The sequence below is a fragment of the Pollachius pollachius genome, assembly GCF_949987615.1.
Source record: "Pollachius pollachius genome assembly, chromosome: 12".
In the NCBI taxonomy this organism is placed as follows: Eukaryota; Metazoa; Chordata; class Actinopteri; order Gadiformes; family Gadidae; genus Pollachius; species Pollachius pollachius.
The window spans coordinates 16,986,890-17,049,741 of NC_136945.1; the positions used below are offsets into that span (position 1 = coordinate 16,986,890).

At 44.5% G+C, this 62,852-nt stretch overlaps 2 protein-coding genes across 3 annotated transcripts in view; both read left to right on the forward strand.

Moving 5' to 3' along the window:
- Positions 1-12,225, forward strand: part of srgap3 (SLIT-ROBO Rho GTPase activating protein 3) — a gene marked incomplete at its 3' end in the record, with an annotated part of 53,374 nt that extends 41,149 nt beyond the window's left edge. For both annotated transcript variants that reach the window (XM_079748436.1, XM_079748437.1), the window contains 12 exons: positions 637-664; positions 1,804-1,906; positions 3,115-3,175; positions 3,880-3,957; positions 4,193-4,327; positions 5,403-5,508; positions 6,532-6,759; positions 7,553-7,626; positions 9,084-9,264; positions 10,120-10,272; positions 10,929-11,244; positions 11,758-12,225. In XM_079748436.1, coding sequence (XP_079604562.1) covers positions 637-664; positions 1,804-1,906; positions 3,115-3,175; positions 3,880-3,957; positions 4,193-4,327; positions 5,403-5,508; positions 6,532-6,759; positions 7,553-7,626; positions 9,084-9,264; positions 10,120-10,272; positions 10,929-11,244; positions 11,758-12,225 — 1,931 coding nt within the window. The remainder of the gene's footprint in view (positions 1-636; positions 665-1,803; positions 1,907-3,114; positions 3,176-3,879; positions 3,958-4,192; positions 4,328-5,402; positions 5,509-6,531; positions 6,760-7,552; positions 7,627-9,083; positions 9,265-10,119; positions 10,273-10,928; positions 11,245-11,757) is intronic.
- Positions 12,226-22,342: 10,117 nt separating this feature from the next.
- On the forward strand, positions 22,343-51,919 carry rad18 (RAD18 E3 ubiquitin protein ligase). The gene is made up of 13 exons (XM_079747374.1): positions 22,343-22,504; positions 24,166-24,244; positions 24,938-24,999; positions 25,220-25,290; positions 28,188-28,591; positions 28,776-28,875; positions 31,005-31,192; positions 31,594-31,664; positions 31,853-31,913; positions 37,997-38,116; positions 38,345-38,474; positions 45,997-46,041; positions 51,805-51,919. Exons 1-13 carry the CDS (start codon positions 22,454-22,456, stop codon positions 51,905-51,907), a joined length of 1,485 nt encoding a protein of 494 aa, XP_079603500.1. The 5' UTR covers positions 22,343-22,453; the 3' UTR covers positions 51,908-51,919.
- The last annotated feature ends 10,933 nt before the right edge of the window (positions 51,920-62,852 follow it).

Sequence of the window (62,852 nt, forward strand, 5' to 3'; positions counted from 1 at the left end):
TCCTAAACACATTATCACTCCCTCGGCTTCAACTCGGACTAGCTATGGGGTGTTTATTTTTCATTTCCAAAAGTGTGCGTGTGTGTGGTGGGGGGTTGGTGTGTGTTTGTGCGTGTGCGCGCGCGTGTGTGTGTGTGTGTGTGTGTGCTGGTGCACATGTGTGTTTTGTCAGGACAAAAGGCTCAATGAGCCGGAGCAGACATCGCTCAGTGTCACCAGTCTTGGATGACCCCCAACACACACACACACACACACACACACACACACACACACACACACACACACACACACACACACACACACACACACACTCCACACACACACACTCCATCTCTCCCAGCCAGCACTCTGTCTCCATCCCCCCCGTCCCTCTCTGTTCCCTGGGAGCGGGGGTCCCACAGGCCCCCTGAGGCTTCTAGGGCAGGAGCTGAATAGGATTTGGCCCCCAGAATACTTTCAGTGCTACTTCCTAACCCGGTTCCCAGAAGACCCATGCTGTCTTTGGTGGAAGCCTTTCAGTCACACCGCTGGACACAGAGTTTGAGTGCAGAACTCTGAAGCTGTGCGAAAATGTGCCCGGCAGAAAAGGCGGGAGATGGTTTGACGTTTCTGTTTTTTTTTCTGTTTCTGTCACAGGAGAGCGGGCTGAGTGCGGGACCACGAGGTAGGATATCCACGTGTTCATCAAAGCGTTTTATGACCGCTCAGCCACCGAGAACCACCCAATCAATTCAGCATATAAAAAACAGGCCTAGGGAATCCACTTTTCATGAGATATGCATATTGGGTCCCGGGTGCCCTTGTCCCACATAAATAAGCATTAAGTCAAAATGTTATATATTTACCATCCTTTTGTGCAAATACAAGATAACTAACATTTTCCGGGACCAGTATCGTTACACAAGTGACAAATTATCTCATTGTGTTCGTCTTACAATTATGGAAATACCTTCCAGAAGTAATTAATGTCGGTCAGGGATGTCAAGAGTGATTTCATCTGCATCTCTATTATCCTTAATGAAGATAATTCGTTTCAGTGGGTGGGTACGTGTGTGCGTGTATGTTAGTTATCTATACATGTGTGTGTGTGTGTGTGTGTGTGTGTGTGTGTGTGTGTGTGTGTGTGTTTCTGTGTTCTCGTTCATTGTGTGTCTAGTCCATCGCAAAGTGAATGGACAAAGAAAGAAGAAAGAAAAAACGTCCCTCCAGATAATAAATACTGCAGAGGCCAAATAATTGCCTTTATCTCGCTCACCGCACAGCCACGTCTTACGGAGCGCGTCGGTTGCTAGCGACGACCCATTTGTAGTAGCGCTTCCAATCAGCGGGCCGCTCTAGCTCGCGCTGCACATCAAACGATAGCTACCAGCTATGGATTGTTTTTTATGAACGCCGCAAATTGCATTTCAATAACAGGCATGAGCGGCTCGTTAACCCCGTCTTGTGTTTTAAATAAACCAAGCGCACCCCAGCCGTCGGGGACCAGACCCAGTAAGCACGCCGGGGGTCACCGAGAGGGCAGTTTCAGCACGTTTGAATAACACACACACGCACTACGTTATCCCAACATGGAGTTGTTTTCGTAAAAAAAAAAAAAAGAAAAGATGTCCAATTATTTACTATTTCCTGAAAAAGAAAAAAAACGTTCAATCCTCCTTCCTAACCAAAACAGGTTTCTACTTTTCCTATATTTTTTACACGGACACGGACCTCCAAGTGTTGCTGCCCGTTTCACAGAGTACGGTGGTGTGCGTGTTTTTCTATTTTTTCCCCCCCCCCCTTCCCCTCCCCTCCTCCCCTCAGGCCCCCCACCCTCCCCCCTAAACCACAGAAAATGCGGAAGCCTCGGCCTCACTCGCTGTGTAAGCACACGCTGTTTAACGGCAACATGGAGAGCTTCATCCAGGTACCCTGCCACCCTGCCACCCTGCCACGCCCCCCTCCGGTCACCGTGGCGTGGCACATAACTGAGCATCCCCCCCTCCCCTTCCTGCTGCAGTGCCGGAGGAAAAGGCATCCTCTCTCTTGCTCTTTACTCCCCCCCAACCCCCTTCTGCCGACTCCCCCCGTTGGTGACGGTATATAACATCTAATCCCTCTCTGCGTCCTTACTCCCCCCGGCTCGGTCGACGCACACAAGCAGTGGCTGCCAGCTGTGTGTGTCTCTCTCTCTCTCTCTCTCTCTCTCTCTCTCTCTCTCTCTCTCTCTCTCTCTCTCTCTCTCTCTCCATCTTTCTCTTGCTCACTCTTTCTCTTTCTTGCTTGCTCTCTCTCGCTGTCTCTCGCTCTCTTACTCCCTATGTCTCTCTTGCTCGCTATCTCTCTTCCTCTCTTGATTGCTCTCTCGCTGTCATACGCTCTCTCTCTCTCTCTCTCTCCTTCTCTCTCTCTGTCTCTCTATCTCTCTCTTTCCGTCCCTCCCCCCCTGTTCTCTGCACTCTACATGCTTTTAAGTGTTTTTCTGCCACCCTAAGAGAGCAGACAGGGACTGGGCCCTGGCTCTCCCCACCCCCCCTCTTTGCCTACAGTCCTCTGTGCTCACAGTCCTCTCTGGCGGCGTCCCGTCGCTGACAGTCTTCGCGCTTAAGTCTCTCCGCTAACACTCCGGAGGGCTCTGTCATCTGAGCTACCCCTCGCTTCTAGATAACTCTCTGCTGTCCTCCTCCCTCCCTCCCTTCCTCCCTCCCTCCCTCTGCTCTCCTTCTGCTTCTCTTTTCCTTCTGCTGCTTCCTGTCCCCAGAGGAAGAAGGAATGCCCGTGCCCGCATTCAGGTACTTCTGCTTGGGGGAGGGAACCGGTACTGCGCCCGATGGCTCCCTAACAGGAAAAGAAGCCCCCGTATTCATTGCGGGGATAATGCCTTTCCCTGATTGCTTTTAACAGCTGTTCTAATACGCTACACTAGTTATACTCTTGTTAAGAGTTGTGTCTTCTCTTAATTGGCTGTATCTGTTGTTTGACTGTAAGTCACTTTGGATCAATGTACTCCCCTGTCTTGACATGAGTTTGATGGCTTATAAAACGTAAAAAGAAACAGCCGATCGATTTGTATTGTATCGTCATTTTCAAATCAATATGTGAGCGTTTGCTTTGTTGTCGATTTCCCTGTTTTAGGATTCAGGGCAACCTATTCCGGTGGTTGTAGAGAGCTGTGTACGATACATCAATCTCTACGGTGAGTCCTCCTGAAACATCATTCATGATCTTCAACGTGGAAAGAAATGGAGCAGCGCATCCCTTAGCGAACTCAGCTCAGCTCCGTAAAAAAGAGTGACAAGGTGATCCTATTTCCGTAGACCGCCTCGGGCACAGAGTGTGACACGACCTGCCTTCTACCGGGGTGTCCCTCGGAGCTCCTAGCCAGCCTAGTCACCCATGATACAACAGGCCCGGTGCACACTGGAACCTTTGTAGAGTCCTGTTCGAGTACTGTCTAAGATTAGACAGTACACCGTGAATCCCCACCCCCCCACCATAGCTCCTCTCAGTCTGGCTGAAACATCTGCGTGTAGTTCAGTGCTCTCAGCCCGCAGCTCCCGGGCCCCTGAATCTGGACCTAATGAAACTCCAGAAAACTGATTAGGAGCGATATAACCGAAGCCATATGCCCCGGACCCTCAGTGTGGCCGGGCCCCCCTCTCCTGGAACAGAAAAAAAAAAGCATCTGCCTTCATAGCTAGATTACATTTCCTGCCCTCTCTCTCTCTCTCTCTCTCTCTCTCTCTCTCTCTCTCTCTCTCTCTCTCTCTCTCTCTCAGGCTTTAGTCTGTTAATGGAGGGGTCTTAGCGTCACCTCCACTGAGGTGTGCCTGTCATGACAACGGGGGGCTTCTATCATCTGGATTCTGATTGGTTGTCTCTTGTGTTGTCGTGCTTCAGGGCTGCAACAGCAGGGCATATTCCGGGTGCCCGGGTCACAGGTGGAGGTCAACGACATTAAAAACTCATTTGAGAGAGGTGAGTCATCGCTTGCCACTGTCGGTTGTTCTCTACAGATGGCTCAACGTTCATTTTGTTCCATTGTGTTCAGGCATAACTGCTCCCGCTCAAGCCCTCAAAAACCCTGAATGTAAATCCCCCCAGTTCCCTTGATCTTCTCGTTAGCCCAGTGTTGTGTTCATGTTTGATCTGTGTTCTGGGGTCTCAGCATAATTCACAACGGAGGGAACCTCTTCTCTGTTGCTCTCTTCAGGGGAAGATCCATTGGTGGACGACCAGAACGACCATGACATCAACTCGGTGGCGGGGGTCCTCAAGCTGTACTTCAGGGGTCTTGAGAACCCCATCTTTCCCAAGGAACGCTTCCTGGACCTCATCTCCACCATCAGTAAGTCCTTGTGGCAACCGGGCGTACCAGATAGAAACCAGCCAATCGCACAAACAAATTCTACACTGAGGCAGCAAGGTCGCAGTTCACCACACAGGAAGGGCTTCACCTTTGATCCTCTGTGAAACAGCAGTGCATGGAAACAATCTTCATCACCACCACAACCCATGGCGGTTACTAGAACTAGAACCTAACTGCAAGAGGAAAGTGTGTCACACATCAGAACACTGTGTGCTGTCAGAACACCACATAAACCATTTCTCTCTCTCTCTCTCTCTCTTGCTCTCTCGCTCTCTCTCTCTCTCTCTCTCTCTCTCTCTCTCTCTTATCTAAATGGCTCCCACTGGTGAGAGGTGGCCGTCTATTAAAGTGTCAAATAACTCTTTTCAACCATACTCCGTTACTTAGCTCTCTGTTGTAGATTCAGTTGATTGACGCCTCTGTCAGCTTTTCAACCACGCAATCATTATTTCAACGGTATCTCTGGCTCATGGTTGAGTGTGGCTTGTTGACAATCTCTCTTGATACTACACACAGAAAAAGAAAAATCTGTCACTTTTAATCTGCAATCTGGAGTTGAAGTCAAACCCAGCTGCTCTGTTTAATGGTACACGATTGCCAGCGTATTATAACTCAATTGGCTACCAAAATATTCGTTTTTTCCTTGAAAAATAATGAGTTTCTTTGGGTAAAAAAACTGTAGGAAGCAAAAGAATGCTAGTAACTGACAGTTTTGAAAATTAAACGACATACTTCATTAAGGAATCATTGTATGATTGCCACTTTCTCGGCCATCTCTCAGCACTTTTAAAACTAAAGTATTATTCTTGCTAACAAATGATTTATATTGATGCTCTCCATCTAGATGCAAGTTGTTATAATACCATGTTATTAAACTCACTCACAGACTGTGGAAATCAAACTGCTTGTGTCACAAGATATCGACCAATCGCTCGAGAAATTTTACACAGTGTAAAGGTGTGAGCGGCTCCCATGATGCAGCATGCTCCCGTAGTAACAGAGGCGGTTGCTTGGCGCAGTACTGAGTCTGGGCTGTGTTGTCGTTGTGTTCCAGAGCTGGAGTCTGGCACGGAGCGAGCGCACCACATCCAGCAGATTGTCGTCACGCTCCCTCGCACCATCATCATCGTCATGAGATACCTGTTCTCGTTCCTCAACCAGTGAGTCTGCTCTTCATCTGTTCAGAAGTACACATGAAAAAAAACAACTGATATGCGTTACCTGGAACGACACAGCAGAGCTCTTGAATACATTTGAGCGAACCGCGTGTTTCAATCTCTGTTTAACAACAAAATACGACCACTCCAAAATAGCCCCATTCAAATTAAACCGACACAACTAAAAGTAGATCTGGGTCTGTGTGTTACTAGATCCGTCCCAAGTGCTTTTAAAAGTAATTCACGGGGGAGGCCGGGGAAGTCATTTGTCTGTAGTAGTAGTATACCTGTCCCCCTTTTACGAGAGCCTATTCCTTCTGACTTTACTGGGTTCCCCTGCAGAAAGAGGGGGCCGTGAATCCACGTCTTAAGTTTGAGCTGGTGCTGCTCTAATGCCGCTTCATGTTGGATGTCTTCCAGCTGTGGCTTTAACTGCGTTACCTCACCTTATTATGGACGGGGGGCGGCCCGTCCATAACGCCTCCTCCTTCCGATGACCCGTCCGACTCACAGACACCCTGTGGGGCTGTGCGCAGGGTGCTCTGGGGATGTGACCTTCTCCGTTCCTCGCTTTAGTTTGGCTGTAAGGCTGCGATCCGTTTGAACCTGGAGGTCGGAACTATTAAGTTCCTCGTCTGGAATTCCGGCTGGAACACTCCGCTGTAGTCGGATTTCTCTCCCGAAAGTCGGATAACCTTAAAACGCTGACCTCGGGGTCAAAGACGGCTGCTCCGTGCATCGAGAGGAGCGAAAGCTGGAGTATAATACTCAAGCACAATCACACAAGAGGGAAACTAAAGTGTATCAGCACGACGTTGATGGCTACGATACGATAAGACGTAGCTTTTGAAAGAAGTGCCTACTTCTATCGAAAATACCAGATAGTACATCACCATTGGATGCGGTCCAGCTGATTGGACGACAAAGGCTACCAATCAAAACACCTAAAAGAGTATTTAGAACCTGTGGTTGTTTAAAGTCCCAGCCGTTGAGCCCACACTGCCCCACGTCCCTGTCCCCCCCTAGTCTGTCCCAGTACAGCGACGAGAACATGATGGACCCCTACAACATCGCCATCTGCTTCGGGCCCACCCTGATGCCCATCCCCGACGGCCAGGACCCCGTGCTCTGCCAGGCGCAGGTCAACGAGGTCATCAAAACCATCATCGTCCACACCGAGGTCATCTTCCCGAGCCACCGGGAGCTGGAGGGCCCGGTCTACGAGAAGTGCATGAGCGGGGGGGAGGAGTACTGGTGAGTGGAGGGCACCTCTACTTGAGCCCCGATGGCGTGAGTATCATGGCGGTTCTTTTTGACACGCTAATGCCTGCTGCTGAAATATATATGAAGCCGTTTCTAGACGGACTGCTAGGTTATAGGAAGAGACGTGCACAGGGGGGTGTGGCTACACTGCCCTCCTTGCCCTCATTGGCTGAAGAAAAAATGTTGCTTTGTTTTTAACTTTTATAATAATAGTTGTATTGTTGCAGTTGTTTCTACTTCGGATGTGGTTCATTTTAGGAATATCATTTAAAATATAATGAATCGATTCAACTAAATAAATGTTCGAAACACCCTGGTTTTACGTTTGATATGCGGTTACACGGATACTGTAAATCTATTAATCTAACGGCGGGGACATGAGGGCTGAGATTACTATTTATTTTTGAAACAGTCTTCAGTATTTGCGATTTAAAGGAATCACTGCATCTAAAGGGCCTAGGCTACTGCAGGCCTTTTGAACAAACTGCTTTGATAAGACATGGAGACATATCCTGAGTGACTCCAGGGTAAATAACAGCCATATGACGGATCACCAGCGGGGGGGTGGGGGGGGCATGATGTAATACATAAACACATCAACTATAAAAACATGATTCATCACTGTATTCCTTTCTTGTTTTATCTGATTGATACATCCACATCAGAGGGCGGCCTGATCTGACCAAATATTTAAATTGAAACCAAATACATTCTGCATTGAGAGACACGTTTTCTTTTGAATCATGTGGTCCTAACCCTTATCGCTTGGGTTCTCCTCCTGCAGTGACAGCCCTCACAGTGAGCCAGGCACCATCGACGAGGCCGACAACGGAACCGAACCACCCACCAGCGACGAAGGTCTGATCTCTCTCTAGCCGTCATCTAATCATGTAGCCCCTTTAGCAGGCCCAGTCTGGGTTCTCAGTACCCCAGTAGTACAACACAGAGTCTCACCAGTACTGTTGGACACCCAATGTTTGCTGTATTCACTCCTGCTCGAGATGGCGTCATGCGTCGCGTGAGTGCTCTAGTCTAGACGAGACAGGGATATGAACGCTGTCCTACAGCTAACTTCTGGTGAAACTGGGCTGATTATGATGCAATTATAAACCTGGAGACGGGCAGACGTACTCCACTGCGCCAAATGGAAATACACATCAAGGGACAACATGGTACATTTTTCCTATGCGATCCAAAGTGTACTTTCAATCAATAGTTTATAGGCTGGTGCTTATATCACGCTGCATAACATGAGGGTTGTAATTTAAATGTCAGACAACTTGGTAAGCTCTGACAGTGTTGACCGACCCCTGTTCCTGGAGTGCCTTTAACCTGGTGTTTGTTTGAACTGGTCCTGAGTGCAAGATGCACTGCCCTTTTCAATATCACAACCCCCCTATCTCTCTTCTAGTCCCCAGCCTCTCTCTTCTCTTATTTGAAAGGCTCAACAAAAGGTCCATACATATATCCCACTACACAGGGCAGAGAGTACTGAGCATTGAAGTGTCTGATGACCGTCTTCCACCCGACTTAAGAAGCAGCCATATTAAGGAGGAAACTGAAAATAATGATGAGCCATATTTTCGCGGTAGAAGCTAAAGTTTGTGCGACAGGAAATGTTATTAGTATAACTCTCTTGGTTATGCTCTCTGTTCTTGGCTCTTTCAAGTGCATCTCTAAATGAAACCCACAAGGCTTTGTTTTAGTTCAGAGACACACTCATGCTGAGAGCATGTTCATACCATCCATTAAATCATAATGTGGTTAACCCTGTCTGACCCCTGCTGGTGAGCCAGCAGAATCACACCTGGCCCAGGCTTGGAAGTGTGAAGCCCTTGGACTTGTTAATGTTCATCTCAACAAGGTGGTGTTACTATAAACACCTTTTAATCCAGATCACAGGTTTTTTTCTGTTATTTTTTAACGATAGTGTCTCGTTGAGTTTCTGTAATCGGCTTAGTGAATAAAATATAACATTTGACGGGAAACCTTTTTGAAGCATGTGCCAAAGGTACATGTATATCTGATGTTTAAAAATGGCTGCATCGGGGAATAAATAGCGCATTCCTGTCTAATGGCTGCCTAATAAACCCTTGATTTAATTTCTGACTAAATCATCTGTCGTTCCCTCAGCCGCCCCTCTGCATAAAGCTCTGTTTAATAGAATCTCACGTAGGACTTTGGGGGGGATTTAAGGGATTTGATCGCTCTCCCATGATTGGCTGAACCAAACTACTATTTCATTAGCTATACAGCGCCTCAGCCGTACTTCATGTATGTGTCTCATCCTCCGTGTTCATCCAACGCTTCTACAGAGATCGAGCAGATCGAGGCCATCGCCAAGTTTGACTACGTGGGCCGCAGTCCCCGCGAGCTGTCCTTCAAGAAGGGGGCGTCCCTCCTGCTGTACCACCGGGCCTCCCAGGACTGGTGGGAGGGCCGGCACAACGGCGTGGACGGCCTCATCCCACACCAGTACATCGTGGTGCAGGACATGTGAGTTACTGAGCAACCCCTGGTTCCTCAACCTCCCAACCCACAAGGCTGCTTTTAAAGTCGGGGACTTTAAAAACAGACTTCGGCAGTACGCAGCAATGCACGACCGGTCTTGACCGGTCTAGCCTCGCTGTCCGGGCGGTGGTCCAAACTAGGGGATGGGACTAAAGGCCGATTATCTGAGCTAGTATCAGCCGGGTTTGTCGTCTGGTTGGAAGGAAGCCTTTGGATCCTTTGATTCGTTGGAGAATTGGGAGGAGATTGCTAATGTTTTCAGGATTCTTTTGAGCAATGTACCATTGAGTCTTGTTGGTGGAAGATACTTTGTGTAACCAGTCAATGGAGTTTGGAAAAGAGTTGTTTGATAACAGGTTTTTGTATTTGGAATTAGATTTGGAATTTGGTATCTGTCATTTGTACGGAAAGAAAACATAATTCCTCCCGTTAGTCTCATTTTCTACCTTCAGTTCGAGTAAATAGCAAGAGACACCTCATTGTGAGAGGGTTATTTGTGTTTTGACAGCTAATTTGTCGAGTATGTCGTAAAACTTTGAGTGCTACTTTTGCTTTATGTTTTTTATGCAGACGCAGTTTTTGTGTCTGCACGGATGCTCATTAAAATTGAAAAACAGTTATGTTGCTAATAACTGTCCATCCATAAATTCAGATTTTACCATCATAATAGTGTGTTCCAATTACCCAGTACAACAGTCCATTATTTTTATTTATATATATATATATATATATATATTGTTTATTAGTAAGTTTTAGTTTTAAAGGAATGGACACTAATTGGATGCATCAGTGCCGGTGTGGGTCTGATACTGTTGGGTTTGTTGGTCTGCCTCCTCCCAGGGACGACGCCTTCTCCGACAACCTGAGCCAGAAGGCGGACAGCGAGGCCAGCAGCGGACCCCTGCTGGCCGACGACAAGAGCTCCTCCAAGAACGGCGCCCACTCCCCCAGTGAGCAGTCCCCCGAATACAACTTTGGAGGGATGATGGGGAGGTATGGTATACTACCGTTACTTAAAGCTCAGGGCCCGGGTCCACTTAAACCAAAATCAAAAGCAAAGCAAGGCCGATCATATTTGTCAGTGTTTCTGACTCAATGTACGGCCGGGTGATTCAGGTTAATAATCTCTTGGCATTTTCAGAAAAGCAATGCTGTCGTCCCTGTTGCTTTTATCTTGACACCACGTCACTTTTATATGTGATTATATGTGATTTCATGTGCGAAAAGAGGAGGTTGTTTCCTATTAATGATAGACTCTGGAGTCAGTGACTGTAACAAAACCGTAATGTTTGTCTCTGCATATGCCGCCGCTTTTCACTCACGGATTTATAATAAAAACCTGTGCATACTTTCCGCGCTCCACGACGTACCAAAGCAGAGACACGCAGGCGCGGAAAGTATGAATCCGGCTTAGGAATTTATAACTAGCATGCTGCGCTAGGAGATAAGGGGCTCACATGGCTAGTTGTCATGGAAACAGTCAACAAACAACGGAAATGTAGCGGAATTATTTATTTATATTTTCATTGTGGAAAAAAGACTGTGGACACGGTCCCTTACACGTTGCACTAGTCTATTGTTGTGGCTGTTGTTGTTGTTGTTGTTGTTGTTGTTGTTGTTGTTGACCCGTCGTGACCTGTCCTCCGCAGGGTGAGGTTACGCTCCGACAGCGCCGCCCTCCCGAGGCAGCGGGGTGGCCCGGACACCCAGAGCCCCACCCGGGGGGCCGACACCCCGCCCAGGGCCGCCGCCTGCCCCAGCAGCCCCCACAAGGTGGCCCTCCACAAGGGCCGCGTTGACAGCCCCGAGAAGAGGCGCCTGGGGACCTTCGGCAGCGCGGGCAGCATCAACTACCCCGAGAGGAAGGCCTACCCCGAGGGACACCCGCTGAGGCCCGTCCCGGGGAACACCCGCCACAGCAGCCTGGGGGACCACAAGGGCCTGGAGACGGACGCCCTGGCCGAGGTGCCTGGCTGCCTGGCTGTCTTGTGGTGTATATGTTGCGGTGTCTGTCCTTCTGTTGGTCTTACTGTCTGTCTGTCTTGTCGTGTCTGTCTCTCCGTCTCTTGTCTCTCTGTCTGTCCGTCTCTTGTCTCTCTGTCTTGTCTGATTTGTCTGTCGTTTCTGTCTGTCTCTTGTCTCTCTGCCTGTCTGTTTTGTCTTGTCTGTCTGTCTGTCTGTCTGTCTGTACGTCCGTCCGTCTGTCTATCTTGTTGTGTCTGTCCGTCTCTTGTCTCTCTCTGTCTGTTGGATATCAAGTAATACCAACTTCCCTTAAGTCAACTTCCCTTAAGCTGAGACAACACAATATCAATTGCAACCACTGGAATAGTTAAAAAACTAGTATCAGCATTCTGTTAATAGCTAGTAACCAGGTCAAATCTGTGACTTTATATGTGACACCTGATGGGAAACAGTTCCCCCCTCGTACCCTGTCTCTGACGGCCGTGTCTCCCCCCCCCCCCCCCCCTCCCCCAGGACATCGAGAAGACCATGAACACGGCGCTGCACGAGCTGCGGGAGCTGGAGCGCCAAAACGCCGCCAAGCAGGCCCCCGACGTGGTGCTGGACACGCTGCTGGAGCCCGCCAAGGGCCCGGCCCCGGGGCCCGGCTCGGAGCCCGGCAGCCCGCTGCACACCATGGTGATCCGCGACCCGGACGCCGCCATGCGGCGCAGCAGCAGCTCTACCTCCGAGATGATGTCCACCTTCAAGCCCTCCTCCTTCTCCGCCCGGATGGCCGGCGCCCAGCTGCGCCCGCCGCCCGCCCGCCCCGCCCGGCCCCCACCCACCACGCACCGCTCCAGCAGCTCGGGGTCGTCGGGGGTGGGAAGCCCCGCCGTCACCCCCACCGAGAAGATGCTGTTCCCCAGCCCGGCCGCCGCCGCCGTCGCCGCCGCCGCCGCGGGTGTGCACGAGGCCGGGGATAAGTCGGGCACCATGTAGCGGGGGGGGGGGGGGGGGGGGGTGGTGTGAGGAGGAGGGGTAGGGGAGGGTGGAGGACGGGAGGAGGAGGGGATGCATGCGGAAATGGGTTTCGATGGTAAAAAAGAAAAAAGCAGGCCGGTTGAGGATTGTTTCCTGGTTTGTTTGTGCGTGCGCGTGTGTGCTCATGCGTGCGCGCGTGTGCTCTCACGTGCGCGTGGGTGCGCACGTGTGTGACTTGATTAATGAATTCACAAAGGTCCTTGAGCGAGCCTGTGTTTCCATGGTGATGAAAGAGTTGGAGAATCTGGCAAGGATTGACGGCAACTGAGTCAAACGTAAACCACGGAAGCGAAGCGCTTTTTAAGTTTTACCTCACGATATAGGATAAGAAAAAGAAAACTAAAGTTTGTGGCCGTGTTCTCTTTTCAGAGATACATTGAAGGCAATACGTGTGTACAGTTTTGGTATTAGTGTTCTATGGTTTATATTGGTGATGTTTCAGTCACTGCTGATGTAGGTGTTAAGGATCTTGTCTCGGAGAGTCAGATATAAGCGGCAACAGGCCACCATTAGGCTGTAAATAAAATAAAAAGATACTTGAAGTTGTGTTCTGTTTGTATTATAAAGTATTGGATGTTTAGGGGACTTATAAGAGAACATTGTATGATTTTTGTTTTTTGGGAACACCCCAAAGGAGACCGTTAGAATATCATGGCGTAGGATGCCTTTAACATTGCTCTTTCCAGTGGGCAAAGTTAGCATTAGTCGTGATGAACTGAAGTTGTCTAAACTCTCTCCGACATGTATTCACATCTGTTCGAACCGTATTTCTTCGTCAATGCCTTCCCTCTCTTTTAGATTAGCGAATTGTTTATACCCCTGCCTTGCCTCAACGCAAACGCAGCTCTGCAGGTATAATGGGAGCTTCCTGAATGGACAGTGGTCTTTCACCTAGATACTCTTAAGCCAGTTCACACACACCGCATGACTCAGTCCACAATGAAGATAGCGTTTAACACAGTTGGGAATATTTGATTGTGCTAATTATGCACATGCCAGGGGGAGGCCTGTCATCAGATAGGCTACTGGTATAATTTTGGCAACCTAATTGGGGCAACGTCGGTCTCCTTTGAAGTTGTTGTCACTACTGCCATAGATGGAGAGATTCACACAGGGTGGCCGCGATGATTACTGTGCATTTTCAGTCGTCTGGGTGAGGATGAGTTGAAAAAAAAAGAAAATCATCGTCCCCCACTTTTATGTTTCTTGACTTGGTCTTTCAGGAAATGTGTTAGAAAACTAATCTCATGCTATGAAGTATTTGCTGAGGAAATCTGTTAGAGAGAAAAAAAAAAAAAAAGCACACGTATTTGTAAATAATGTGTTGTAATCTTGTAGAGATCAATGCTTAGCAGGGATTTACATCAACGGGATTGTTGTAAATGTGTCAAACTTCAAACCACACAATAGGATCTTTATCATTTCCTAAAGCTGAAGCGTACAAAGTCCATCGACTGTTTCTACTTTGCATTGTCCACGTTGTTTAGCTGTAGACACACCGGTGATGCTCAACAGTGTTCCAACATAACGTCCATTGCTAATTAATCCTTACCAAAACAATTTTGAAAGACTTGCCCACATTTCACATCAAATGCAATAAAGGATCTTTTAAAAATCGATTAAAATCTCAAATAATCTCAAATGATTCATTAGAAAAAAGATCGGAAATCCAACGTGTAGCCTGTGAAGTTCCCTCGTAATGTTGTTCTCTTTACTATACGCATACTAGGCTTGATGCGACTGACTGTAGCCTACTCGTCTGTATTAGTTGATATAGACGCACTCTAGTAGTAACTCACTCCCTTTCATGTAGGGGAATAATATGACTTATATTTCAAATATCTGTACTCTTCTGTATCTCTGCGATCGTCCAGAAACTACGTATTTAGCATCCCAAAGAACGTGCATGTTTTTGCGGTGTATTGTCTGACGAGTTAAACAATAGCTGTGTGTGGTGCCTTGTAGGTTTGGTCAAATGCACAAATACTTATACTTTCCTTTTTGAGGAAACAACAAAGCCCTGTGTCAAGATCACAAGTGACTCAACGAAAAAAGGAAAACATTTAAACCTCATGTAAAAGTTGAACAACTGCTGAACTCAAATAAGCTTGGACTTTAGCATGAATATTAAACACTGATTCAAATTTTATAATTAGTCCTCTAAGCTGCTTTTCCTGGTTCAAAACTGGAATTCTTTGCTTGCATCTGAATTTATTTTTTATATGCCATAGACAGAATATCCATCCATGTTCTGGATTTCTTAGGGACAGAGTAGGTAACGGTGACCAACGCCTAACATAGCCATAAAACAGTGCACTCATACCCTCTGCTGGCTGCTAGTGGTATTGCTTCTATCTATCTCTGGGCATTATAACATTCATCTTATGATACTCATATTGATAAACTGATGCAATCAAACAAAAAGTGTGATGTTGCGACTGTGAATATCACATTGACAATTTTGCAATAATTGTTCCAGTTTATCACCTATATGATTGTAGATTTCTTTGTTTTTGATGTTTTTGCATCTTTTGTTAATTTATAAACCCTTTGTACAAGAGGAGTAAACCATTTTAAAGTGCCTTTTGTGCACATCATCGTTTTTTTATTGTACTTTTTAAATTCAATTTTAACTGCAAGATGTTTGTCTTAAAACAGTTGTCCCGTTTGGTAAAACTTAAATTCTTTCATTTTTCCTTTTTCCGTGCTCTTAGACTAAAAATAAATTAACACACACACACACACACACACACACACACACACACACACACACACACACACACACACACACACACACACACACACACACACACACACACACACACACACACACACACACGCGCACGCACGCACACGTATCAGGAATGCATTGGAAATGTCATACCTCTAATTGCTGTACAAGGAAGGATTATGAGTGACTGCTATATGCTGTTGAATGGCTAAAAGGTGACCACGATGAAGACTACTGTACACTGATTCAGTTCAGTCAAATCTCAGAATAGTTGAAAGAGGAGGGGTCTCTTACTTGTGAAATGCCTGTACTGTGTTTAATCTGTGAACTCTTATGATTTAGCTCCCTCCTGCCTCCACATGAGGTGTTCCAGTTATGCTGGCGAGTATGGTAACATCACAACTGATGATTATGAAATGATGAACCTCTTTATTGCACGGTTTTGTATAGGACACCGGGCGCAGTGTCCACTCATTTGCTAATGTGATGTTCAGATGACTAGTTCTTCATTATTTGTTCCTGGAATGTATGCTGACATGGATAATGCTGTTGGTCCGCCACTATGACACGCGTGTGTGCTGTGCGCATTGTCATATTGTTCAATTCTCTCTCTCTCTCTCTCTCTCTCTCTCTCTCTCTCTCTCTCTCTCTCTCTCTCTCTCTCTCTCTCTCTCTCTCTCTCTCTCTAAGCATTTGTCCAGTGATGCTGTCTGTTCATTGCGGGGTCTGGTGGGTTAAAATCCTGTGATGTACATCATACCAGTCTGGATGTTGAGAACCTGTGTCCAAATAAACCATTGTTGCTCTATGACCCAACCCGTGTCATTCATTCATAAATGTAGTCAGTCGAGTTTGAACTAAATGTAGTTGTGAAATCAGCTAAACAATGTAGGCCTACATTTGATTATTATTATGATGTTATTGAAACTTGTATCAAGTTTATAAATGTATTTACAATATGTATATACAAATTGGCAATCATATACCATACCACAGCTGCGAACAACGTCAGTTCTAAAACACAAGAAAATGAAGAGATTATTTACCCAATATAAATAATGATCACGTAGCCCTGCAAACCTTTTATGGAGCGCCTTGCGGAGACTGTAGTTCATATTGTAGCCACATGGTGGTGCTCCTGCAGCACATAGACGACAGAAACCCAATTTAACGAATAAGCTTAAAAATCCTAGGCTTACATTTAACATTTAAGAGAATATATGTGATCCGCGCCCCCACCGCGACCCCCATTCCAGGTAACACTATGACCTGTCAATTTTATGCTGTTGTTTTAAACAAAGTCATTACTGAATCAAATCACTACTGCGCCTTCATTTTTGCACCAATATTGTATTTTAATTTCTATTACAATGAATAATTAACAGGCTTACAGCTTGCTTTAAGTGTGGCAGGGTTTCCAACCGTTATAATGAGGCAACAGGATAACCCTGCTGAAAGCTAATTTCTATTCACAATGACTGCATAACGTATGCCTATTGGCAGCTGTGATTAGCTCCTGCCCTTCAGCTTGCATGTGTGTGTGTGTGTGTGTGTGTGTGTGTGTGTGTGTGTGTGTGTGTGTGTGTGTGTGTGTGTAGGGCATAGCAGTCAATCTGTGACTACTGAAAACAATGTCCTCTGAAGATAACACAGACAGGCATAGAAAGTCAAGACATTTCCTCAGGGAAGCCTATTTAATGAATTGAACAATGGAATAGCAGTGTGATCTCTGGATTAAACGTGTCCTCCATTTCTCTGAAACACATTCATTATGGGAACTTCAGAGCTGGTGCTCCACAGATATGATCCAAAGAAACATTCCACTGATACTTAAGGGAGCATAAAGTCAATTAAAGATAAAAAACTTTTGGCTTGACAACCACAAAGCTAATTTCAGAAAATTGTAGAAGGAAGTGGGAGCTAAACACTTTGGGTTATTATGTTATAATTCAAAGGCGGTCTCTCTTAATGAAGTCCCCAAAGACAAACAATCGTAAACAAACAGTTGTTAACACATTGTTAATGTAGGCTGCAGGGGGACTATTATATTTAGTTTTTTGAAAAGGCTTCTTCTGCCAATGAGCAACAGCTGTTATGACAGCTCCAATCTGGAAAGTGTTTGACAAACACCATCACACCACAGCACTCCTTAGTCCTTAGCGTTCTTCACAGTTGGTATACAAATCGTAAGCCAACTGTTATAAGTTACGGGTATTTCCTAATTATTCCCCTTTTCAAAATACCATGTCTTCAGTCTTATGCCTCCTCATCTGCTCATAATTTGGTTTGAAATCAGATTCTCTTGAACCTTATGTTAACACCAGGTTCCAAACCTCTGGTGAAACGCAAGCCAGTGAATTGACACGAGAAACGTAATTCAACAGAAACATAAAAAGAGATGATGTCGACCTGAAATCCTTTTCTCTCACATATTAATTTATCATATAAAATAGTGAAGCTAAGTCAGGCATTTATCGGTTTCACGCCGGGCTTAGCAGAAAGCTGACCATGACATTTATGGTTTCGAAAATGGTAGAAATAGTGATTGACCCATAAATGTAATATTACACAACTGAGAAATAATCTGGTATTCATTATCATGACCCATGAATCACCAATGCTGAAAATTAATTATATTAATGCATTGTATGTAAGCAGTTGTACTCCCCATTAAGCCCCCTCCCACACACAAAAACACACAGACACGCACACACACACACACACACACACACACACACACACACACACACACACACACACACACACACACACACACACACACACACACACACACATCACCTCACTTTTATACATTGTATATTACACATGTAGGGCACGTTTCCTTTGGAGTTGACTTTGCAAATCATATCATCGCCAGCCCCTCTTGATTGACGCTGCAGAGGCAAAGCATGGCAGCCGGCCCGGCGAGGCTGTCACACTCGCACGGGTTACAGATCCCATCACATCTGACACAGCCATATTCTCCACGGTTCCTGTAGGCTTTATGCTGCATACAAATCAAACCACCCAGGACGTGGAGCAGGGCTCTTTAATTTGTCAGTATTGCACGGCAAGGAAGAAGAGCACACAGCGAGACAAAGGAGTTCAGAATGTGGCAAAGACCAATAAGCAAAGCGTTTAACAGAAGTAGGGTTGACTGTGAGGCTGTGTTGCTTTTACTAACTCAAGAAAGCCCGCCCATTAGAAAGGATTCAGGCTGATAATGCTGGAGACAAGCTTGAAGGCTCTGAGCAGTATAAAAGGATTATAGTGGTGGGGAAGGGATCTGCCCACATATTGCTCTCTGGGTTGATGGATTAGACTTGCTTTATCTTTGAAGTCATTCTGATTGAATGGTCAAGGTCTGGGTCTTCCATGGGACGACTGAAATATAAACATTACTCTGCCTTTCAAATTCTGTTGTCGAGCACCTCCCAGTGTTTCCAGGGTTAGTGGACCGTATAGACAGTATGTACCGCCGTAGGGAGAATAATCACATCCCGTTTATGTAATTCACTTCCATTTCTTCAATTGCGTGATTTTTGGAACAGCCACAGCTGCATAATCAGACACATACAGTTTGTTAATAATAATGGCCCCTCACAGCTCATACACACCATCACGCTCACAGTAACACACAGACACGCACAGACCAACACGCACACACACACACACACACCAACACACACAAACAAACACAGAATGGCAGCTCTTTGAGTGCGCCTGGTCTGTAAAGAGGTTTGATAGCAAGCTGTTCAGGAAATTGCCTACCTGAACCAGTGCCCATTGTCAATAGTTAATTTTCAGTTAACACATGTCCCTTTCACCCAACTTGAAACAGTCCCACTGAAACAAGAGTGGGATTTGAAACACTCCCATCTGGCCGGTGTAAGATGTCTGTTGCTTGACATTAAACCCTAATTATTTCCATCAGAAGGCGGTTCAGCTACACCCACAGCATCACCGCGGCTCCTCTGATGGTGATCATACGGCTGTGTTCTCGTTCAGAAGCTGGCGACGGTTGACACCTGCGTGCTGATGAGAAACATAAGGGCAATGATGAGTCATCGCTCCGAGGTGTCGTGTGCATCCTGAGCAGAGATAGCGGCGCTACGGTGAAACTCCCTGCACACAGCCCTTTGTTTACCCAATCGCTGTCCAGGCGGGCCACCTCATCCCCAACTAAAGGCCTCTGTTCTTGCTTTAGAATTCACCCACTCATGCGGGTTGAATCGATAGTTCCCAAACATTTCGTTTCTCAAATGTGCCCTTTCTGTTGACAATTAGTGACTCCCATGGGCTTGTCCTTGTCTTCTCCATTGCAGTCCTCCTGTGTATGCATGATGCAGTGCTTCTGTCTGGAGCCTCAGGTGGCCTGAAAGCCTCCGGAGCCCAAACGAGAGAATAAAGACTTCTTTGCTTGTTCTACATAAAATTACAGAAAATGGCAATTTCAATGGGGTGAGTTATTATTCTGATCTTGATGCAAATGTTTTCACTGAATTTCTTGATTCTATGTAGAGCTTGACCTAAGCAAGCAGGGTTTAGGTAAGGGGTTTGATTTCCACTGGGGTGTTCACAAAATGGCATATTCATAGTGTAGGTTTCTTAGCAACTCCCGCAGTGCCTTCAAGTACAGCCAGTGGTACAAGGAGAACCATTTGGGAAACCGGATCATATGATGATCCATTTTCTATGGACTTTCTTCAATTTCCCCTGGTGCACCAAAGCCCATCTGTGAGCCATATAGGCCCTCCTCTTTCCATAGCTATGCATCCAATATGTATGCATATAGGTGTTTTCCTATCAGGTTGACTTGTCCTGTACTGAACTAAATAAAATGCATCATCCAGCGGCGCCACCTTTTGCAAATGTCCCCCAGCCAGTCCCAACAGCACGGCACCACCTGATTCCAGAATGTGATTACCGGAAGTCCATAGTCCAGGCCCTGTTTACAATCTGATCCCAGAGTCACAGCAGAGTATCGGATGATTGTGGACGATCTGTTTTGATCCAACTCAAACTACTCTATGACAAAAGCAAGACACAGGGGCTCACATAAACACACACACACACACACACACACACACACACACACACACACACACACACACACACACACACACACACACACACACACACACACACACACACACACACACACACACACACACACACAACTGTACCCCATGAACGGTGTCAAACATGTGCATGTTGTTCTACCATGATGTATCAAAGGACTGTAGGATGTTCTGTTCCAGCTCAGATTAAAGCAGAGTTATGTGTGTGTGTGTGTGTGTGTGCGTGCGTGTGTGTGCGTGCGTGTGTGTGCGTGTGTGTGTGTGTGTGTGCGTGCGCAGGTATGAGTGTGTGTGTGTGTGCTTGATATTAAAATTATTCTAAAGTAGAAAGTAGCAAAGCAAAGAAAAACTAAGATCCTAAACTGAGTCAAAAAGCCCAGGATTGGGCTGAGCTGTTGTTAAATTATGTAAACAAAGGAATGAATATATGATAATATCAATTTTTTATAGGAATAATCATATATTAATTATCATCATTGGCAGAGATTAACCAAACACGGCCAACATGCTGATACATGATGGACAACCTAAACGATTTGCCTTAAGGCATATTTTATTGTCAATAAAATGGGAAAAATTGTCAATCAACATGTTTCAGTTGAATAAGTAGATTGGGTCCTGGGGAGATCGTTTGAATAACAACTACGCCCAATCAAATGACTGACTCTGGTTTCCTCCGGTTAGTAAGTAATCATTGACAAACCTAGAGCCTACATTCGGTATGGTCCAACATTACGCACACTAACAGCTTTATTCACACCTCTGGATTCCATCCCGGTACTACTCATTAACGGAAATTAAGATGAAAGCTGCCATGCAAATAATTTCTCTTTCGTAAAAGGTCTATCTGTTAACGGTCCTGTGCATTAACATAATGACAAGTCCTAATCAATCATACATTCTTATCTGTGCAATATAATTGTTTATTGTGATAAATGGATCCATCTTGGTCTGAGCTGGCCCTAATGAGATCAATACGAGTGGCTGAGAGTGCTCTCTCCCCGGCGCTACTCCTGAGCAAACACGGTTTGCCAAAGGTGTGTTCCCATCTTGCAGGCTATTTTACGATTTACGAGTGCTTGCCCGTGGCAAATTGAGGTCATACACTGATGAAAGCTTGGTGCTGATCACTAACAGGGGATAACACATTGGTTCCACATCTGTTATTTACTAGTCAAACGCAGAATCACTCTGTTTCCAATCTGTTCGGATTGCAGTTCTAACAAGGTTGTTTTTACAGTGAGGGTAGGTAGATCCCTATGCAAACACATGCTGATATTACCCACCCATATTCAATGTATTCCAGTGATTAACTCTGGGGGTTCATGGGCCGCCCTGGCCTCACAAGTGCAAAAGCAAGCCTATTCTTTATTGAGACTTTTCTGAGGAGCACAACTGCCTTGTCTTTCAAATGCGTTCTGTTGAACATTAAAGAAGGTTTTCAGATATATGTATTTCCATTGAAAAAACAACTTTATTTTGTATATTATTATTGATTAGGCATTTTTCCGTGACAAAAAATATGATGAGTGGACTTCTGTAATGCATTCTTGGTTCATCAGAAAGCATTTATCATGTTAAATTTACCAATTTTAATATCGTAGTTAGACCCGCCCACAATGGCCAGAATCACACTGATTGGCTAATTATCGAGTCATCAACACACCCGAGTTCCTCATGCACACCGCTATTTTATGGTGTACTACACTTATTTGTGTAATGCATTTTATTCAAAACTAACGGAAGAATAATATATGCTACACAATAATAATTATTTACACTTGATGAGAATTAAATGTTTAATGAGTTCCTATAGTGGCAGCACCAAACACTGAACAGCTACAGAATATACCCCGAAATAACCAATAGCTATTTCGATCAAGCAACCAGCACACGTGCAATAACAAAACCGATGAAATAGCATGTTTATGAATTGTTTGAAACTGTAAAGGGCGTGCATGTGACCCTGTGCATTCCCACAGATATGAAGTTGCATGATGGATGTGTATTCGTTTTTGTTTCGCATTTCCTGTATATCGTGATTTAAGAGATTAACAGCGAAGGGTTAATGCTGCCATACACACATAGCGTCCAGTGACAAGTGGTTTGTGGTCTAAAAAAAACACTTTCGACTTCCGACTCGGAAGTCTGGCGACCGAGGACCAATGAACACATCATGACCAGCTTCCTTCGGCGTGTACGCACACTGTCGTTTGCGGGAAGGACTGTGCGTGTGTGTGTGTGAGTGACGTAATCAAGCGCGGCAGTTTCGTCGCCGCTAGACGGACAAAGATACTACCGCAGTTCGGGAGCGGCTCCTAACGCTATAAAGCATACCGAACCTGTGTTTGGGAGGAATAAGCGGGGGCCGACCATGGCACTCCAAAACGAAGCGGATTTACCACCCAGTTTAACATGTTTAAAAGTGAGTTGGACATCCGGAGGTAGCTCCTGCATGCTAGGCTAATTGTTATGGTTTTAAATGTGAGGGCTGGCTAGAGGATTTTAGGACAAGAGGCGAGCTTTGAGTTGTGAACGAAGTGTGTAAATCACAGTTTTTAGGCATAACCACAGATTTAGACAATCACAGATTATGTCTACTAACGTTGAGTACGGCAGCAGTAACTTTATAGTTTCCAGCTGCCCAGATGTTGTGATATAAATTCGCCCCCCAAAAGCAAAACACCGGTATGGCATCAACGTAGTTTGAGTTCAGTCTGATATAAATGTATTCTGAATAAAACAAAGAATATATGATAACAACGCTGCCTTCATCATTACTCAGTGGGAATTCAATATTGTTGAACAAAGTAGGTCTGCAGAATTGGCTCCATCCTTAAATCCCATAGCATAGCAGAAGGAGATGTTACACGACCTAGATCCTCGCCTTTTATTGTTGGAACCAATACAGTTTGGATCACAGTCATTTCTGCGTATTTAAGGTGCTATCCCAGTGTTCACACAGAGTCCAGTTTATATTTTTTACGTCAAAAATATCTTGCTATTAAAATGAATAAGTTACATTTTAGTTTTTTAGTATTTAGTTAGTTTGCATGATGGGGAAATAACTTGTGACTAGATTAAAAAAATGTATAATGTATTTGACAATATTTGTTAATGAATTAATTCTTTTCTAGGGCATTTAGCAGACGCTTTTATCCGCAGCGACTTACATCGGTTAATACACACATTGACACACCGGCGGCAGAGTCAACCATGCAAGGCTACAGCCAGCACATCAGGAGCAGCTAGGGTTAAGTGTCTTGGGACACATCAACACTCAGCTAGGAGGAGCTGGGTATCGAACTAGCAACCATTCAGTTACAAGACAACTGCCCTACTTACCGCCTGAGCTAAGCCGATTCTTGGACTACAACAGTATAAAATCATGACATACAACGAATATCAACTATCGCAGGCAAAGAATGTGGTAAACAAGCGGCAGTGAGTTCGATTCAACAAGCCAAATACTTTTAAATAATTACCCTAAAGCGTACAAAGGCTATGTTGGACAAATCCAACATAAGTATAAGGTATTTTAATTGTCACTACACCACTTAAAAGTGTTGTATGAGACCATTATGTATGAAAGCACTCAGCATCCAGGTCATTAACATTTAATTTGGCTAACTTTAACAAAATATTTTTCCAATCGCAGCAGACGGCCTATATCCATCTATAACTCTATCCAGTCTCATTTATAATAGTCTAACCATCCATCAAACCTTAAATGCAGAGATAGAACAAAGAGGCTTCCAACTCCCAAACTAACCCCAACATAAATAGTAATTTCATTAAGTAATACTTAATGAAAAAGGTGTTATATTTCAAGCATAAATAATCAATTTGACAGCAATTTCCCTTCACAAGCCTTTATTTAACCGAACACTCTAACAGCCCAGTAGTTCACTTCCTCAATAAAATGAATCATCCAACACATGACCCATCCAATATAAGCAATGCCTCGACTGTGATATCAGCAGCTGTTCATCTCAAATTAAGTCCATGGCCCGGTGTGTGACGTTCACACTTGTTGACTTTGATATTGGCATAGGGGACTGACCAGTGTTATCTTTTTCCCACCAGAATGTTGATACCCTGCTCCGATGTCCCATTTGCTTTGATTTTGTCAGCATTGCAATGATGACAAAATGCTCTCATAATTGTAAGTATCAAAGTAGTTAAACAGCGCTCTTCCCCTTGACAGGCAGGGAGAGATCTCTGAGAAAGGCTTTGTTTTCGCAAGGAAATAGCATTTGCTTAGACTGCTGCACCGGCTTCAGGGGCCAATGGACTAGGCTTCCCTCAATCCCTCAAAGATCCTAAAAAGGCATTTCTGAAATAACTAACTTTTAAGGAAGCAAAGCCTCCATTTATTGAGGGGTGAGGAGTAGTTATCAGAAGCGATTGTCCAGTAGCTCATTATATCGCCGTTAGTTTTGTAATTACTTTATGCTTGTGTTTTTATTCTTTCCTTGGACAAAGCAAACTCACTAACTAACAATAGGCATAACACGTAGCCTCAGAGTATTGTCTATGTCGGTTTTGAATAGCCAGCAGGATCAGAGTCAATGCACGGAAGCGGCCTCCATGCAGCCATTGTTTTCTTTGATTGTAATCAATACCGGACGTATGTTTTTAGAAATGGACAAAGAATCAATCTCTCTCAAATTATGTATGTAGGCTCCAGCACAGTTTCATCATGCCGTGATTTAATATGAGAGTGGCTGTATCAATTTAATTTCATAAAATGACTTCTCTACACTGAGTAGGATGCTGTTTGATTCATCGTTTTCTCTCTTTGAGGTTGCCTAAATGGAAACGGCAATTAGTAATATCTTTCCAATTCTTATTTCAGTTTGTTCCTTGTGCATCAGAAAATTTCTATCCTACAAGTTGCAATGCCCAGTTTGCAATTCAGTAAGTATGGCTTGTGTGTGCACTCAGCTCTGGAAGAGGCCTCCTATTTTAGGCACACATTCATTGAGATTTTGCTTCATCAATCCACTGATGTTTCTCTGTGGCACCAATGTGTAATGAACAAGGCATCATCTCTTCTAAATTAGTTTCAACCTCAGGTACATGAGGTTGATGTTCGTGTTTATATCGAGTTAATTCCTTTCTTGTGCTCATTTTCTAGTCTACAACGGAGCAGGACCTTAGGAACAACCGCATATTGGATGACCTTGTCACAAGCTTCCAATCGACCAGGTAACACGACAGTGCTTTTGTATTACCATAAACTCTTGCATACAAAATGTAATTTTAAAACATTTTGATTTTCTCCCCAAGCTGTGTTGCAAAGTGTAACGTAAATGCTTAAAGTGCTATACAACCATGATGTCCCGAATATATATTTATTAGAGCATTCAAACTAGCAGGTGAACATTCCCACAGTATTTAAAGTGGATAGATAACTTTCTCATCCTTGCTTTGTGTGCTTTTAGTGGCTGTTGTTGTTGACCCAAGCAGAATTTGTCTTTGGGGAAAAGGGTAAGGGCTGAGCTACGCCCCAAACATTTTTTTGCATTTGCCTACGAGGAGAACAGTGGATTTGCCATAAATCAAATCTGGATTTTATTTTCATCAACTTAGGCCTGTGAGGTTTTTGTTTTATAGAGGTTAAACTATATGTCTTCATTTTTCTGCTTTTTTTCTTTTGCTGTGATAGAGCAAAATCGTTTTCTGGTGCATAAAAATGGTAGATGGGCATTTTCAGAATATGATTTTTGTTTAATGGTCTTATAAAATAAATTGTGCTTTAATTGTTTGCACAACCTTGGCAATATGTTATAAATAAGAGGCAATTATCCGCAGTGTTGGAGCCTAGAAAACAGGTCCAATTGTCTCGAATCTGTTGTGTGTGTTGTCATTATGCTTAATCTGCTCAGTTTGAGTAGCATTGTTTCGGTCTTTTGAAAAAAAGAAAAAGGACTTCATAGCACACTTTACTTTTGTCAACAACTTAACGATTTCCCAAAGACTACAACAACAACAACAACAAGTGTCTCTGATTGTCATCAGTGTCCAAACCTGAGTGGCTTATGTTTGCGCTCGCCCCTCTCGTCGTTTTTTTTAATTTCCTGTTGTCTCGAAGCGAGACAGAGAGGCGGAGGGACTTAGTCCGTGAGGGCACCTTTCATTAAGTTGACTTCTTGTTTAGTGGATGATCAATCTCGCCACTTCCTCCCCCCCCCACACCCACCTGCCAATAACATCGGAGCGTTTCTGTTAGACACGAAGCCCATCTCCATCTGCTTTGGATTTCCTCGGGAATGTCGTTTTTATTTATGGCTGATCTTGAAGGAAGCGAGTAACAGCTGAGTGCAGTGGTATCGTAATACCCATTGTTAAGTTACTACTCGATATACGAGCACCGTTTTAATACGTTTTCTTACCATTGTTATAATAATGAGTGAACTTCATTATGTATAATCATTATTATGGTGAAGTACAGTAATTCTGTTGCCACATCCCTTTAATCTTCTGTCCGTTTGTAATATACAAAGCGCCCTCTTTAGTGAGGCAGTATGTAATTATGATTACATAATTACACAAAAAGAAAATCAGTTAAAAAAATCAGTTACACAGTTCCATTCAGAAATTTGTCTACAAAAGTGTACACAATCATTGTGTCTACTCTCCATTGTGTGAACCAACTAGTGACTAATGTTTCACAGAAATGAGATAAGGCAAAATTATTAATTTATGGCTGCGGTATAGTTTTATCTAAAGATCGATTTGCCTTTCTTTTTGATGATCGCAGGGTTGATAACAATTCTTTAATTAGTTGCTAAAAGTTGATATATTTCACATTATTTTACATTTTAACATAGGGTTAGGATTATTAGCGTTCTTAGTTATAAAGTTCAGTGAGATGTAGGATTTGGTCTGGTTATTCAGGACTCCCCCGTAGTCATTAAATATCCCTTGACACGCAGCGCAAGAGGAGGGGTTCTCACCCCTTTGTGCTTGCTAAACACCCACCTGTCTCTTGTACCAACTTTATCCCCTAATCATCCCCCAGTTTCTAATTGGATAGTTTCCTCATTCCTCACCTCTCACATGCGATAGCCAGTGCGTGGTGAGTGTTCTCCCGCCAACTGGCAGGTGGTGCTACACACTACACACACAGTGTCCTACCCTACCCTAAAGTGTTGAGTTCTAAGAAATGTTCTAACTGTCCTCTATTTTTGAATTGCAGTTTAAAGAAAAAGTGTTCCATTATGGCTTAACAATTTTAAAAGAAAATCCATATCCAATTGAAACATTTAGGCTTATGAGCCAGTATCGGCATTTTACACAGGTTTAGGCTTTTTTTATGATATGGATTTACCCATTAGTCTGGTTAAACAGTGGAAAGGCAATTTCTTATTTAGGGAAAACTTAATAAGTCTTCTCCACAAACTGAAATATATCGCCTGGCAATAATAACTGAACCCTATTACAAAAGTGTCGTCCTGACTCGAGCCCATGCAGTGATTGGGATGAATCACCTCAGGGTCTCAGGACCTTATTTTGTTTGTTTTCCACCTTGATTTGTCCCACTGGGACTTAATGTCGGTGTCGATGTGTGGAGCTCTAATGAGCAGAGAGTAGGACACTTATAAAGCAGAATTCACCGTGGAAAGCAGAGCAACTCACACCCCATTGGCTCCATTTTATAGCCCGGTAATGGCCCGAATGATTTCTTTTCTTTCCACATTTTTCCAAAGATTGTGGCCAACTTGCCTATTCTTTCGTGCTCTGGGAGATAATTTAGCATTTGGAGCTGAATGTCAAGAAGCTCAGTCAGTACAACTTATTGGCTTGTCTTTCATTTTTCCTCCTCTTAAGTTTTTCTTTCCCCAAGTCCATCTCTAATGATACCAATGCATCATTATGAATGCCTGTGTTCCTCGGACTAGATTATGCCGTTTCAATGATGGATGCCTTGTTTTTTTCCTCATGACAGAGTCTCTTTACAGTCCGCGTGTTTTGCCAGAGCCCGTGTCTGTCTGTATGCTAAAGTGTTCCTTACCAGGGTCTCATCTCCGTCCCCTAGCGGCTCCCCCCTCCACCCCACCCCAGATGCTCTAACGTTTCCGACCCTCTCATTGTTATTCCAGCCTGGAGCTGTCAAAAGTAAGCTTTGACTCGCCGCCGCAATCGCCCCCAACCTCAGCCCTAAGATGCAGAACTCCCAGGGCCAGGGGCCCGGCAAGGGACGGTTCCATCCTGAGTCATTTCTTCCAGAAGGGACTCAAAGCGTCCCCCTCTACGACCACCCAACAAGGAGCAAGCGCTCCTCGCGTCTCCCGCACGAGAATACGGGCCAGACTCGCCCGGGCCTCGAGTCAAGCAGAGCTCCCCTTAACAAACACTTCTCTTGGAGTGGCGATAAAGGAAGAGCTTAAGGAGGAAGACATTGGGTTGGAGGTGACGAAAAGGATGGAGGTTTCATCTTCGGTCGCTCAAGCACCCACCGCCTCTTCCTTGGCAGCAGAAGAGGATGTGAAGCCGGTGATCAAAGGTGAACATCGATTTTGTGACATTCCCCATTTTGTTGCTTATCAAATCAATTAAAGGGTGATTCTATACTGCTGCTTTAGAGGTTTAGAGTGTGACTTATTTTTTCATCAAAATAAATGATTCCACCTCACAACACTTTGATCGGTGTCGTGCAAAGCGTCCACTCTTCTGGTTGTCTGTTCCAGTTGATTGCCCCGTGTGCTCGGTGGGTATCCCCCAGCAGATGATCAACAAGCATCTGGACTCCTGCCTGACCCGCGGGGAGAAGAAGGAGAGCCTGAGGAGGTGAGCTGAAAATAAACCGTGGCTAAAAGCAGGCCCACGTGCCCCCTGCTAAGCTGTTTGCTTAGGCTTCTTTAATGGACTGCCGGAGTGGAAGGAAGAGGCAGAAGCCTGCCCACCCGGAGGGCCAAAGCCACGGCGGGTATCGTGCGCTCAACCGTAGTCGGTAGAACGACCGTAAAGTCACACTTGATGGCCGGTGGTCGTAACAGTTCAACCGGAGTAAATGAGTAAGCCGTCGTGCTGCATGATAAGAGGTGCAACGTGTGCGTTGTATGTCACATCAAGTATAAATAGCGGCGTCGTGTCAGCCTGCAGAACAAGGCCAGGGGTCCGATATTGCTGCTGTGGAGTGGCAGACTTGGTAACAGCTGTCTGCAGCGATTGTATGAAACGATTCTGACGCTACTCTTGACACGTAATGTTTACTTGTCGGAAAGTTTCTCCCGCACACTGGGGAGCTCCTGTTCTCAGCAGACGGAGCACTGCAAACGGCTGGTCTTTTTTTATAACAAATAAATCGATGCAATGTTGAATTTATTAAAAATGAAGCTCAAGGCTTGGTTTTTAAATCCGCCGCATTACTATGGAGGAGCTGATTCTTATTCCCTATTGTAATTCGACTTTCTCTTAATTCTAATTCTATTTCTCCTGGGTTCAGCATGCTTTTTTAGAAGGAAAACGTATGTAGAAAAGTAATTTGCTAACAAATATACACGTTTTCTGATGCTCAGTCATTTAAAAGTATCAGACAGCCCTAATATTTGACAATGCCCTCCTGGTGAAGGGGGTAGGACAGGGATCCTAACTAATAGCCTGAGCACCCGCTCTGCATGTGCGGCCAATAAACCCTTGTACGGAATTGTCTGTGCAAGAGCCCGTTAATAAAAGGCTTTCCTGGGTGATTAATCGGGGTGGTCCATTTAATGCCTGGGCATATTTGCATGACTGCATTGCGTTGGTAATCTGTGGCCGGCGACGTTGATTTATGACACCGATGCAAACCATCTCACTACAGGGCATGGATACATTTTTTTTTCCAACTTTGAGGCACCCTGCTTTTAAGTATGCCTACCGCGTCTCCCGTGTTGTCTTCTTGGATGAGCAAGCGGAAAAAAAGCTAACCATTACCAGACGTTGCACACGGCGTCCACAGAGAACGAGACAAGCACAAATGCAGAGATAATGATTACAGTCAACCACACAAAACCCCTTTGCATGTGATGCTGATGTGGCCAATGATAAGAGGCAAGCGGTAATCCTACTTGGTATTAAGCGTGTATTGCTGTCGTTAGAGTGTCTGGCTGCTACACTGAACCCCTTGCTGACAAGGGCTGGCTAAATGGCTCCAAGCCTTCAATAGCCCATCATTACACTAAGCAGACATGGCCCCTGTGAGCTAAAGGTTAATTGTTGACATCTTTATCGTTGTGCTGTAGTGCCGCTCCTCCTTATGGCCCTCCCGGCCCATACTAATACTTAATTATAGCGTTTGATTCCTTTGTACGGTCGAGAAGTAGCCACGAAGTAACCTTGATCTGAGATCACATCTAAGGTCATCGAGGTTCTTGTAGCGTTTCAGAATTTTCTGTAGAGCAGCGGACAGGGTAGGAATCGACGATGGGGTTTGACTTTTACTTCTGTTTAAATACGCTTGGTTATTAAACAACATGACACACAAAGTAGACGGCGTACAGTTGCATACATTCAACAGAACACACAGCTGTTCGACATGCTAATTACTAATGAATAATTATAATCTGATTGATTGGCGAATCATTTATAAATGGCAGGCAAAGGAAGCCGGCGAAATCAATCAAAAATGGTTGGGTCATTATGGGTTACGCAAGCAAAAGTACAAACCCATAGGGGCTAATAACGGGCCTTTTAATTAAAACATGCCAAGCATATACTTTTGGACGTAGACCAAGACGATAAAGCAAGCCAGATGTAGATAAATATGTCCTGGATTGTGATCAAAGATAAGGGCCTCTATGATTTATCGTTGGCAGCAGATTGTCTGTGGTGTGTTGGACGGGAGCTTTACACATCAGCCAGTAGGAGTCCTTTATATCTGTCCGTATTGATCCATCCACGAGTTGAAATGGCGTGTCCCCCCTCCTGCCTTGCAGCTCGCTGGTGGCCAACAGGAAGCCGATGGGTAAGCTGGTGTACCACCTGCTGTCGCTGCAGGACCTGAGGAGAAGGCTCCGGGACTGCCACCTGCCCACACAGGGCCCCCGGGACCATCTAGTCAGGAGGCACCAGGACTTTGTGCACGTCTACAACGCCCAGTGCGACTCCCTGAGTCCCAAATCAGGTGTGTGTGTGTGTGTGTGTGTGTGTGTGTGTGTGTGTGTGTGTGTGTGTGTGTGTGCGCGCGTGTACGTACACGTTACTGTCTTTTATGCAGGGCAGCTGTTTCTGCTGGGACTGCTTAACTGTGGTCAATGTTCACATTGAATACGTATCATTTATTCAACATTCATATACGTTGGCACATGCAGAGTTTCATGTATTCAGACGATCATCTTCTGTTTGATCTTTATGCGTTATTGGTTTTCCATGATCTTGGGGTTATTGACGTCTCCAGGGATGCCCAATTTCCTGTGCGGTGGCAGAAATAGCCAAAAGCTTTTGGATTTGGTGAGAGCGGTGTTGGGAGTGTGAACGGAAGATTATCTGGCTGCCCATAAAGATCTATCCATCTTCTTTTCACAGTTGAGGAGATCGCCAAAGAAGTGGAGGCCAATGAGAAGATGAGGAATCAGCTGCAGGGAACGGCCAAGCCTGTGTGTGCTCACAACTTACTGTTCCCTTGGCATTTCAAACCACAATCTCGTTTTCTTTCGTCCTTTCAGAGGCCTCCATGATCCCCTAATGATTATTCATATTAATCACATGACAGCCCTAACATTACTGCTCAGTGTCTTTGGGTAATGTGATGTAATCTATTTTGTCCTTTTGGATCTGTTTTCAGGTCTTGGTCTTCTCGAAGTATCAGTCTGAGGTGGAGATCGACGAGGTGCATTCTAGTTACAGTAAGTGATGAGAGTTCAACAACACGTTTCCCATGCCACCGTTGTCTCTTTGTTTGGCTGCTTTCCCACGCAACCAGCTGTGTGCTTCAGATTCTGTGAGAAGATGAGATTTTTGCGGGCAACTTAATCCGAAAGTATCTGACTAGTGTAGAGATTTGGAGCAGAGGTCTGACTTACTGCAGATGTCTCATTTTATAAATTGACAGCTTTTGGGCTATTCAGATTGTTTTTTATCATTTTTGTTCTTGCTATAGCGATAATGGCCACAGCTTAATGGACCGAACTGAATACAGCCCATCTGTAGCAAGCGCCTGGCTAATCACTCATTCATATTGTCGGTGTGTGTCTGCGTTAGCCGACGGCCCCGAAAAAGTTTCCGAAAAGGGAGAGCTCAGCCACATGGTACCCATGACAACACTTTGTCAAACCCACTGTATTTGGTATGCACGGCCTTCCGTTAAATGGAAACACCACTTAACCACACTGTGTACGTGTGGGTTGACGCACTGCCACCACAAATAGAGGCGAGGCGGGTGAGGCCGCGTTATAATCCCTTCTTATGGATGCCTGTGATTGAGTGGCAATAACGCTGTAAAGGAAAGGATTGTTGGCAAGGTGACCTTCGGTTGTTCAGAGCCCAGGGGCTAATTAAATATCACACACGCACACGGTATGTTGTCCTTTAGTGACGGTTTCCGCCGTGAATTCCAATGTCCTGGGTTGGATTTTCTATTGTTGTTGTTTTCTTGTGGTCTTCAGAATAGAGGACAGGGGTGTGGCAGGGCGTCCATGACATTTCACTCCCATTCATAAAACTGGAGGAGAAGCTTGTTAGAGAGCTGGCGAGCCACTGTAAAAGTGAGCGTGAGTGAAGAAAAGGTGCGTAAAAGATGGCAGGACGGAGAGATCTATAAATAGACAGCCCGATGCTGTCTGTGATTTATCAGGGGAAAATGCGGATGACTCACTCTGTGGCACTAGAGCACACAAGAGGGGCTAAATATGAAGCTACGTGTTAGCGTGGGTGAGTGGCTTTACCTGGTCAAAACGTAATGCTGAATCTTTTGCTACTCGAATGGGGCCCCTTTTCCGTTAGGAAGGCTGTAACAAACATTAAATATTGGATCATACTTCAGAAGTTTCACTTTGTGAACCTAGCATATTTCTTCTATCCGAAGTCGAGGATATCCTTTTCTTCAAAGTCTGTGATTCTAAGATCCTTCCTCCCTGAGCCCCACTTCCTCCTTAGATTATGAAATTCATTTAAAAAACAAACAAAAGAGCATTTCATATGACTAGATAACAGGGAGGTGAATGACCAGCTTCACACAGGAAATCTTGACAAGTGTTTAGGATCTTTAATGTGCCTTGTGTATCGGAGGAATGCATGGAAGAGGAGCCCTGAAGGCTGTCTGGTTTGACTCCACAGGTGGTTGACATTTCTGAGTCTGCTTGCTGTTAAAGGAAAAACTTCGGGCTCCAGACGTGAGACACCTTCAGTTATTAACCTCCAGGTTTATAACTGAAGGAGCCCAAAAAAAAAAGGTTATGGCCTGGTGCATAAAAAATAAAATGAAAGGAGAAAGCAACATTACAAGGTCAACGATTGCAATTCCTCTGATAAGAATGTTGTTCCTAACATTATGATGGAAGCGGTTATCTGCTGCATTCAAGTAGTTACCAACTCATAGCCAAGTCTGTGGTTTAGTTCTATAGATATAATAGTAGTATAATATATAATAGTTCAATTTAATCATCCAATTTGAAATGTTTGGTTTCATAATTCCCATATTCTGAATCCTTGCACTCATTTTCTAACTTGGCAATCATTATTACTCCAAATTTAATTGCAGCCGGAGCTATGAAGGGCATTGACTTTTCATACGCCTGCAAACAGATGCAAGCCTGAAGATAAGCCCACCAAGATGCCAGAGGCAGAATGAGTTTTCCCGTTCCTTAGGTCCCACTCACCACCCAGCCATTCCTCATTGTGAATAGGTCCTTGTCTCTTTCAGCGTGCAGGGCATCGCCATTGTAACCGGGCAACGACTCAATCCATTCGCTGTCTCAGGCTTGGCCCAGACGCAAAAGTATAGGATACCAAGCTGTGTGCTACCTCTATTGGTGTGCTCATTTATCTACTTGTAAATCTCCACAAAACATAAGAAAACATGAACAACGTAGTTAGCATGTTGTGATGGAGGAGGATTGAATCAGGAGGCAGCCTCTGGTTTTCCTATAAGTTATGTTATATGTGATGAGAGCTGATGTATGGAGGCTAGCCATTCCCCAAGCGTGCGCTTCACTCACAGCTCCTATAGTATACAAGGCCATTCTTGTCAAGTAGGTGTTTGTTTGGCATCTCTTGCTGTTTACTGCAAATATTAAAAAAAAATCTGTTAATGGTGACAGATTTTTTTTTTTGGGCTGCCGAACTGGCTGGCACTTGTGTTAGTCCAGATAGCCCAGTCGAGTTGTCACTTTGACTTACTACGCACTCGGATACTACTACTGTGTGTCTCCGGTGACAAAGGAGCACACCCCGCTGGTTTTATCAATGAAGAGTTCTCACAGCCTAATTGCCATCTGGTTGACACAGATTACATTTGAGGAAAAACTCAAGTTTATAATCTTTTGACTAATGTAGCCTGTTGCAAAAGATTCTAATGCATCTAATCCCAGTTGATCTGTTTTTTTTTAATGAAATGATAACCCTCAAATTGAGTTGCGCCTTTACACAGTTAAACCCTGTCTATTACATTTGTTCCGCCTGGAGCCTGCACATTGATCGGGTTATGTGTTGCACATGTACTTACAACTAACGTATCTTTTAGTATTTCCCAGGCAGCCTTCGACAGAGGTGTATTTCAGTTTGGTTGACTGGTTGGTTGCATTGTTTGACTGACAGTTTCCTGAGATGGGTTGTCTCGTCTTACTCTGGCCTGGTCATTGTTGTGAACTCAAACAGGCTCAAATGTGACAGCTGTGCACACTGGTACACCTCATTGGTGTACCAGTGTAGTCAAAATTCAATACACTGAGAAAACAAGTTGCGTGATGTAAAAAGTGACATCAGACATTTCATGGCTCCTGAAGTTTTTGAGCTGGGCTGTTATTATTCTGTTTGGCCATTTGATCATTGCTGACAGTGAAATGAGCTGTACGTAATGTTGTCGTTTTGGCAAACTTCCTATCTGCTTTTGCAGTTAGGATTCCCCGCCCGCCTCCCCACGTTACCATAAATGCAGTTATTGCATGACTCCTCTCTCTGTATCCTGGCAGCTTTCTTTTCTACAGACATTTTTAGAGATCCTGCTTCCTGGCTGTGAACACACAGGGAGGGACGCCTCTTTATGGAATTCTGTCTTCTGATTGGATAAAGTGGGAACGTGATACCTGATAACGTGTTTTCTGTTTACTCTGAGCAGAGGGACTTGGAGAAACACATCACTGACCCAACATGCTTTATCAGTGGTTGCTTTCAAAGTATGGAGCTATTTAACACTTGTTTCAATAAATATATATAATTAACCTGCTCTCTTGCACTTGCCAGTTATAATAATGAACGCTGAGCCATTGGTGTTTAATACATTCCTGGATGTATTATTTATTGTTGAAAGTCTGGTATTTGCAGTGCATGGGTTACGGCCGTCTAAACCCCAGTATTTATGAAAGGCGTGTGACCGCGGCAAGGTCAGAACCTCATCATGTCAAAATATTCATTTGACCAGACAGTTTGTTTCACCGGCGCTGGAGAGAAAACGGTCAGGACCGTCTAATAAATGTTAATATTAAATGATAAAGTAATAAACCAATTTTCCAATTGAAAAACAAATGCGGCACATGCAATGCGTTCCTATGATTGACATGAACAGATCCCACTAGAGAATGTGAATGGCATGGAGAGCTAATGAATACCATGTTACCGAAGAGAGAGCTCACCTAAGCTCACCTTAACTCAATTTACTTCTGTAAACAGGAGAGTCGCAAGAATGCCCTGCGCCACAAGGCTATCTTAGCGAGTCAATGATTCATTTCCTCTCACCCATGTCACTTATTGGAAGGTTAAAAAAATGTCTTAACAAAGCCCTGTTTTTGGGAGCCATATAATTAGTCCATGTTTTATTTTTAATGATCAATCTGGCTTTCCTCTGCTGAAAGCTCATAATCTATACAAGTCTGCAACTTGATTGTATGTCTGCGACAGTCGGGGGATAAAATGTTATCCCTAAAGCAAAATTATTAAGTTCTGTATGCAATGAAATACGTAATGCCCTGCATTTTATACCTGAGTGGTTTCCCATCAAGAAACTGCCAACGTGAAATTAACCAAATCAGTCAGCAGAAACTCCACAAAGTCATACTTCACATACACACAAGATCCTACCACAGTGTCCATGATGTTGGCACATTATGTTGGTCTATTATGCTGAGGATTTGTGTGTTGCTGTGTTACCTGTAAGCCTAGCTGTTTTTAGTCCTCTAACCCTATAAACACAGCAGAGCAACCGGTTAGGTTTTTTCAATAGACTGAAGTGCTAAAGTGCTTAATGATTTTTCTTTTTCCTGTCGGAAATTAGTATCGAATAATGAATTTCATTATTTCAACTGTTGCCTTTTATGGTCAATGTTTTATTTTCCCTGACCTTGAGTTCTGTCTGTCCTTTTTTCTTTCAGTGAAGAAGTTGAATAGGGTTAAAGATTTTTTTAAAGTGCCGTGTTATATCGGATAGACAACACGTCATCCAGTGTGTTGCTCGTCACTACTTTCCTTCAACTTGGATTGAAAAAAAGACAAACATTGCATATCATACTGCATCATTTTACATTTTATTATAAAGAACGCAATACATCCCCGTACATCTGCAAGGAATACATAGATCAGATAAGAGTATGGGAGACGAACATGACTCGATTTAGCCTAGCGTAAGCCTGTGGTTATTGGGTTATGGACAGTCAAGCTGGACCTGCTGAGGTAGATGAGTACTCCTGTTCAGGTCAAAAGTTTATCCTGATGAAATCAGAAACAGAAGACTCGAAAAGCTTGCTCTTCAATCCAGTAGAGGGGACGAAGAAAGGCAAAGACACTGCTGCTGAGAAATAATGTATGGTAATTGGATTGCATATACAGAAATGTCAACATTTGAGTCATCTGTCAAATGATCATGCTGGCGTAGTGTCTGTATGTTGGGACAAGTTGTACTGCAAAAAAACTGGATGAGCCATGTTCTGCACGTGTTATGCCAAATTTAATTTAATTGGTTGGATGTTTTACCATCAAATTTCTACTTTCAAGCAAAACGACTCAAGAGTATCACTCTCCTCTTCCCTGGCTATAAATAACAGGCATCTCAAGCTGAATACATTAGCATATTCCCCCGAAACGGGGCACCCCACTATCAAGCTTACATTACCATATAACAAAGGTCGGACAACTGAATGCATTTACTTTCAGTTTTCATTTACAAGTAAGTATCGTTCGTTGTCGTTTCTTACAAAAGTCCCAACATTCAAAAGCATTGAATGTTGTATTATTTGTATATTCTAGTCCTCAATATCAACACGTCTCTTTTGAGAAGTCTCTCACATTCGTCTGTGTCCGGCCTTTTGTTCATCCATGACCGTGCTGTGAGCTGCAGACGGACATCTTTAAGCTGCCCCCCCCCCACCTAACAGCACCCTGTCGCCCTGTTCCAGTGGGAGAACGATGCCCCCTTCATATGATGAATTCAAGTGACTGCAATGTGTCAACATCCTCACGAAAATCACTTTCCGTGTTAAAAGATAGAAAAACAAGCTATCATTAAGAGGCACGTAAAGACCCTCTAAAAGCTACGCTGACAAGGCGAGAGATCTTTTAATTCATAACCTCAGGGACTTATAGATTGAATCTCTGTGGGGCAAGTCATAGTTTTTGTCAGCTGGTTCTTGTTTAGATCATGGGGGACTGTGAAGAGTTTTGTCCATCCTGTTGCCTTGTTTTGGATTACAGGTGTACTGTATATACAAGGTATATAACAATTGAGCCAACATGTGTATTAAGACCCCCGTAGCGCTTAACCTCGCCTGCATTTGTCTTACAGGAAAGGAACACAGCTCGACCTTCTCCCGCCTCGTCTCCCAGGTCAGAAATCGTTTAAAGACTCGGCCCAGACAGGAAGCAGTTCCAGAAGGAGATGTGGCAGCGAGATCGCAGTGTACAGGTAAGGAGGGAGCCTTCGTATCCTCAGTTGAAGACGTCGTGAACGCTATGTCACACCAATATACTCGGGGAGGTTTTCAATTACACTGTGCAGTTCTTACTTAACCGTAGGAGCAGGGTCGTATATCAGTGTTTGCTTATATCCTCCATCATTATGAATCCTAGTCATTTGGATCCTATAGAAATGTACACTATATATATACCGACCTTCGGTCCCCACTTGATTAAGCTTCAGGATCAAAGGCTTCCACTGAGGATCCGTCCATCGCGTTGCCGCAAGCCGGATCTGAAGAACCGCAATCAGCAGCAGAGGATGTGGCCTCAGTCAGTCCTGCTGGCAGTGTAATTTCGATTAGCAGGTGAGCAGCGGTGATGGCACACTATCTGATCCACGTCTATTGCACGCCTGGAAATTATTTTCCTTGGATTCGCATGCTGCCAAGGAATAATTATTGGTGCGTTTTGCTGGTTTTGCCTTCCTTCTTGTTTTGCTCATTTTTTTTCCTTGACATGTTGTCCCTGAAATGTGGCAGTAGTTATTTTTTTGTGTATCTATCTATTCTCATGTGTATTAACTCGATAATACGCATGAGAATTGTTGCTTAAACTGTTGTGTGCATAAACAGCAACAATCCCTATAAACATCTTGTTTGGTTCAACATCCTTGAAGCATCAACCATGAAGCATAGCAGGGTCTCAGCCTCCTCATTGAATTTGGACTGAATCCTTGTGCAGACTCTACTCATTTGACCATGTGCAGGCCATGAAACCCTCCCACAATATGTTTCTCGCAATAATGATAACACAATGTGTGCAGTGCACTGTGATTTTTTTCCCACTGCACGAAACTTGTATTGCAAAACTTTGAGGATTTTCTTCCTGAGCTCCGAGCCGCATTCGTCACAGCCCGCTGGTTTATACCAGAACCTGAAGTAATGTTTCATTTAAAAGTGCTTTTGTTTTTCACCAGCTAGCGTGTTATAATGTTGTAGCTGTTGTTCTGTAGTATCTGACCTCAGGATGCCCTCCGTCGGTGTACGAAGGAGGTAGCTGTCTGTTGTTGATTGCATGGAGTCTTTGTGTTTAGAGAGAGAGAGAGTGAGTTATTTTCTGACAATGCAGGCTTGATTTATACTTGATGTGCTCACACCATGAGGCATATTTACTGTTTCATCTTTGAACGTTTCCTCACCGTGTTCATATAATTGCTGCTATGATCAGCAGTCGGTAATGGCTCGCACACATTTGTGTACAGGATCACGTACCTGCCCAGCATTTCCTTTGACAACGTGAGCAGTAGCATTCAGGGGCTTGTGGTGGTCTTCCACAAGAACCACATCTCTTGTTTCCAATCACTGTGTTCGAGTAGAGATTGGCATAAAAGCATAACGGTCCTTTGTAAACCCAGCAGCTGTTTTTGTTTTGCACGTTTTTTTTGGCTGTTTTTAACTCATTTTATGTTCATTAATGTTTGCCAGGTTTTGTTTTTGTGTGAAACTTTATCTCTACAAGCTCTCTCGCCCAAAGCTTATTCGGACTGCAACCACATGCTCATAGAAGAAACAACCAAATATTTGATGACCTGACTCTGCTAATTTACCATTATATTACACTTTGAGGCTTCAGTATCACGCACAATATTTCAAAGACATCCTCGGTCAGTGCACAACAAATCATGATTTCACCATATTTGTTGGAGTTTCTTCCCTCTTGAAGTCGAAGCCTAGGTGATAGGACTCCAGTCTCCTTCCCCAGTCCCCCTTCGCTGACCTGAAGTAAAGCTTCAAGTGCGACAAGGGACGCCGGTGTGTGCGCCTTGAATCCCTAGCATGAGCCCCGACGTTGGTGTGTAATTACAAGACAACATGGCGCGTCTCCTGCCGGGTCTGATTGCCTTCGAGCCCAGCCCTTCCCCAGATCACACTTGAGACAGCCAGCCAGCTCCTCAGTAGAGCTCTTTAATGGATAATGATAGCTTCTGGTCCGCGCCGCCTACACCGAATCCCATGGGGCTGACCTTCCTAGCACGGATAAGCCAATCAGTGTGTGCGTGTTAAATCTGTGATGGTCTTCGCCCATAAACTCATAAACATTGATGGGGAATCACAGTACGCCCAGTGGTTATCCAACAGAGGATAAACCTGTATTACGCGATGTCGTACACAGTGTGCCTGAATTGCCTATTTAAATGAAACCTCGACAATTACAATGTCTGTACTCATCCGAACAAACATTTCAGATTAAATTTTGATCTGTAGAAGCGTAAAGTCCACTTGCACCCTGTTCTTCGCTTTTGTATTGAGCTATTGAGATTGTATTGAGCTGTGCAATTTGCAAGTAGATTTGTTTATGGTCTCTCTAAGTGCCTACCTCTGTCTTTCATTTAATCCAGTAATTCTGTTGCTAGATGCAATACAAGACACTGCCTTTTTAATGTTGTGTTACACAGAAGATAACAAGCACATCTGGGCAAGAAGGCATATCATTAGCTTATCTTCACTTCATAGCCCCCTCCATAGCTTTGGTTTATCTTGAGTATGAATAGTTAAATAAACGGGTTGTGTTTTGGAACTGAAAAGGATTTTTAAAAAATAATTCTTCCATGCAAAAGAGCGTCCTTGCTGACTCTTGATTGTCCTTCCAATTATAAATTCAAGGTAGTGAAACTTGGGTCAAATAATTAATATTTTCCCATCAGTATTGCCAGCTTAGTGCTGCGTCTCTCTCAGCGGATTTGATAATGATGTTGATATTATATTTAGGCGGGTCAGCGTAGCTCCATGATGCATCAGCTGAATCATTTCGTTTTTTGGTCAGGATAATTTAACTTTGGCTGAACATCACTGCAAGGTTGTTTATTGTTTCAAATTCAATGATGCTGCAGTAAAGGAGATATCGTGCGTGTTCCACACTCGGCTGCACTACACATGAGTTTATTATAATATTATGTATTTGTTTTACTGTGAAGGATTAGGAATGAACTAATCATAGAATAATGTACTCTTCACTCTCTTTATAATTTCCCCATTTGCTGCTGAATCAGTGTTTTTCTATTTCACATTAATACTACAGCAATGCGTAGTGCTGTCGGATCACATCATTTGAAATCAATCTGCAAAGCCACAACTTCCAAGTACCGTTATTTGTTCACTAATTGAGGGAAAATACGAATGTTCCCTCAAATTGCCAATGTGAAATAATTATTCTCATGCCCGACTGGGACATGAGATAGTTTCTTGTTATTATTCCCAGAGTTACATTTCATTTCCTGTGGAGAAATCAGTCTTTTTCTATATGCATATTTTATCCTTTTTTTATATGCATATTTAATCTGTTTTTTTCATGCCTTTATGGACAGGATAGTGAAGGGAGGCCGGATATTGGGTTGACAGAAAGAGGGAATAACATGTAATATAGCTGGCCGGAATTGAACCTGAGTTGTTACGAGGTGTATCCCATAAATGGTTACTTATATATATGCTTGTTCGGTCATAGTTAATTGCAACTCGGCAACCACCTTTTTTGTTTCTTTTTTACCCAAAAGAGACCAGGCCTATTTTCTTTACTGTTATAATAAATGTTGGTTGTTTCATTCAGAATCTTAATCTTGCCTCAGTCCCTGGGGCAATATCGTACATTCCCCTTTCTTTTGAGACAAAAGGTCCCCCGAACTCGGACCATGATAGGGGACCCAACGTCCGGGAAGGGCCTCTTAAAACACAGGGGGGGGCCCAGCCCGGAATCCCCGTGTGATGATCAAAGGTAGTGGTGAATAGGGCTGGGTGACAAGACATCCTATTCTTCCTTTGAAACATGCCATGGCTGCCCTTAATCTCTAGGGGGGGTTTTATCTGATAGTCAAAACATCAAATGAAATCTCTTCTCTGAGCTTTGAAGATAATATATCCAGCGATCTGTTCGTTTCCGCCTAATTTGTCTTATAATGATGTTGGGATGTTTTTAAATTCGGAATTAACAACCGTTGAAGCTGCCAGACGCTCATATATATTTGTTTCTGATTCATCAAAAATTTGAAATTCAGATCTACTATATTTATGCCGTCAAGTGTACAGACAATAAAGGTTGTCAAGGTCTGAGCATATCATAGTGAGTTTGAAGCAGAATGTGTCCTCAAAACTTTTATCGCTTCATAAACTTGATAGCGTTCCTTGTTCTGACCCAGCTAATTGAAGGGGGGTTGAGCAATTGTTGTGACATTGTCACTGCTCCAATTTTGACTCGTCAACGCTCACTCACGGACTCATCTAGTGGTCTGGCTGAGTTTTATTCTGACTGATTGCACAAAGCTTTAGTAATCCCTGCAGCAGCGCCGGTGCGACTGAGAAACAAATAATTCTGTCCAGAAGGCAAAGGTACAAATCCACTGTGACTCTGTGATAAACCACTCAATGTGAGGCAGGAAGATTAGCAACCAGCCACAGTTCCAGTGTTCAAAAGTGTACAAAAGTGTACAAAAACGTACAATAACATACAAAAATTGATATCTTTCTTCCTTTTTTGAGGGGTTCAAACCAAGGCTGAAATGTTATTACCTGTACCCCATGTTGTACAGTCACTGTCTCAATGTAGCCCAGATGACCAGAAGTAAATATTGGGTCATTTTCTCCATTTTTTGAACCCCTAGGAATGTTGCTTGGTACCGGTCATTTTGTCATGCTCCCCTAAATCCCCACCTTTCAAATAACGTTAAATTTTCCCTTGAGTTTTTTTCGTCTTTCAATATACAGCGTTTGGTCTCTTTGCGCCCCCCATAACTGTTAACTTCTGTCCCTCACATGATCTGTGTTTCATGGTGTAACTTCAGTTTTTAAGAATGCCAGCAATGTGGTTTAATCTGGTTCTAATGGACGTGTTAAATCAACAACAGAGTGTTTTTTATTCCCCTTGGGGTTTAATGTCCTGGATCGTATTTCGGGAACATGGCATCCACCACAGGGAGTGAGTGGTACTGTTTTCTCCTCCTGATCACCACCATCTGACGCGGGAGACAACTCAAGGCTCTCTGAAAGGTTGCCATCTTCTCACTATTTCAAGTGGAGATGCACTAGGCTTGTTGTACAACTCGATGACTCACAGAGGAGGGAGGCAGCAGTGTATGCCAGGATCAAATGAGAGGAGATGCTTTTCTTCTGCAGGCTTTGACAGGTTAAAGTTGCTTTAAGGACCACCCGGCAGGTCAGGGGGGGATGGGTTCAGTGCCGCGTGCGAGCACAGGTCGTCTCAACATAAAAGGCATAACATCGAATTAGATTTAATAAAGCAAGTGACGAACAGACAGTATTTACAAAATGAGAGTGCCCAAGTACATTCGTAAGTGCATGTCTGCATAAGTGGGGAAAGAAAGTTTTTCAGCAGGATGAGTTGCCTGCAAAACTAAATCGTATTGTTGATTCTTGCTACCAGACGCGTACTATCTTTTCTCTTCTCTCAAGAGTTAGTTTGCTGCATTCGCAGTGAAGATACACAAAAAAGTATATTATGGAATTCTGTATACCATCCTTATAAACCTTTGGAGAAGTACAACACTGCAGAATACACGTTTAACCTTCAGGAATGTATGCATTGCATTTCGGGGAGCAAAAGTGTTGCAACCTATTCCTCTAGGGTAGGATGGAGATGAACTCCTTCCTGGTGTATTCCTTCAAGATGCCTCCCCACCCACATAGGATCCCCTTTGTGTTTGGCTTCGAGGGAGTTCGCAGCGGGAGCGTCGCCCTGAACTTCTGATGGCCCCGGGCTTCTGCGGCTGAACATGTGATCTAATCAAAGTGGACTCGCCCTCGGCCGGAACGTGGCTGCACCGGCCACGTCACCGGACAGAACAATATGTAACCTAAGGCTCAGCATGATCGCCTTCGTCCCACTCACCGCAGCCAGTCTCACCGCAGTCTGCCTTCGGGCCCACAAATGATCGGCGCCCAGAGCTGTTGTTGCCGATACAGTTAGGCAAAATGTCACAACGGTGCTTATCGTTTTATTGCTGGATAGAAGCGTATCTGAGGCCGTCTCTGTTACTCGCTCTAGTGGAACGTCTCACATCGGCGGTGGTCATCCGGGACCCCTCTCCATATTGCGGCGTAACTGTTATCTTAATCAAATGACATCTCTGGGGCATATTCTATTTGCACACGTGACGTCTCCGATGTTAACGACCCCTCCGTTAATCAACCGATCGAGTGACACAAGGGCAAACAAGATAGAGCTTCATTGATTTACAAGGTCAATATTAGCATCCACTTTTTTTGTGCGCGAATGCATAGAATAATCTGTTTTTCTAGTTCTTAAAAGTGTAGCATTTCTAGCTCGTATGTGTTTTCAGTGGGTAATGACGCTGCAAAAGCCACACAGTCTGCTAGACATCAGTTGAGGACTGAAAACCAAATAAGACGGGACAATCAACACGTGGTGCAGATGTCTCCAGCGTGACCCCCCCGGTCCTCTCAGCGCGCCGGGACCTGACTTGGTTTAATTTCCACAGCTTTACCCCGTCCCTTCCCTCTGGCTCGCAGCAGCGACCGTCGCCGACCGAGCACGATCGCTCCACTCAGCAGAGTGATCATGCCCCGCGACACACGCGCGCCTAATGGCCCGGCCTCATCACGGTCCCCTGAACGGCCTGCCCAATTCCCCCTTTCAGCCGTCACCTGCAGCGGTCGCTTCCATGCCTGTTCCTTGTTCATGCTCCGAGTGCTCCCAACCCATCTGCAGGCACTTAGCCCACCTCCTGGCTTCCTCCGCCGCGAAGAGAACATGCTGCCACAACTTGGACCAGATTCAGGTTTTTTATATTCCATTTTTCAGCCAGCCAGCGTGACTTCAGAGCCTTACCTTTTGAACAAATGGCTGTGATTTAGATGCACCTTTTTAATATTCACGGTCTTCCACCCATTTCCTTCCTGCTCATCATTATTCTAGCCAAGAATGGAGAAATGTACCAGCCTTGTGACTTAGGCAGTTGGCCTTGACCCTCTCTCTCTCTCTCTCTCTCTCTCTCTCTCTCTCTCTCTCTCTCTCTCTCTCTCTCTCTCTCTCTCTCTCTCTCTCTCTCTCTCTCTCTCTCTCTCTCTCTCTCTCTGTGTATTAACTTTTTAGCTCCTATCTTTAAGATGTAGGGAAACCTGAGCCAGACAAAGATATTATTATTATTATAATAAGATACTAATTGATTAACGTGTGATGAATCGGACCAAGCTACATATTGCCCTGTGTCCTTCTAATGCAACACACACACACACACACACACACGCAGACACACACACAGGTACAGATTAAAATAACAACCCCCTGGATGCGATGTTCCCCTCAGACAGAAAACAGACAGATTAGACAGCGATGGGACGTGAGTTGAAACCAACCAAGCCAGATGACTGAGAGCTTCCTCTTCAGTGATGGATTAGTTGACATGAGTCTATTTATATCGCCTCACCTTGTTGCATTCAAACGGTGACTCATGCTCCCAGGCAGCGACGCCAGCACTAAAAGGGGCCTACTCCGGCTGTTTGTCTGTGCCGGCTTCTCTCCCACCGCCTTCCTATAGGGGGTTTTGTCTCTAAAGTACACTTGCCACTTTGCTTAAGTAGTTCACGTAAGTGGACTACTTAAGCGAAGACATAACTGGAGTTCCAGTTATGTCTTTGCCTGCTTCATTCTCACTGTGTTTCGTTCTTATTTTGTCTCAAACTTTAGAATCTCGTTATCAGGCTTTCTCTTTCATTTTCTTTCACTCTCTCTGATCGAACGGTTCAGGTACCAGTTTCAGTCGTAACTCTGCCTGCTTTATGTGCACCGCCTCCATTTTCTCGCCGCTTTTGTCTCTAACTCAGACTCTCAGACTTGTTCTTTCTCTACTTCTCGTTACAGCTCGGTCTCCGACATCATCGGCCCGGAACCGGAGAGACTCGTTACGTAAGTAGTGCCGGTGAAACCCGTCATTCAGGGCCCCCCGTCGTTCCAAAAGCTAGCCTCAATCTCAACAGCTTCCCCCTGCCGCCCCCTTTCTGCCGCATGTGTTTGCTCATGGAAGGGGGAATTGCCCGACGCGGGTGTTTTTGTGTACGTTAGACCTCGATGTCCTCTCCAGAGGTAATCAGACCATCTGCTGGCCTGTTTGCGCTGGCATATAGATAAAAGTGTGTTTTGGCACACCGCCACGCACAGCTGCCCTGCGCACTTACACATTTTGTCAGATGTTCGGCGCGTTGGATGTGCGGAACGTTTCAATCTGTCCTTCTCTTTTTTTCATGTTATACTCGTAAAAACGTACACAGGTTAAAATATTACCCTTTTGGATTTCGCAAATTGCATCGATGGCCGGGTTGTGTGTGTGTGTGTGTGTGTGTGTGGGCTTGCATGTAACAAAAGCAATGCTCATGGTTTTCGTTGGTGTCAATCCTACCGACTATGTTTACATCCAAATTGGGTCGTTTAGCAGCCACTTTATCCAGGGAGCCTGCAAAGAATCAGAGCATGCAATGGAAATTGATGTAATGTGCTGCACGCCCTGATATAAAGAAAAACTGTGCAGCGTAGCTATAGGAGACTGAACCAACCAAGGTCAGCCCATGAAAGAAATCAGAATCTGAAATATTTTATTCATGAAAAGTGATTTGGTGAGGTTGTTTCAAGAAGTATTCAAACTAAGTATCAATTAACAATGTGTAAAAACTAAGTAATAGAAAGCTGTGAATGATTTAGGCTGAGTAAGGCTTAGAGGCAATGAAAGGGCTAGAGGCTATGCAGCCCTATTCTATATTTACATAAATGTAAATGAATATAGATTTCCATGTGGGTGTATATACGTACAGGGCGGGGAGAATGGAAATTTACCTTAACCTTTTACATTTAGGGCATTTAGCAGACTGAATTGCATTTGTCAGAAGATAGAGAAGAAACAATATAACGCTGTTGGTACAATAAGGATGTTCATAGAAACAAGTGTCAAGCACGAAACAAATAATTGATGATGCAATAAATAATAATAAATAGATAAATATAAATAGAGGTTAAGAAATTATTCTACATTTTTATTTATTTTTAAAGGATATTTTGTGTGGGGCAGAAGGTGGCTCTGATTCACATGTAGTATGCGGCGTCTGAAGACACGCCATTCTGCCCACCCCCGTAGTGTCTGGGGGGGGGGGCGCAGACTTCTTCAAACCGATTTTGATATACTTGGGCGCATCTCAGCGTGTGAGATTTGGGCAGTTTCCTTTGTGGACCCCCATATGTTCCCATGAGTCGCCTCACATCTTTATTTGACGGTTTCTTTCATAGCCGTACTTATTTATGTATTTAATATTGACCTATTCTTGCATTCTTGATGGTGGGGGGGGATGATCCCGACCACCTGAGGTCTTGGCACGTCAACCAGGGAGGGCCAGGAGTCTGAGTGTCACCCCCAGTGTTAACCAGGGAGGGCCAGGAGTCTGAGTGACACCCCCAGTGTTAACCAGGGAGGGCCAGGAGTCTGAGTGACACCCCCAGTGTTAACCAGGGGGGCCCAGTAGATGAGGGCCAGGAGTCTGAGTGACACCCCCAGTGTTAACCAGGGAGGGCCAGGAGTCTAAGTAACACCCCCAGTGTTAACCAGGGAGGGCCAGGAGTCTGAGTGACACCCCCAGTGTTAACCAGGGGGGCCCAGTAGATGAGGGCCAGGAGTCTGAGTGACCCCCCCAGTGTTTACCAGGGGGGCCCAGTAGATGAGGGCCAGGAGTCTGAGTGACCCCCCCAGTGTTTCCCAGGGGGGCCCAGTAGATGAGGGCCAGGAGTCTGAGTGACCCCCCCAGTGTTTCCCAGGGGGGCCCAGTAGATGAGGGCCAGGAGTCTGAGTGACCCCCCCAGTGTTTGCCACGGGGGCCCAGTAGATGAGGGCAGACATGGGGCCGGGCTCCTCCTGAGGTCTGTACAGTTTACCCAGCGTTTAGCTCTACTCTGCCCTGGCTGCACCAGGAAGCCAGGTGGTCCACTTCCTCTCAGGAGGCGTGTTCATCCCCATCAGAGATTTATCCAATGAGGGGTCGTGGTTCTGCAAACTTCAGCGGCTGGGTTGTCTGGAGGTGCATCTGTTGGAGTACAGTAGATGGAGGAGAACAGAGACAGAGCCAACAGTCTTGGGGGACTCCAGCGGCGAATGTCCGCGGCTCAGAGACGAGTTCTTAGTGGCTTATGGGTTCAAATCAGAGGCATAGGGAGGGTGCATCCCAACCAAGGGCATTCTCAATTCAACTTAACCGCTGAAATAAACAAAAGTGTAAAAGTATGTTTTATAAACGAATAAGCACTTGTGGTTCACCGGGAACAAGAGGAAGCCAGCAGGAATCCACTCGAGGAAGCTGGTCGATAATTGCGTCGATCAGAAAAAGAGACTTTGGAAGAGTTTTCCTCTGCTGTAGAATTGTGTGAAGAAGTGTAAAGAAATGAGGCGTTTAACGCAAGACACTCCTCAAGCGGCACATGGTGGTTTTATATGGAATCTCTTAGAGGACGGTTAAACCTCAGCGGCTCTCGGCGCCAACGATCGTCATGCTGATGTCGTGTGTGGCTCCCCTGAGTGCGGGGTACGTGTGTGTGTCTGTGCGTGAAAGAAAGAGTGACACGTGGAGAGACGGGGAAAAGAACGGGAACGTCTCTAGAAAGGCTTGACTGAAAACGAGCGTCGAGAATCAAAAGAGGAGAACAACATTCCTCCGCGGTGCCTCTGCCTCGTCGCTCAGCGGCAGAGAGAGGCAGGCCCCCGTCAAGGGCACCCCGCACATGTTAGTGTGAGGCACACGGAACCGAAGCCTCAGCCCACGGCGACACATCTGACTCTGGTTTCAGACCACGTCTCGGCTCTTTGCTTGGATAACCGCGGTTCCCTCCGGGGGATATTTATTGCATTTATTTTTTTTGGTATTTCAACCATTTCTTCGACCTTTTCCGGTGAAGTCCAAAGCTGTCACCGTGTGCGCCTGATGTCATCCCCTCCGCGCCGACGCTCCTCTGTGTGTGTGTGTGTGTTGTCATGCGGAGCCCTGTGACGAGCGCCGGAGGACGTTTGCTCTGGAAGCAAACCCTCCCCTCCACTCCTCCCCTCCACGCTGGGAGAGAGGGACGGGAACGGGTATCGAGCCAAACGAGCCGCTACCTGCATACCAGTTAACGCGCCCCCCCCCCCCGTTTAATAACACAAGGGCGTGAGGGGTGACCGCCCCACAGCGGGACCAGAGAGGTGTCATTCTGTTTTGATCAGCATCGAGTGTGAAGAGGCGGAACCGCGTCGCCGCTGATTCTGGGATGACATGCTGGAGTTCACCGTGGAAGGCTCAGCATATGAAGTACTAAGTGGTTCCACATGCAAGGCCCCAGAGTCCAAGGGCACCCCCCCAAACAACACACACACACACACACACGAGCACACTCTCTCTCTCTCTCTCTCTCTCTCTCTCTGTTTCTCTCTCGCTCTCGCTCTCTCTCTCTCTCTCTCTCGCTCTCTCTCTCTCTCTCTCTCTCTCTCTCTCTCTCTGTTTCTGTCTCTCTCTCTCTCTCTCTCTCTGTTTCTGTCTCTCTCTCTCTCTCTCTCTGTTTCTCTCTCGCTCTCTCTCTCTCTGTTTCTCTCTCTCTCTCTCTCCCTCACTCTCTCTCTCTGTTTCTCTCTCTCTCTCTCCCTCACTCTCTCTCTCTCTCTCTCCCTCACTCTCTCTCTCTCTCTCTCTCCCTCACTCTCTCTCTCTCTCTCTCTCTCACTCTCTCTCTCTCTCTCTCTCTCTCTCTCTCTCTCTCACACACACTCACGCATTTCCAAGAGAGGGGGTGGGGGTTGTTATCTAAGAGGAGACGAGGGGTTTTCTCTGTGCTCTTAAGACAGGGGTAATTCCATCCTCCCAGTGCTTATCGTGTTCATCTTGATCCAGCTTGGCCGAGCCCCTGAGAGGGTCTTCACTCTGGGGCTGAGGGAATCGCTGGGGAAAGACCCTCCAGGTCATGCAAAGACAAACAAGTTAGAAGGGCTGTCATTAAGAAGCCGAAGGCGCTTATTGGGACAAAGCACCAGAGAGACTCTTGGCGGTTAAAAGGTGTTTCCTTAGTGAAATGAGCCTAGAATGGGATGTTACCCCAATGTTGACCATATTAATTTGTCGCCCTGTGTTAAGTTATTAATGTGGAATGCACACCAAACCCTGAGAACCTCAGTATGTCATGGAAACATGGATTCAAGATATCATTTTATTTATTTTCTGCACATATTCCCTGTGTGTTTTTTGTGTGTTCTAACAAAAACAACAATTTATTTATTTGTAACTTTCCTCATTCATAGTCGGCATGCACTCCAGTGGTCGAAAAAATTAAATTAAGCTGTTATTCAAAACAGCTTTTGAATTTATTCATAGCACATCATGGCAATTTCCCATTATCATTGTTGAAATAATCCTTGAATCATCCCCTGTAAGTGCACTAAGAATATTGATCACCAAGTCTATAAGGGAGGTGGTCCTGAACACTGCCATGAATGATAGGGAACTATCATTTGAAATTTGGTTGTAAAAAGAAAATAAGTTATTTTAGAGTAAATGTACTGAAGTGAGTGACTGTACTGTCGTGACAAACGTCGAGCAGCAACTAAAAGGAAACCAGGGCATTAATTCTGGTTTCCGACTTTTAAGAATTACTTTTTCCAGCCTGCTTACCTTAAGCAATGCAAAATAGAGGGGAGAGGCGGGGGGGGGCGACTCTCCACCCCAAGATGTGACTTTTCTTCTGCAGCTCACCTACCCTGAATGCTTAATTTCCTCCCTATGCAAGGTTTATAAATGGGTTGATTGAAATCAAAGAGGAGAAAGGAACAAGTTGAACTGGGTACATTGAAAGAGAGTTGGAGAAAAGCATAAAGCACACAGAGTAGTGCAAAAATTCAGTTCATATTTGCAGCACGATACAAAAAAATAAAAAGAACCAGAATCATATTGTTATAATGGATGCACTCAGGGTTGCACTTTGCCTCGGATGGGAGAAGGTCACGGTTATTATAGCTTTTTTATTCCGGTGTTCCGAAACCAAATCTTCGTGTACATCATTCAAAAAGTCCTTCCAGCCCGAAGAATAAGACCGTGACAGGAAGGACGACAGGACCGGGCAGGAGAACACTGCCCTGTCCTGTCCTTGATTCGGTACCGCTCTGAACAGCGTCGGTTTCACCGCGTTCACACGTCCGTCGACGGATGACGGAGGGCGGGTCTGACGTATAGGGGAGTAGTCTTTTTGGATGCAGCCTGCAGCCAAACAAAATTGCATCCCGCTAACAAAGCCGGCTTTTTCCTGCTTCTTCCTGCTTCTTAATGCAAAATTGATCCTGTAGTCGGGAGGACTGTTGCTTCGCGTAGCCTTTTAAAATCCCCCGCTGCCGGCCTTCTTTTTGACATATTCATGTGTTTTCCCGGGTTGTACTACAAAGGCGATTTCATTAGACAGAGTCCAAGTAGCGTCACAGTAGTGTATTTGCGTATATATATTGCATATAACGCAATCTGATTGGCTGACGGATATGTCGCTGCCTGAAAGGCAACGGAGCTAGCGGAACGGATTGACCCACAATGCGTTTCGCGAGAGCCCCATGCAAAGTCAATGAGATCCGTCGAAGGAAGTGTGCAGTGTGAGCGTCGTCGGTGAACAGCGCCCTGTGTTCCTCCCCAGGTGCCCGGAGACGACCCCGGCCCGCAAGAGGCCTCCTGCCTTCAGGGACGAGGACGGGACCCCCCCTCTGCTCAGCCTGGGAAAACGCCGTCGCAAAACCTGAGGACCAATCCTGGGTAGAGAGAGAGAGAGAGAGAGAGAGAGAGAGAGAGAGAGAGAGAGAGAGAGAGAGAGAGAGAGAGAGAGAGAGAGAGAGAGAGAGAGAGAGAGAGAGAGAGCAAGCCCATATCGTTTAGCCTTTCTGTTTGCCTTCAAGCTTATAATAAAATATAATATTATTATTATTATATACTTTTATAATAATAAATGATATTATCATTTATCTCTGTATATTCTGACCTGATCTCATCATAGTTCAAATGTGTTCCTTTGTTTTTAGTTCCTTGTCATGTGTCCAGTGTATATTCAGTGTCTCATGGTATACCATTAAAGTCTACACATTCAGCCTTTTCATCGCTTGTCTGCCTTCAGTGGTTTCAATGCTGTCTATCTTATGCTCCATCACATTATATTCGGCTTTAGTTACGTCAATGTGAACTCAAGGCTGCGGAGTTGGAGGCCAAACTCCAGTCTATCTGTCCCAACCCGCCTTTCCCCTCCATCCTCGTGTATTTTAAAGATTTATTTAGCATTTTTATTATAGAGTGAGATAGAGAGGAAGGTATGGGAGATAGAGGGAAAGACATGCAGCAAATGACCACGGGCAGGATTCGAATCCGGATCACTGCGGTCAGGACTGAGCCTATAGTACGCTCACCCGGTGAGCCACCCAACCCTTCCCCCTCCATCCTCATGTGAATAGTGTATTGAGTAACTGAGCTACAAGGACAACAATGTGTCCCTGTAACACTGACCTTCTGCGGGGCTTCCCTTGGGACGTGGACGTGTGGACGTGATTGGTTGTAACCCCCTGATTAGTGGTTGTAAAAATGGCGGAAGGGTCGCAAACTGAGTTCCCCTTGACCTTTTCGTGCAAGTGGCCGGATGTGTGATTAGGTTGGTTCAACGCTAATCTACAATCTACCGCCTCGTGGTGTTTCCCTGATGGCTGGGATGTTTGTCCATCTCACCGTAATAACGCAAGCGAGCTGCGGCCAGGGAGGTGGCCTCTGGTTTCTGATTCCGGCCGAGTCCTTGTGCAAAAATAGCTTTCAAATAGATTTTCTTGCCTCATAATTCTTTGTTTGAACAGACAAGGTTGGGCAGTTCGATTCAACATACACATCATAAGGATTTTCCAAACAATACGACCAAACCCAATCCAGTAAGTGAGCAAACAGAGGTAAGTATCGACCAAAGCCGGTCGGAAGGCCGTTTCAGAGGGCTGAGCAGGAGCCCACGGACCCCGACCACTTCACACCTTTCTTGGAGGAAGAGAAATGAGAGAAAACTAAAAACTAAACAAACCAACTAAAGAAACGAGTCACGGCATCGGTTGTCCCTCGGCGCTCCAGGGACACCGTCCACTGGCTGTCCACTGAGCCAGGGAGAGTCGCCCCTCCATGTAGCGTGGCAGACCGGGGGGACCATAGGTAGCACGTCAATCATCAGCTCGCATGAGCTGCTCTTTCCACTTCACCACATCCAACCCCCCCCCTCCATCACCACCACCCCCTCCATCACTACCTCCACCCCCAACTCCCCCCTGTTTCCCGGCGCTTCCTTCAAAGTGATGCCTGGCTTAGGGAACGGCAGGGATGGTGGGGAGGATGAGTCGGAAACAAGCTGAAGGGGGCTTCCTGAATGATGCCTGGATTTGGGGAAGCAGTGAAGCATGTGGTGTTATTGATTCCAGACAGAGGAGCGATATGCGCACACACGTGCACACTTTTCCAGTCATCCGTCATCCTTGCAGAAGGACCTGCCACATTTCTCTTGTCTGACGATGTCTGAGGATCTTCTAGAAGTACCTCTGGTCTGAAGTGAAACCATGAAGGTCCTCGTAAGTATTCCATGGCAAATAAAAAAGGGGATTTGAATGATACGGGTGCTAGCCCAGCTCCTACAAATGACAGGGACCTGAAGGCTTATTCTGGTCTGTTTTTTCCTCCATCAATAATAAGCAGACTCATAAGCAGACTTGGCTTGGCCATAGTATTTTTTCCCTTTTTAACAGTATCAACGTCGGAATTTGCGACGTTGGAAAAATTTGAGAAGTGTCAGTTTGCGGTAGACTTTACTGGGATTTGAGTTCTGGCTCCTGGCCCCTGCGGCCTGCTTCTCAAACTCCCATAGCCTGTTTGTAACCGGGAGAAATTCTATGTAACCACACACTCGCACACAGGAATAGGCCTGTTATACACTCACACTATTGACATGCCAAATACAATTACACCGCAGATTTATTAAATAGAGCAAGTGTTTGCTGAGCGCTCAGCAGGTGGTCTTCCTCATCTCCCTGTTGTTTGCATTCCCCCACCAATCCCACCTCTGCTAAGGTACTGATCAGCCGTGACATCCACGCCCTCCCACCATCCGTCCTCATGAAGAGCTCCCTCTCTGAGGCCTGTATTACGGCTTAACGATCCCAATGTCAGGGTGGGGGGATCTATGGTTGATCCCACTCAGGAGGGCACAGGAGCACACGTTTTAACTCTCGACCCGTGAACCCACTGCGCCCCTCGAGCCCACCCGCCCACGTCCACATCCCCCCTCTCCCAACCGCTCTCAACACCACTGCTGCGGAGAACCGACGAGGACGGCCACAGTATGTGTCAGGGCGAGAGGGGCTGATTGGACTGAGCAGATGCTGCTTGAAGGGTAGGTTTGTTTTGTTGTGTGGGTGAGGGCTGTATTCAGATATTTTCCTTGCGTTTTTTTTTTCGGCCAGCTTGTCAAAACGGCTCAATTCTTCGGGACGTGTATGGGTGGGGTGCTGCACAAAATACTACTGGGCTGGTAGGAAAGTTTATCTGGATGGTAATTCATCCTGATGCACTGACACACTGACATTGGGTTCCTGTCTAGAGTCCAGATCGATCCCAAGCCCTCTTAAGTATGAAAATATTTTAATATCGATCACTCCATCAACCATATTGCTATAGAAAAAACATCCTCTCGTTTGCAATTAAATGACAGGCTTTGTCAAAAAACGAAACCCTTGCGTGAGAGTGGAGACGACAGCGTGAGGTTTGAGACTAAGATTCAATCGCTGTCCCGTCCTAAAGCCCTGGGACTATGGTGATGATATTGGTCTCCAAAATATCATCTCCTCAACCTTTGCAATGAGCTCCCTGCTCACGTCCTTCAGACGGTTTGCCGCAGGGCAAACCAAATCCCGGTGTGCGGGAATTTTTATGAGGTTCACAGGGGATAAAAAAAAGATGAGGGATTAAGCACAGCTCTAGTGAGGTGATTAACTTTATTAATGTAATGACCGCATTGAATGAATCATGCGTAATTAACCGTACAAAGAAGATGATTATTGAATACCCACACACTATTATAAACTGAGGCTAAGCGATGGGTGGACCAATTTCACATATGATGTGAATAAACAGTGTGATTTGTATGCATGTGGAGTAGCATGAAATCTAGAGTGGGAGTTTATCAAAGAGCGTACCCAGTGGGACCAGGGTTGGTTGATTATTTTTTTTACTCTTGCACAAATTTCTCGTCATCAACACGGTCAGGTCAGGTCGTAGGTTGAATGGAGATCTCGCTCATACGTATCAAGTGATTTACCATCAAAGACACTGACACATTGTAACAGCTCACACCGTCATGGGGTGGGTTGTCCTTACAGCTATCTTCGTAACCAGTGTAGGTTTCAGTGAGAAAAAAAAGCCAACTTTTGGTATAAAATAACTTTTTTGTTTTTGTTATGCTAGTGGCACCAAATTAGTTTTAAAATGAAAAGATCCAAACAATTACCCGTAATGAGAAGATAAATGTATTTTCAGGGTTGAAAAAGGCTGGCATTTATAAAAGCCATAGTTTCATAACAAATCATAATGAATGAGTGCGACCACCAACACCATCTCAATCTAAAAATTTAATTAGCATGATATCACGCCAAACGTTTGATTATCTACATGGTGAAACATCGCCCTCTTGCTCGGCTCTAATGAGCACTGGGACAACAGACCACTGAGATCCCCCAACAGAGCACGGCATCTGCCCTAATGCGATAAGCGTCTTGTATGCCACGGTAATGAATGATCATCGTTAATTGATTTGATTTCACGTTGTTCTGTTTCATACAGTTGATACGGTTCTCAGTCTCAGAGGGTAAGACATTTCTTACGATTTTCCTCTCCTTGTAAATCTACTGTGAAGTGATGCGATCCTGCCAACAAGTCTTTTGACGGATGACTTTGGACCCGCTGCCCTCGCCGTTGGTCCACGTTGGCTCAATATGGAGGGCCTGGACTGTAACAGTTATGCCCGACTTTAAATCAAAGGTTGACACGACTATCTCTTGCTTTTGGAAAGTCATATAGTTTACATTTAATGTGGTTCATAGACAATGATCTATACGCTTCTCAGTTGCCCTTCAAGATGAACAAGCGGACCTTTCTATCTTTCCATATAATACCGCACCATGGCGCATATGAAAATATATCAAGACACCAGCCATCGCTTAGTTTTTTGTTTTTTATAATACCCCTATTTATCCGGACGCGTTTCTGAAGTTGGCTCTCGTATTCATCAAAAACATGTCTTCTGTCACTAGACACAATACACTAGATGTATTTAGATTAGAGTTTAGAAGCGTCTTACCCCAGTCAGAAAGGTTTTAACTCATAACCATTACATCTGACAAAAGTTCAGCTTTATCGTGGGGGGGAGAGGAGGGGGGCCTATTGGGAGGAGGTTGAGAATGGTGCTTTAGAACATTTTGGGACGTTAATAGCTGTGAAAATGGGAGCCGATAACATGAGTTGGAGCCCACTCTGCACTCTGCCAATCTGAATGGCAATAGGGGAAATGTGATCCAACAATGACGTGTGGTGGTGTAGTGATGGTGAACGGTGTAGTGATGGGAGTTGCTGAGGGAGTGCTGTCCGCAGCAGATTGGCCTCACCTGAGATAAATGGCTGAATCCAGACTCTCATCTGTGCTTATGTTTTCTGTTAATGGCTGTCTAGTGCCACTTGTTACCAGAATTAGAGACAATGGGAGCTCTCTTCTCCATCACCCAGGACCACAATAGACAGAGACAGACTTAATGATATGCTTTTATAGAGAAATGGAACAGAGGGTTTTCTATAATTAATCATGTTTTAATGACCCATTATTGACTGTAATTCAAAGGTTTAAAAGTCATACGGCTGGCCTGCCACTGTGTGCTTAGTTTTTATGAGGAATCCAGCAAAGCCGAATGGTTCCCACTGCATGAGTGTTTTCCTGTGTGTGACGTCACTGGACGGCACTGTGGTGTGCATCACGCCGCCTCACTCCTCCTCAGAGATGGCTGTTGTTGTGGATGCAGGGAGGACATTTAAACTTATATATGTTATATTATATAACACTGCAGAAAAAAGACAAGATGCAAATCCAAAAACTAAAATTCCCGCAGATTAACACTAAATTATGTGTGCTCCGTATAATAGCAACCATGTATATAGAATGTCCTCTATCGGTTTGACAAATCTAGAATGTTCTCTTTAATCAGGTAATGAATACTTTTGTCCAAACATTAACCAGGACCTGTTTTTAATATCTGCGATGCACGTTGAATGACAGGGGTTTTGGTCGGTCTATATTATGATCATTTTTGCCTGTTATTTTTGTCGTGTAAAGGTTAGCCTGGAATACGGTTCACAGAGATCCATAAAAGGCAATATAGAAGGGCTGCAACAGCACTGCCGAATTCCTTCAATTTTGGTATTTTCTCCATATCAGTTGGTCCAGTTTATCTCAGCTCAGAGATCTCTTCTTTGATACCCCTGAATTTATAGACTCATTATATATGAATTCACCAAATAATTTACTGTAGGGATTGTCCAAACATGTCCATTTGCATACAGTTAATGACTCTTGATGTTAATGTTTGGTTAGGTTTTGTGTAAACAACAATGGTCACGCTCTCTAAAGGGAAATTATTGTGCGAAGACTCCCGTTGTTTTAAATTCGATTTAGTGTGGAATAAGGGCTTCCTGGAGTCCAGGAAGTACACATAAGTCATCTGCTCACTGATCCATGGTTTCTGGTCTAAATCCCAGGGTGTTGTGTGATGATGACGGGGTTTGAGCCCCTAACTGCTCCTTAGCTGTAGTCTTCCAACATCGCAGAGCGTCTGGAAAAGCACTCATTGGGTTTACCTTGGTTTCTGGATAGTTTTTTCTTACGAGAGATGCACACATTATTTAGTGTGAGGTGATGTATGACGCTGTTTTGCGTCATCATTCCTGGTGTTGTGGTTGCGTGGGGTTGAGTCTACTGGCTGAGTGGAAACAGCAGCACACATGAGAGGAAAAACCCAACAAGAATGATGTTCGAACTCGTGCTTTAGCATTTCCCCCCCTACTGAAAGCACTCAAATTGGCATTTTTTTTAATAAGGCCGAATGTTAGCGATTGGATTGACATGGTTACATTGATCCTGCTGAATATATTTTCCATATGTGTCAAATCGGCCTTGGTTATGTTTTAGTGATTCACATGAGGGGCTACATTTGTTATGATCAAACCATTGCAGCTTTCCCTTGGATTTTAAAGTAGCAAACCCCCAGGGCTGACGAGGTCTATAGGATGAGAAGGCTCTCCCTTCCTGACATTTGAAACTGAGTGAACTTGAACTTTGAGTTCCTTGTGTTATAATCTCTGTGCTATTACAATTGTTCCATCTCAATCTCAGGTTATTGTGTCATTTGTTCTTCCAACATTGTGTTTCACAAGGCCCGCCCCTTGGAGGATGCACCTCGGTTGTCATGGGGATTGATTAATGACATGACATGATGAAAACGTAGTGGAGTTGGAAGTAAAAACCCAGGCCGTCTTTGTGCTGGAAACACTCACACTTGTAACCATTTCAATGGCCTGGAAATTAACTGTTACTTGGCCTTGGTTCACAAAGGAAGATACATTAACCTGCGATAGGCATCCTGTGTGTGTGTGTGTGTGTGTGTGTGTGTGTGTGTGTGTGTGTGTGTGTGAGTGTTAGTGGGTTAGGACTTTCAATGCACACAGTTTTCCATAGTGTCTTGAAGTAGATTATTTTTCTAGTTACTGAATGCACCCTATCAGCCCATTGCTGTAGAGGGTTATGCTCAAAATGCATATTACATAATAAATATGAATGTTATCATTTGCATTTTGAGACGTCAAATGGGATATTTTGCATGTTATACAAGATATTGTGTATTATTTCATGTGATGGTGAATTAATGTACAACCAACCAACGTTCAGAAAAATAACTGATCAATCCACCATTCACATTATCTCAAATATATCTATTTCTGTACATTGGCCTACCTATTCCTATTAAGATTTAAATGTCATTTCATTTAATTTCCTAGACACCAGACACATCTGAATTGATGACATTTAGTTTATGCAATGGGAAGAAGAAATGTTATATACTGTGCTTATATTTATGAAGAAATTAAATATACTGTACACACACACACACACACACACACACACACACACACACACATATATTTATGTGTATATATATATATACATATATATATACATAATATTTTGAGTCATCTTGCTTTAATTCATTCTTTCTTATATTGGACCATGGTTACATAATGTGAATATTATGGTTGAACGGTTCGAATGCAGAGAAAATCATATTTGTGTAGAGGGACTGAATATCATGCAATTACATTTCCTGGTTGATTAAAGGTCTTGGAGGTTGCTATGATCTCAATATGTTCAGACTTCCAAGTTTCCTCCCAAGGTGTAAGTGAACTCTCCAGGTAATGAAATGAGAGATAATTCAAAGGAAGTCATCCCGTTCATATTTAAATGACAAACTAAAATAACTGCATGGGGCTGACTCAATGCAAAATGTTTTATTGGTAGGCTCTGAGAACCACAGGCTCTCCATTTATTCCCTGATGTCAAGACGACCCTGACTTCAGTCTGGAATCAGCTTGGAATTCCTTTAATAGCATTTTGTTTTCCATTGCTCCATTCTGGTTCATTAACTGTAAAAATACCCCAGGTATATCTAGCCTTTGTTAGTTAGACTGAGTTGATTTTTTCGGCTTTTGGAGAGAAAGCGAAACATTCAAACATCAATACACACTTAACAGTAAAGCAAGTATCGACGCCGAGCATGTGGGTGGCCTATCAATAGTGGGCAGTTGTTGATATCATATTCTCCCAGCGTTACACATTTGCGAAGAAGGTTGTTGCAGAAGCAGCCCCCTAAAATCACCTTCCGTGCAGAGGAGAAAATAAATTATTCAAAATCCATTGGTGTCCAAACATAGCTTGGAGCTAATGAGAGCACTGACACATAAGTCTGGGTTATGGCTGCACCCCAAAGGCAGTCTTGGTTCCATACCAGGTCTTCCCAGTGTTCCAATAACATACCAAAAAGCTGAAGGCCCTATCGGCCACAGAAAAGCACAAACAATATCGGACGGATAGTGAAATAATTGCATCCCTTTTGTACAATATGCAATGGACCCAGAGCATATCAACATCTGGTCATTGTCTGGAACTATGAGATGTTGCAGCATACACTGCAATTTACTGTACCCCCCGCCTCCATCTCTCATTTCAACACAGGCATTATCTCTCTGGATATGCTTGTTAGGAAAGAGAATAGTTTGCTAAGGGGATTCCAGATTAGATGCACTATATGTAAACAGCCAAGAGGGGATCTCTAGTACTTAGCATTGGATGAGTTCATTTTGGACAGGCCCACCGTCACCCAAATCCACCGTGGCAATCGTTTAGAAACGGCTTTCATCCATCACCTAATGACTACCATCTTCGCTCCAAACAAATACTGGCGAAATCCGACATGCGCTTTTCACAGACTCCTGCACTCCTTACATAGCACGAGAAGGCTGCTTCGGGGCAGGTTTTTGTTGTTGTTCCAACTCTGATACAGGACAGCTTTGCGACAACGTGAGTCCTACTAAATTACACAGGGAGCCCTTAATGCCCTCTTCACGCTGCGGTTTAGTTCGATTTCGGTTCCGAAACTGAACCCACGTCGCCTCACGCTCGCACCAGGGGTGTCGGCCGGGGCCGCAGGAATGCTTGGCGGTGGAAACATGTAGCCACTCGCTGCTTTGTTATTCTCTGGTTGTGTGCTGCGGCCCAGTGTGGTGTTACCTTTGAGATGATTGAGTCCAGAGATGGGAGTGTGTCATTGTTTTTGCTGGCAAAGGCAGCAAATGTCGAACACGTTGCATGTTATGTGCTTGTTAACATTTGGCAATTGCTGTGTTTGTGTTTGGTTGGTGAATAATTAACGTGCTGTATGTTTTGCTGACATTTTTGGTTTTGGATTGACGCTGAGCATAAATGGAGCTGGGGGGCTGTGGCCGGTGTTAATCCCCCAGATGGGTTACATGTAATGGTACGTTTTCAGCGCCACGTGTCTAGGGGGAAATTATAAGGATCTTAAAATACAAATTACATTTTCCTCCTCGTACCTGGTATCTTAATGCTCTCGAGGTGTGATAAACATACTGCAGTCACTTCTGTAAGTCAATATTTTCATGAACCTGTTCTGTCCTCAACCTTTTCCTTCAAACACGTTGTAATTCAAGAAGTATTAACATGTTGGTCATCTTTAGAGTGGTCATGCTATCAGATGGATTTCCTACAGAACCCACTTATAACGTCTGGCGTGTCTGCAGCAGTGTGATTGATGTTGGGATCATCCCCGGGAGGTGCAGTATATGTAGCGGGTCGGACCTCACAACATCAGACAGTTGAAGACTGGGCCAGAGATGTTTTTTGGAGGGGAAATCACAGCGTGTGTTGTTTTGGCGCTTGACCAAATGGAATTTTGTATCATGTCGTGCCCACGTCTGAATTGTGCAACTGTTCCATCATCTTCTTACTGTAAAATACTTTGAGAAAGGCTGATTGTAAAAAAAAAGTGTATTCTATTTTTTTATAATCTATTTGTCATTAAATACAAACATATTGACAGATTCAATTAAGTATTTTTTTCGTTTTGTGTGTATTATAAATCTAAAATGTAATTAAATTAACCTCATCCATTACATTCTGTTTTTATTCTGTTGTATGCAGTCTTTGTCCTCATGTGAAAGACCTTGTGCCACCTTGTGCCACCCATAATGAAAACCCCCAATCAGACGTAACGCAAGACGGTTAATTAAATCGGGATGTTCTCTTAATTGAATGTGAAAGCAAAACTTGGTCTTCAATATTTACATGTTACGGATGGCCGCACTGCACTCACATCCACATCATTCTTTTTCCTCAAATAATTATACTTTCAGCCGAAAAGTTGACCCTCAAAAAATGTCTTGAAAAAGACTTCGGCCTATGATCCTACTTTCCCCAAAGCATATTCTCTCTTTCCATGACAAGTAAACACAGATGTGATCTTACTCTTCTTCAGGATTAACCCTTCCTTGTTTCAGTGTGTCAGGCCTTGGCTAGAGAACTAACTCCAGAACATAACTAACATTATTTACATAACCCCATGTGAGGCCTAAACGAAGGAGAAACTAGCATCATAACATAACTAACCCCATGTTGGACCTAGACTAAGGATAAACTAACATCACAACATAACTAACCCCATGTGAGACCTAAACTAAGGATAAACTAGCATCATAACATAACTAACCCCATGTTGGACCTAGACTAAGGATAAACTAACATCATAACAAAACTAACCCCATGTGAGGCCTAAACTAAGGATAAACTAACATCATAACATAACTAACCCCATGTGAGGCCTAAACTAAGAATAATCTAACATCATAACATAACTAACCCCATGTGAGGCCTAAACTAAGGATAAACTAACATCATAACATAACTAACCCCATGTTGGACCTAGACTAAGGATAAACTAACATCATAACATAACTAACCCCATGTGAGACCTAAACTAAGGATAAACTAACATCATAACATAACTAACCCCA

Bases quoted from the DNA above. Each gene is read 5' to 3' on its own strand.
- rad18 (XM_079747374.1), top strand. From the start codon at position 22,454: ATGGCACTCCAAAACGAAGCGGATTTACCACCCAGTTTAACATGTTTA. The intron at 28,592-28,775 runs GTGAACATCGAT...TGTCTGTTCCAG, and splicing joins TGTGAAGCCGGTGATCAAAG to TTGATTGCCCCGTGTGCTCG. The intron at 28,876-31,004 runs GTGAGCTGAAAA...CCTGCCTTGCAG, and splicing joins AAGAAGGAGAGCCTGAGGAG to CTCGCTGGTGGCCAACAGGA.